The following is a 71,144-nucleotide window of genomic DNA, read 5'->3' as shown; positions in this document are numbered from 1 at the left end:
GTAACTGGTGGCATGGAAGTCAAACGCAGGAGAGCAGAACTTAGTAAATAGCCGGAGCCGTTTAATGTACATAACTACCGGCATACAAAAATAGCAAAACACATGGGCACAAAACCCGTATCGCACCAGTCACATAAAGCCCACGTACTTACAATAAACATTTCACGACAAGGACATGGGGGAAACAGAGGGAACATATACAATATGTAATTAGGGAATTGAAACCAGGTGAGTGCGACAACCAGACATAACAAATGGAACATGAATAATAGATCGACGATGGCTAGAAGACCGGTGACGTCGACCACTGAAACATCGCCCGAACAAGGAGAGGAACCGACTTCGGCAGAAGTCGTGACACAGACTCATATTAAACATCTCCAATCCAAAATGAAATCTAGAATCGGCTTCCTTTTTTGCAACAAAGCCTCCTTCACTCACGCCGCCAAACATGCCCTCATAAAACTGACTATCCTGCCGATCCTCGACTTCGGCGATGCCATTTCCAAAATAGCTTCCAATACTCTACTCAGCAAACTGGATGCAGTCTATCACAGTGCCATCCGTTTTGTCACCAAAGCCCCTTATACCACCCACCACTGCGACCTGTATGCTCTAGTCGGCTGGCCCTCGCTACATATTAGTCACCAGACCCACTGGTTCCAGGTCATCTATAAGTCTATGCTAGGTAAAGCGCCGCCTTATCTCAGCTCAATGGTCACGATAACAACACCCACCCGTAGCACATGCTCCAGCAGGTATATCTCACTGGTCGTCCCCAAAGCCAACACCTCCTTTGTCCGCCTTTCCTTCCAGTTCTCTGCTGCCAATGACTGGAACGAATTGCAAAAATCACTGAAGCTGGAGACCTATATTTCCCTCACTAACTTTAAACATCAGCTATCTGAGCAGCTAACCGATCGCTGCAGGTGTACATAGCCCATATGTAAATAGCCCACCCAATCTACCTACCGCATCCCCATATTGTTTTTATTTACTTTTCTGCTCTTTTGCACACAGTATTTCTACTTGCACATCATCATCTGCTCATCTATCACTCCAGTGTTAATTTGCTAAACTGTAATTACTTCGCTACTATGGACTATTTATTGCCTTACCTCCCCACGCCATTTGCACACACTGTATATAGACTTTCTTTTTTTTCTATTGTGTTATTGACTGTATGCTTGTTTATTCCATGTGTATCTCTGTGTTGTTGTTTGTGTCGCACTGCTTTGCTTTATCTTGGCCAGGTCGCAGTTGTAAATGAGAACTTGTTCTCAACTAGCTTACCTGGTTAAATAAAGGTGAAATAAAAAATGATAATTAAAACCAGGAACGCACAATCCCTCCATCAGTGCTCAGACTGTCCGCAATAGGCTGAGAGAGGCTGGACTGAGGGCTTGTAGGCCTGTTGTAAGGCAGGTCCTCACCAGACATCACCGGCAACAACGTTGCCTATGGGCACAATCCCAGCATCGCTGGACCAGACAGGACTGACAAAAAGTGCTCTTCACTGACGAGTCGCGGTTTTGTCTCACCAGGGGTGATGGTCGGATTCGCGTTTATCCTTGAAGGAATGAGTGTTACACCGAGGCCTGTACTCTGGAGCGGGATCGATTTGGAGGTGGAGGGTCCGTCATGGTCTGGGGCGGTGTGTCACAGCATCATCGGACTGAGAATGTCACTACAGGCAATCTCGGCGCTGTGTGTTACAGGGAAGACATCCTCCTCCCTTTTGTGGTAACCTTCCTGAAGGCTCATCCTGACATGACCCTCCAGCATGACAATGCCACCAGCCATACTGCTCATTCTGTGCGTGATTTCCTGCAAGACAGGAATGTCAGTGTTCTGTCATGGCAGGCGAAGAGCCCGGATCTCAATCCCATTGAGCACGTCTGGGACATGCTGTATCCGAGGGTGAGGGCTAGGGTCATTCCCCCTAGAAATGTCTGGGAACTTGCAGGTGCCTTGGTGGAAGAGTGGGGTAACATCTCACAGCAAGAACTGGCAAATCTGGTGCAGTCCATGAGGAGGAGATGCACTGCAGTACTTAATGCAGCAGGTGGGCACACCAGATACTGTTACTTTTGAATCCCCCTTTGTTCAGGGACACATAATTCCATTTCTGTTAGTCATGTCTGTGGAACTTGTTCAGTTTATGTCTAATCTTATGTTCATACAAATATTTACAAGTTAAGTTTGCTGAAAATAATTTTTTTGAGGAGTTTATATTAACTTCATTTGCAGTGAAATGATAAAAATGTATCATTAAATTGTCTTGGGAACAGGAGTTAATAAATATTTCTATCAGCGTCTCAGGGAAAATGCGAATGCACGTGTAATGTGTCATGTTTGCTAACAGACAGCATTTCAACCACATAAAATACACACCCAAGACTAACTGAAGTTACCATTCTCAGCTTTCCATTTCCTTATAATCTGTCAAAATGACATTTGGCACAGGACCAATGTGTTCTAGCATGCTACCTGCTCCTTCAATCATTTTACCTGTTAAGATTACTAATGCATTCTGTCTATCAACGTAAGACATTTGTGAGCACTACTTTAGTCTTATGGGGCAACAAGTTGTGACAAGAGAAGCTGCATGTATTAAACTATAGTTGACAAATGGCCTACCTAATGTAAGTAAGCAGAAGCGTGTCTAAATTAGGGGTGAAAGTAGCCATTAAACTCAGTTATGGTGGATCAAACTGAGCAGGTAGCCAACTTTAAATTGATTTCTTTGACAGAGTCAGACAACCATGAGATGCGAAACGGAGCCTGTGCATACTACAAAACACAGAATTAAGATGTTTACATGCCAAAGTAGCCCATCTCCGGGGTACAAGCTTTCAGGTTTTTGTAAAACAGGATTTGATGTTTAGTATCCATGTAAAGGTGGATTCAGTGGCTTTAATGTAGAGCCAATCTTGGGATTTGTCAACCAGCAAAGAAATTAAATATTTGAAATCCAAAAGATTAGGAACTGTGAACCACATTCCCTTTTACTACAAATTGCACTGGCAACCAACACTGTTCTCAACCAACAAGCCAAAGGTAGACATTAAAAACACAGTATTTCAAAAACACAAGGAGGCCCTTTTAAAGGTACAATATTTTATTGTTTTACAAGTAATGCAGGGTAGCATGAGCAGCAGCAACTCCCTGGCCGTCGCAAAAGCATACAGTGGAAGCTTAAAGAAAGTGTCAGCAATAACTCAAATGTCATCCAAAGGATGAATCTACATTTACAATTCTGTTGATAGCTGATTAGTACAAAGGATTTCAAAATCAGAACGCAAAGTTCAGATGTGTAAAAGTTATACATTACATTGCATCCCAGTAGCCGTAGCCTTGTGGTGGGGTTCCTTTAGCAGGTTGAGAGTTTTTAGCAGGTGGGGATATGCTTCTCCGCTATCAAAAAGGTATAACCTCCCCAGGGGTGTGGCAGGATTGGGAGTAGACAGTTCTGCCATTCTCATAAACCGATTTGTAACTATATTGGGATGAGAACTGACTGTTCAACGATGCTGCCTTGAACGCTGCTGGAGCTGACACATTAGGTGCTTTCATTGTCACCATCAGACACAAAATCCTGAGAAACATCACTGCTGCTAAAATCCATGTTGCTTGAGGAGTTGGCCCTCCTGTTCAAGGCTGTGCTCCTGCCGAGGCAAGGGCGCCTGTCGCTCCTGCCGAGGCAAGGGCGCCTGTCGCTCCTGCCGAGGCAAGGGCGCCTGTCGCTCCTGCCGAGGCAAGGGCGCCTGTCGCTCCTGCCGAGGCAAGGGCGCCTGTCGCTCCTGCCGAGGCAAGGGCGCCTGTCGCTCCTGCCGAGGCAAGGGCGCCTGTCGCTCCTGCCGAGGCAAGGGCGCCTGTCGCTCCTGCCGAGGCAAGGGCGCCTGTCGCTCCTGCCGAGGCAAGGGCGCCTGTCGCTCCTGCCGAGGCAAGGGCGCCTGTCGCTCCTGCCGAGGCAAGGGCGCCTGTCGCTCCTGCCGAGGCAAGGGCGCCTGTCGCTTCTGCCGAGGCAAGGGCGCCTGTCGCTTCTGCCGAAGCATTTGAACCAGATTCCGCACTTGATGAGGCAAAGTGGCCGGTTGCTTCACATAAGGTATTTGGGCCAGCCGTGACGCTTGCTGAGGCATTTCGGGTTGCTGCTGCTGCTTCACCCAAGGTATTTGGGCCTGCCGTGACACCTGATGAAACATTGTGGCCAGGTGCTTCACCTAAGGTATTTGGGCCAGTTGACACACTTGCCGAGGCATTGTGGGTGGCACTGTGGCCAGTTGCTTCTGCTGCCGAGGCTCCGTGGCCAGTTGCTTCCGAGGAACCGTGGCCAGTTGCTTCACCTAAGGTATTTGGCCCAGCCGTAACGCTTGCTGAGGCATTTCGGGTTGCTGCTGCTGCTTCACCCAAGGTATTTGGGCCCGCCGTGACACCTGATGAAGCATTGTGGCCAGATGATTCACCTAAGGTATTTGGGCCAGTTACCACACTTGCCGAGGCATTATGTGTGGCCGCTTCTGCTGCCGAGGCATTACGGGGGGCCGCTTGCGAGGCACTGTGGCCAGTAGCTTCCGCTGCCGAGGCACTGTGGCCAGTTGCTTCACCTAAAGTATTTGGGCCAGTCGTGGCACTTGCTGAGGCATTGTGGGTGGCTGCTTCGGTACGGGATCCAGTTGCTCCACCTAAAGTATTTGGGCCAGTCGTGGTTCCTTTTAATTTATTTGGGGGAATATATCTATAGTTACCTGCGAAATAAAAGAAAGTTACAAATCGTAAAATGCCAGCATTTGAAGTTCTGGGATTTATACAGTGTTACTTTTACTGAATTAAAATGTGTAGAACAAAACACACCTTTAGGTGGAGGATAACAGGTTATCCCTCCAATTAGCAGGCAACAAATCCAAGAAATTCTAAAGAAAAATAAAAACATCCTTGTCAGTTAAATACAGCTACCTGTAAAACATGGAAGACAAGGGAAACAAACTAGAGCCATACAACTTACCTCAAAGACATTTCAAAACTCACAGCCATTTTTCTCATCAAAACCTCAGTATTCAGAACTAATGGTAGCCAGAAGCCTTACCAGGAGATCCCTGATATTGTATCTGATTGTCTTTCTTGCTGCGCCTTACAAAGGAATCCTAGACCCTTCTAATCTGGCTGGTTAATTAGGTACATCTGCAAGCCACTGAACATCATTTCCATTGGTCCAATTTCCCAATTGAGATTAGGGGAGCTTGATTTCATTCAGCTGGTGTGCTGGAGGGTTTGCGCATCATGGACAAATCCAATGGTTTTAAAGAGTGAACTCTACCTGCCCATTGCACTGGGTGAGCTTAATCAAGTGCACCTTTTATTTCATGCTAATTAAGATCCTGCCAGGGGCTTTTGCAGGTGCAACCTCAGTGGTCCGGTAGAAGTGTGATATGCAAAAATATATTTTTGATTTTTCAAAGTAGCCTCACTTTGCCTTGATGACAGCTTTGCACACTCTTGGCATTCTCTCAACCAGCTTCACCTGGAATGCTTTTCCAACAGTCTTGAAGGAGTTCCAACATTTGCTGAGCACTTGTTGGCTGCTTTTCCTTCACTCTATGGTCCAACTCATGCCAAACCATCTCAATTGGGTTGAGGTTGGGTGATTGTGGAGGCCAGGTCATCTGATGCAGCACTCCATCACTCTCCTTCTTGGTCAAATAGACCTTACACAGCCTGGAGATGTGTTGGGTCATTGTCCTATTGAAAAACAAACGATAGTCCCATTAGGCGCAAACCAGATGGGATGGCGTATAGCTACAGAATGTTGTGGTAGCCAGCGTGCCTTGAATTCTAAATAAATCACAGACCGTGTCACCAGCAAAGCAGCCCCACACCATCACACCTCATCCTCCATGCTTCATGGTGGTTACCAAACATGCGGAGATCATCCGTTCACCTACTCTGCGTCTCACAAAGACACGGCGGTTGGAACCACAAATCTCTAATTTTGACTCATCAGACCATAGGACAGATTTACACCGGTCTAATGTCCATTGCTCGTGTTTCTTGGCCCAAGCAAGTCTCTTCTTATTGGTTTCTTTGGGTAGTGGTTTCTTTGCAGCAATTCGACCATGAAGGCCTGATTCACGCAGTCTCCTCTGAACAGTTGATGTTGAGATCTGTCTGTTACTTGACCTCTGTGAAGCACTTATTTGGGCTGCAATTTTTGAGTCTGGTAACTCTCATGAGCTTATCCTCTTCCGCAGAGGTAACTCTGGGTCTTCCTTTCCTGTGGTGGTCCTCATGAGAGCCAGTTTCATCATAGCTCTTGATGCACTTGAAGAAACGTTCAGTTCTTGAAATGTTCCCGACTGTCGTTTCCCTTCGCTTATTTGAATGGTTCTCACTATAATATGGACTTGGTCTTTTACCAAATAGGGCTATCTTCTGTATACCACCCCTACCTTGTCACAACACAACTGACGCATTGAGAAGGAAAGAAATTCCACAAATTAACTTTTTACAAGGCACACCTGTTAATTGAAATGCATTCCAAGTGACTACCTCATGAAGCTGGTTGAGAGAATGCCAAGAGTGTGCAAAGCTGTCATCAAGGAAACGGGTGGCTACTTTGAAGAATCTCAAATATAAAATATATTTAGATTTTTTTAACACTTGTTTTGGTTACTACATGATTCCATATGTGACTCACCACCTGGATTCGATCTTATGTAGTAAAATGTGAAATTATGTTTTATTTTTATTTTACATCTGCTAAAAGTAGAGACTCAGAGCTTCAAAATGGTATATCATGACAGTTGATCAACTTTTAATCTCACTTTTGAGAAAATCACCTTTGAATGTTTTGGTATCTAGTTTAGAGCTCTTCTTTGTCTACACCCATTCAGCATCGTTCACGATGATTTGTTTACCTCTGGTTAACATGAAAACATCCTAACCAATTCTGCTGGAAACAATTTCATGATGCTTTCTTGCAGACGTTTACTGACATCGGCCATATTCAACGGGTGTTGTACACATGTCACGTAACGTTAGCTAGATAAACAACAATGAACAAAGTGGCAACAATGCCACAGTGCTGGGAGCTAACCAACCAGGTCCAATGTTAGCTAGCTAACATTAGGCTCTAACAAGAAAAGCAAATGGCTCTGGGAAACAAATAATAACGTCAGCTAGGGAACCAGCCAGCTAACTGTACACTTTAGCTTGAAATGAAACCACTTTGTCAAAATTAGAAATGTGTCATATCTGAAAATGTAGCTAGCTAATGCTAGACTATAAACATGCATCATGGATGGTCTCCCTGTCAGGAATGCCATACCACGGTTGCACGGTTTGAAGATGTTATCCGGAGACAGGTGTTTTCTCCATCTCTTTAGCTATCATACTCTAATTACACTGATTTCAAATCTTGATCCTCCAGAAAACGGAGAGAAACACTTATGCAGCTCCACTATACAAAACATTTTTTAAAAAGCAGCGTTCGACAGGATTACCAACACAGACTGACGAACTCAAATAGACAGACGACTTCAATACGGCAGACCAATCCGAACTCCTCTCTCGGCATGTCCAGCCCACTCATTATCTCAAACAATCATGGCTAGTGAGAAGTTTGCTTACTTTTACTGTGGCTTAACCAGCAAGGCTCGTAATTTAACAATTGTATTGGTATTTACAGATGGCATACATGTTTGTTATTAAGGCACATGAAAGTTCACATGTTCGAGAAGGAATTTCTGCCAGAAAAAGCATTTAGATTTTTACGTTCAAACGGCTCTCCTGTGAAGTCGTGACTTGCGACATACGCCTAGTTCCCTGAATCGGGTCACATATGTGTTATTTCATAGTTCTGATGTCTTCACCATTATTCTACAATGTAGAAAATAGTAAAAATAAAGAAAACTCTTGAATGAGTAGGGGTGTCCAAATTTGAGTGCTACTGCATGGTAGACAAGAGATTGTCCGACAACACAGAATTACATTTTTTTACATAAAAGCAGACCATTGAATGCGTATACAATTTTATCCCGTGTCATGAGTCTTTGGCCAAACAGGCAGTCGACTACAGCAGGCAAATGTGTTCATTTGTGTCAATGTTTGTGAATGAGTTCCATGTATCCTAGCTAAGCTTTCCTGCTGGTGCCTTGCCGGCTTCATCATTGGAACTTAAATGGATCCATTTCAGGTCTGAGTTCTCATACTATGTAGTTAGATGATTTCACCAACAATACTTGGTTTAGAAAAATGTACTTGTTTTATTTTTTTTATTTAACCTTTATTTAAGCAGTTAGGCCAGTTGAAAACAAGTTCTCATTTACAACTGCGACCATCCCCATTGGCTTTGGGGATGACCAGTGAAATATACCTGCTGGAGCACGTGCTAAGGGTGGGTGTTGCTATGGTGACCAGTGAGTTGAGACAAGGCGGAGCTATACCTAGCAAAGACTTATAGATGACCTGGAGCCAGTGGGTTTGGCGACGAATATGTAGCGAGGACCAGCCAACGAGAGCGCACAGGTCACAGTGGTGGGTAGTATATGGGGCTTTGGTGACAAAACGGATGGCACTGTGATAGACTGCATCCAATTTGCTGAGTAGAGTGTTGGAGGCTATTTTGTAAATGACATCACCGAAGTCAAGGATCGGTAGGATAGTCAGTTTTATGAGGGCATGTTTGGCAGCATGAGTGAAGGAGGCTTTGTTGACGTTCTATTGTCTGTTCGAGAATATCTTTGTTAATTGATAGGTTAAACCGTTCCAGGCATTGTAAAGTTCAAGTACGCTGAATCCATTTTTTAAGACCCTGTGGTACGATAAATGGACTTGCAGGAGGAATGAGCTATAGGTTAAAAATCTATTGACGCTCATGTGAATCAATATAGGTAACAACAAAGAAATTGATAAATTTAAGCTAAAAATATCAGGTTTTTGCATGGGCTGCATCTTGATCCACTTTATCCGCCTGCCCATGTCGCCCTTCCGCATCTGGTGCATCTGAGCTACAGCGGAGTTTGTCAGACCATGTGACATAACAGAAATCCATCTTCTCACGAAAGCATCTGTGGCGTCTGAACGGTTTGGCCTACAAACTATTATGACCACTATGGAAAGGGGAGACTCACGAATATGGTTCCGTTTTGCTCTACGACCCCAACAAGTTTCACGGACTCATCTGAACGTAAGCCATACAAACTAATGGATGCATGGAGGTAGTTGTGTCAACATACATAAAGGGTTAAATATGTGCCATCACCTACATATTGGACAGACTTCAAAACTTTGCCATTTATAAAAAGGTGTTATTCAATGTGTTTCTGTGGGCAGCAAAGGCAAAATTCTATATTTTATCAAAACATTGTGATAAAATGTTGATACCTAAAGTGTCCCAAAAATGTATACAGCTAATTGATCATGGTATGAACGTTTAAAACAATTCCTTATGTTAGCTTAGTACTCTCCCTAAGGCTCAGACTGCGGTTGAAGAATACGTCTGGATTGTCAACACCGTGTACAATGCATGCCTACATAACTACATCTAAAGTGCACTACATGACCAAAATTATGTGGACAGCAGCTTGTTGAACATCTCATTTCAAAATCATGGGCATTAATATAGAGTTTACTCCCCCCAATTGCAGCTATAAAAGCCTCCACTCTTCTGGGAAGACGTTCCACTAGATGTTTGAACATTGCTGCGGGAACTTCCTTCCATTTAGCCGCAACAGCATTAATGAGGTCAGAAACTGATGTTGATTGATTAGGCCTGGCTCGCAGTCGGCGTTCCAATTCATCCCAAAGGTGTTCGATAGGGTTGAGGTCAAGGCTATTTGCAGGCCCGTCAAATTCTTCCACACCAATCTCAAACCGTTTCTGTATGGACCTTGCGTTGTGCACAGGGGCATTGTCATGCTGAAACAGCAAAGGGCCTTCCCCCCAAACTGTTGCCACAGTTGGAACCACAGAATTGTCTAGAATGTTATTGCTATTTCCCTTCACTGGAACTAAGCGGTCTAGCCCAAACCATCAAAAACAGCCCCAGACCATTATTCCTCCAACAAACTTTAGTTGGCACTATGCAGTTGGGCAGGTAGCGTTCTCCTGGCATCCGCAAAACACAGATTCTTCCTGCCCGATGGGGGGAGGGATCAGTCTCTCCAGAGAACTCACTTCCATTGCGCTAGAGTCCAATGGCAGCGAGCTTTACACCAAGTGTTGTAACCGAGGACAGACGATTATGCGTTACAGCACTGTTCTGAGAGTTTGTGTGGCCTATCACATTAACAGGACTTATTTGACCGGGGTAGCATTTGACAAACTCACTTGGAAACGTGTCATCCTGTGACTGTGCCACGTTGAAAGTCACTGAGCTCTTCAGTAAGGCTGCATGCATGGCTGTGTGCTCGATTTTATACGCTGATGAGGCCAAACTAGCCGAATCCAGTAATTTGAAGGGGTGTCAACATACACAAAATAGGACCATGAGGAAGGTCTGACAATTCGCCACTTGACAACACTAACGTAGAGCCAATCTTTGAATTTGAACAACCAGTAGCAAATGTAAACACCAGATATTTGAAAACTGAGCCACATTCCCTTTTACTACAACCTGCACTGGCAACCCACATCATCTGTTTGAAATCAGCAAGCACAGTGGGCACAGGAGAACCCTCAGTATTTCAATGACACATTTTTATTGATTCAATCATGCAAGAGTACCGGCAACTTCCTGGTCAAAACAAAAGCATGACTAAAACCTGAAAGAAATTAAAACAGTGTCAGCAACAGAACCTTATTTAATCAATTTGACATTAAAAGTCTCACCACCAGCTTCTAAAGGATGACTCCACCATTATATTTTCCTGTTGGCATATACATGCTTAGTAAAAAAGGACTTCAAATTCAGAAAGCAAAGTTAAGATCAGATTAAAGTTGTACGTTACCTTGTAGGATCCTTTATGTGCTTGGTTCAAATATGCCAACATCACTGTCATTGGGAGCATTTCCACTGTCAACAGGCATAATCAGTCAACAGGAACGGATTGGGATGAGAACTGACTGTTCAACGATGCTGGCCTGAGAGCTACCAGAACCACCATCTTTAGTACTTTCGTAGTGCTTCTGCTGAGACATGGTGCCAGTTGCTTCTGGGGCATTTGGGCTGGATGGCAGACTTGCTGAGGCATGGCAGTCAGTTGCTTCTGCTGCTGGGGCATTGGAGCTGGATACCACACTAGCGGAGGCTGCTTAGGATCAGCGTCCAGCTGCTTTTGCGTCGGAGCTGGATGCCGCACTTGCTGGGGCATAGGGGCCGGTTGATTCTGCTGCTTGGGAATTTGGGCTGGATGCCACACTTGCTTCTGCTGCTGAGGCATGGCAGTCAGTTGTTTCTGCTGCATTCAAGCTGGACGCCACACTTGCTAAGGCATGGCGGTCGGTTGCGTCTGCCGCCGAGGCTCAGTGGCCGGTTGCTTTTTTTGCTGGGGCATTTAAACCAGATGTCACACTTGTTGGGGCACGGCAGTCGGTTGCTTCTGCTGCTGAGGCATTGGAGCTGGATGCCACACTTGTTGGGGATTGGGGGCCGGTTGATTCTGCTGCTGCGGCATTTGAGCCAGATGCTTGATCAGAGCTGGATGCAGCTGGTTGCTTCTGCGGCATGCCACACTTGCTGAGGAATGGGGGCCGGTTGCTTCTGCTGCTGGGTGAATTTGGGCTGGATGCCACACTTGCTAAGGATTCTGTGGCATGGCAGTCGGTTGCTTCTGCTGTTGAGGCACAGCAGCCGGTTGCTTCGCCGAAGATATTTGCGCTAGCTGCCACACTTGCTGAGACATTGTAGCTGGTTGCTTCTGCCAAGGCGGCTCCTTTTGTTGCTGGGACACAAGACAGTTTATTTTGTTTAGCTAGGCAAGTCAGTTAAGAACAAATTCTTATTTACAGTGACCGCCTACTTGTGAAGCCCACCGGCCAAACCCTCCCCTAACCCGGACGACGCTGGGCGAATTGTGCGCTGCCCTATGGGACAACCGATCACAGCCATTTGTGATACAGCACTGAACAAACCCGGGTCTGTAGCGACGCCTCTAGCGCTGCGATGCAGTTCCTGCACCACTCGGGAGGCCTTCTTGCTGGGGCATAGGAGCTGGTCCCTCTTGTTGCTTTAGAATAGGACCTTGTGTCTTTATATCAATAATTACCTAGGAGCCAAGAAATTTCTGCATAGTAAAATGCCATCATATATTCAAGTTATTGGCACTATACAAAGTGTTATTTTAACTGAATTACTTTGTGTAGCACAAACACCTTTAGGTGGAGCATAGCAGGTTATCCCTCCAATTAACAGGCAACAAATCCAAGGAATAATAAAAATGTATCCTTCAGTTAACAGCTACCTGTAAAACCTGGAACAAAGAGGGAAACAAACGAGAGCTATACAACTCATCTCAAGTAGTTCAAAAGTCACAGCCCTTTTTCAAATCCACACCTCAATATGAAAACCAATGGTAGCCAGAAGCATTACAAGGAGATCTTCCTAATTGTAGCTGCTCATCTTTGTTGCTGCACCTTATAAAGGAATCCTAGACCCTGCCAGCCACTGAACTGAACTTCCATTGGCCCAATTGAGTTTAGGTGTCTATACTTCATTCAGCTGGTGTGCTGGAGGGTTTGCACATCATGGACCGATCCGATGCTTTTATAGAGGGAAATCTAACTCTCCACGGCACTGGGTGAGCTTAAATCAAGTGCACCTTTTAATGCAGGCTAATGAAGTTCCTGCCAGGGGCTGTTGCAGGTGCAACCTCAGTGGTCCGGTAGAAATGTGTTGTGCATAAAGGCTGCAGACACATTGAGATTGTGTCAAATTCCATATTGTGACAAATTAAATGAAGTAGTCTGGGGTTGAAGTGTCCAAAACAACATTTGAGCCATGACCTAGATGTGGGACAGACACCTAAACTGATTTGACTTTGCCATATGGGCTATAGTATAAGGCCAAATGCAAGTTTAAAACTAAAAGGCCACTCAATTCTAATGCCAAATGAGCCATGGTCTGACCATCTAAAAACAATTCCCTATACATTGGCTTACTCACCAACAGCTTAGACCGAGGTTGAAGACAGTCTCACTGTATACAATGCATGCCTACAGCTGAAGTATGAACATGAGGAATGTCTGACAAGTCACCCCTTGACAAATGTTCTTATGTAGACCCAAGCTATTATTTTGAACAACCAGTAGCAAAGGTGAAAAGATTAGAAAAGCAAAGAATTAACTTAACAGCAGTCATTTTTACTACAGACTGCACACCACCTGTTCTCAATTAGAAGCAATGGACACAAGAATCATTATTTCACAGAGACAAAACATTTTTGAAAATAAAATTGTTTATTGATTCCATCACGCTAGAGCACCAGCAACTTCCTGGTCGAAACAAAAGCAGAAAGAAATGCAAACAGTGTCAACATACAGAATGTTAAGTAACCAATGTCAAAAACAATTCTCACCATTAGAGCTTCTAGAGGATGACTCCATTACATTTCCCTGTTGATAAACACATGGTTAGTACAAAGAACTTCAAAGTCAGAGAGTAAAGTTCAGAGAAGGTTAAAGTTATCCATTACCTTGCAGAATCCTTCACTAGTGGTGGATGTATGCTTGGTGCACCAATGCCAACATAACTGTCCTTAGTAGCATTTCCACTGTCAACAGGCATAGCCTCCCTAGGAGTGTAGCGGGTTTGGGAGAAGACAGTTCTGCCCTTCTCGTAGTGCGATTTGGAACTGTAGGAATAGATTGGGATGACACCCAACTGTTCAACAATGCTGGCCTGAGAGCTACCAGAGACACCATCTTCAGTGCTTTCGTGGTGCTTCTGCTGAGACATTGGGGCCAGTTGCTTCTGGGGCATTTGAGCTACATGCCATAATTGCTGAGGCATGGGGGTCAGTTGCTTCTGCGGTAGAGGCATGGAGGCCAGTTGCTTCTGGGGCATTTGAGCTACATGCCATAATTGCTGAGGCATGGGGGTCAGTTGCTTCTGCGGTAGAGGCACGGAGGCCAGTTGCTGCTGGGACATTTGAGCTGGGTACCACACTTGCTTGGGTACGGCGGTCGGTTGCTCCTGCGGAAGAGGCGTGGAGGCCGATTGCTTCTGCTGCTGGGGAAATTGAGCTGGATGCCACACTTGCTGATGTGTCTGCGGCATGGCGGTCAGTTGTTTCTGCTGCTGGAGAATTTGAGCTCGATACCATGTTAGCTGGGGCACGGCGTTCAGTTGTGTCTGCAGCATTTGAGCTGGATGCCACCCTTGCTGGGGCACGGCGGTCGGTTGCTTCTGCGGCATGGAGGCCAGATGCTTCTGGGGCATTTGAGCTGGATACCTAACTTGCTGGGGTATGGTGGCCGGTGCCTGCTGGGGCATATGCACTGGATGCAACACTTGCGGCATTATGGTGGCCAAGTCATTCTGCTGCTGAGGTTCAGCAGTCGGTTGCTTCTGCTGCTGAGGTTCAGCAGTCGGTTGCTTCTGCTGCTGAGGTTCAGCAGTCGGTTGCTTCTGCTGCTGAGGTTCAGCAGTCGGTTGCTTCTGCGGCATTTGAGCTGAATACCACACTAGCTGAGGTATGGCGGTCAGTTCCTTCTGCGGTAAAGGCATTGGGGCTGGTTGCTTCCGCTCCTGGGGAAATTGAGCTGGATGCCACACTTGCTGAGGTGGCTGGGGCACGGCGGTCGGTTCAATTTGCTGCTTAGGTTCAGTAGCTGGTTGCTTTTGCTGCTGAGGCATTTGAGCTGGATGCCACACTAGCTGAGGTGGCTGGGGCATGGCGGTCAGTTCAATTTGCTGCTGAGGTTCAGCGGCCGGTTGCTTCTGCAGCTGGGGCTTTTGAGCTGGATACCATGCTTGCTGGGGCATGGCAGTCAGTTGCTTCTGCAGCATTTGAGCTGGATGCAACACTTGCTTCTGCTGCTGAGGTTCAGCAGTCGGTTGCTTCTGCTGCTGAGGTTCAGCAGTCGGTTGCTTCTGGGGCATTTGAGCTGAATACCACACTTGCTGAGGTACGGCGGTCAGTTCCTTCTGCGGTAAAGGCATTGGGGCTGGTTGCTTCCGCTCCTGGGTTAATTGAGCTGGATGCATCACTTGCTGAGGTGGCTGGGGCATGGCGGTCGGTTCAATTTTTTGCCGAGTTTCAGCAGCCGGTTGCTTCTGCTGCTGGGGACATTGAGCTGGAGTCCACACTTCCTGGGCCAAGGCGGTCAGTTGCTTCTGCTGCTGAGGTTCAGCGGTTGGTTGCTTCTGGGGCATTTGAGCTGGATGCCACTCTTGCTGAGGCATGGCGGTCAGTTCCTTCTGCCGCCGAGTTGCAGAGGCTTGTTGCTTCTGGACCATTTTAGCTGGATACCACACGTCATGAGGCTGCTGGGGCATGGGGGCCGCTTGCCACACTTGCTGAAGCGTGGCAGCCGGTTGCTTATGCTGCTGGGGCATTTGAGCAGATTGCCACAGTTGTGGTGGATTGGCGGTCAGTTCCTTCTGCGGTTGACGCATAGGGACTGGTTGATTCTGGGGCTTTTGAGCTGGATACCACACTTGCTGGGGCATGGCAGTCAGTTGCTTCAGCAGCATTTGAGCTGGATGCAACACTTGCTGAGTTATGGCGGCCGGTTCCTTCTGCTGCTGAGGTTCAGTAGCTGGTTGCTTTTGCTGCTGGGGCATTTGAGCTGGATGCCACACTTGCTGGGGCATGGTGGCCGGTTGCTTCTGCGGTGGAGGCATTGGGGCTGGATACCATGCTTGCTGGGGCATAGCTGTTGGTTGGTTCTGAGGTATAGGCATTGGAGCCAGTTGCTTCTGGGGCATGGTGGTCAGTTCCTTCTGCTGCTGAGGACCAGTAGCTGGTTGCTTTTGCTGCTGGGGTATTTGAACTGGATGCCACACTTGCTGAGGTAGCTGGGGTATGGAGGCCTGTTCCTTCTGATGCTGAAGTTCAGTAGCTGGTTGCTTCTGGGGCATTTGAGCTGGATACCACATTTTCTGAGGTGCCTGGGGCATGGGGGCCAGTTGTTTTTGCAGGATGGCAGCCGGATGCTTCTGTTGCTCTTCGGTCAGCTGCGCTTGCATTTCAGCTGTTGGAGAGTTGTAATTACCATATCCTTTAGACCCAAGTGAGCCTGCATAGAGCCATGCTGCATCAGAACCTAGTGCAGGATACCCATCACCTAGGTTAGAAAAAGTAAAGTATAATGCCAGCCTTTGAAGTTACTGGAACCGCAACTGTTATTTGAAATTAATGTGTAGAAACTCACTTGATGTAGAACAGGTTATCCCTCCAATTAGCAGGCAACAAAGCCAAGAAACTCTTTTAAAAAAAGAAAGTCTGTTATAAACATAGCTACCTGTAACACCTGAAGGACAAGGGAAACAAACTAGATCAATACTTTTAAAAACCTACCTGAAAGCGATTCCAATCATCATGGCCACTTTGCGCTTCAAAACCTCCCCAGTAATCAGAACTAATGGTCAGTATAAGCCCTAGCATAATATCCCTTTTGCTGTATCTGGCAGGCTTTTGGTTGCTCCTTTTAAACAAATCCCCAGACCCTTCTAATGTCATTGGCTAATTAAGGACAGCTGTAAGCCCCTGAACTACATTTGATTCCTAATTCCAAATTGACCCCTAAATCCTACACCCTGGCCTAAACACTTCTGTGAATCAGAAATGATTGAATAGGTATAAGCAATATGGCCACAATTGCATCCAGCCTATCAGAAGGCAAGGTGAAGCAATTACCATATTGCTATAACCTATCTGATCGTTTCAAATGCCCATAAGTGACTAAGTGGTAGGTTTTGGGGCTAGGGGTTGATTTGGATTTCAGACATATACTCAGGTATGGTTGATTCTCTAATTGAGTTCCTGACAGGTTTGACAGCCCTTACTCTAAAGCGCGCTTCAAACTCATTACACGGAGGCCCGAGTGTCTGTGGGTTTTTGCTCCTTCCTTGTACTTGATTGCTGAATTAGGGCCACTAATTACTCCCCTCACCTACAGTAGTTGTCTAGGTCTTAATTGAAAGGAAAAAACAAAAACCTACAGACACTAGGCCCTCCATGGAATGAGTTTGACACCCCTGCTCTCAAGTAGGAAACACATTTTGTCTTGGCACTTCATCGATCGGGTTAAAATTATTGCTTGTACAAAATTCCCTTGATTCATTTGAAGTTTAGAGGCTAAATGAGCAGTTAGGCACCATTATTTTACACATGCCTTCTTTTAAACAGTGTGTTTCATTCAGCATAGCAACAGTAGATGGTTAACAAGTTTCAGTTGTACATAGCGCAACATCTTGGACAAATTCTGAATTCAGACAGACGCCAATTAAACACTCACATTATGCAAACACACCACACACATATGCTTTTGATGATCTGAGTCTTTCATTTTTCAGACGCAAACATATAGTAGGGCTCATTTGAGTGGTAAGGCTAAAGCAACTGACTGTAGACCAAAGTCAAGAAGTAAAGTCAGGAGAGGTGCATCTGCCACAACCGAAATTCGGATACTAATGTCATTTTCCAACAGCAAGGCTCAGATCACCATGGCAGTGTTGCCATTGTTTATAAAAGGTTTCCTTTATAATGTCAAAAAAACATGTCTCCAACACCCACTCACAAACTGAAATCATTTGTGTGTACATTATACAATCAATAAATGAGAGAGCCTCAATCACATCATTCATTTATGCACTGTAGGCTACACATTAACTGCAGCAAATTGGTTCCTGTTTCAGTCATGTTTTTGTTCGCATGGGTCAAACAAAAACGCTAATGATTGGTTGACAATTGTGGCGGATGAATCAGAATTAGTTGGGTAAAATAGATAATTAAGATGTTTTATTTGCATAATATGCTCATGTGAGATACATTCACATATGACAAGAATCTGTTAAACCATGTGAAGGGATGGCGTGATTAATGGGGAACCAATTACTTGTCTCCACAATGTCTGTGCGCAAGTCACTCCCTCCTTTGGCATTGGGGGAAGGTGTATGGCAGTGTCTGGACAATTGTATGTCCTCTCTGATGTTGCACTTATCTTGGGATAGTGTATGACCTAGAGGCTCACTCCCCTCAGTGAGCTTGTCCAGGAGTGGAGTCAAGAGGGGGTTTACTTGAGATGAGAGTATCTAGAGTTGTCAATTGATTTATGCCATTGGATGAGCTAATGGTTCTGTTCTATATCGTGCCAGGGAGAGACGGTTCCAGTTTGGGGTAGGAGGACCAGACAATGGTCTATACAATGAACACTGTTGACACAGCAGTTGCTGTCTGCTATGTTTTATAGATATCTTTCATACAAAACTTAACCTTGTGACCCATTCTATGTATCTGTGGTTCGTCATGTATCTTGTATCTTGGCTATAAAAGATCTTGTACTTCTGTGTAGTCACTTTTCAATGGTTCATTAGAGATAGCGCATCATTGAAAGTCAAGTGCTTTTGCAAAAGCATCTTAATTATTAAAGATGTAGTTTTAAGTATAACTGACTGGTGTGTGAAGTTTGTAACTCTCCTCATTTAGTAATGCAGAAATTAGCCACCACACGACGGAGCCTCCACGTGACAGGTGACGGCTGCAGGATGAAGTTGGTGAAGAGCAGAGATTTTTGTAAAGTTCATGCAGTCCACATATATACTCACGTCGGAAATGTTTTATTCCCAGAACGCAACACACTTTGAAAGGCGGTGACCAACAATTGTCACCGACTTGACAATAGTGATCAGCTCGAAGGTGCCCACTATCTCCATAAAATGTCTCACTCATGTGGATGAAATAAAACACAAGACAACAACCCATCTCATCATCCTCTGACCGTCTACCCTCCTTTGTGGAAGCATTTTCTTCCAATGTTGTCTCAACTTTGATTGTAGTACACATCCACAAACACATAAACTGGAATGCAACTGTTTAGATAGCTATGCATATATCTCCAGCCCCCTTAAATCTGCCAAATAGTGTTTTCCCTATTCCGACTGATGTTTCCACTTTGCACTCCATCCCTGATAATTATACTTGATTCCAAGTCTGTGCCTTGAAAATTCCCATCTCCTTTTCTTCTCCTGTTTGTTTAAGCACAGCAGGCAGACAATCTGTTCTTTTATATTCACCCCAAGTGCTCCAATCCTTCTTTACTTTATTATACAGCCCTTAATGTCTAGAAATCTGCACTCACTCCCCTCTTCCACTGCTATAGGCTGGCCTACTGTAACTGGAACACAAATGTATGTCACATTAATCAGACCTGGGTTCAAATACTATTTAAAATATTTCAATTAATTTCACATACATTCAAAGTAAGTATTTTGATCTTTTATTTGAAAAGATAAGTAGTTAAATGCTTTTATGTATTTGGAAATACACTTGGAAAGATTTAGAAAAACTCAAATTCACACACTCAAATACACTCCACTGCAAAGTATTTGAAAATACTGTCAAATAATACAATTTGTCAGACTATTTGGTTTTTACAAATAAGCATTCAAATACAAAAATATGTTTTTTGGGGGGAGGGGGGGCTGTGTATTACAAGATCCTGAAATACACATGTTTTTGAACACAGGTCTGCGCTTAAATGTAGCATTTGCATGAAAATACACAAATATGTATTGTATTGTAATATACTGCATCATATTCTATTGTATTTGTTTTTTCTTTGTGATTTCATTTGAAATCCTCAACTGTTCTTTTTTCTGAAGACAGATTCCAATTCTTCTTTCTGTTAGACCCTCCAGGCCCTAGGACCCTCCAGGACTTGACCTCACATAAAGACACACCATGCCCACCAGAGCACACACATAGCCTACATACGATTCAGGTAGAAATCAATACTGACTCCAAAACAGACACAATTATTATTTACATTCATTTTTTTGCTTGTTTTACAACTCAGTTTTAGGATCAGGTACTACTGCCTGCTTCACTTCCTAAAATTAAGAAAAAAGTATTTGAGAAGCAATATAGATACATTATAAAGAGGGAACTCAGTATAATTTACTGCTGCTTTCTATATATTATCAAAGCCACTTAAACGTATACTGCTCCATAGACATGTGTTCAAATAGAATTTGTTTCTTTGAAATACTTTTTTAGCTGCTCTTAATTGACTTTTTCTGTCACTCCAGGCAGGCTCAATCAACCCTCAAAGAAAACCAATACTATTTGAACTCAGGTTTGTTTTCACCTCAAACCTTGAGATCGCCTCTTATAAGTGAGTGGAGATCTCTACCTCGGCCATGAGCCATTTCATGTCTGACACGCCGTCGTAAATGCCCACGCGGGAAAGGTCGCGTGACATCAGGCTGAAGTAGCTCAGAGATTTTTCATTGGACTTCACCCTGTTTACCAGCACAAACAGGAACTGTGACAAATAAATCATAGTTATGTTCAGTAGGGCACAACGTAGCAAAACGTTCTGCAACGGAAACTAAAACCTGTGGTTTTATTGGACGAGACCAATGTCAACAGTAGTTCAATATATACAGTATCTCACAAAAGTGAGTACTCCCCTCACATTTTTGTAAATATTTGGGTATATCTTTTCATGTGACAACACTGAAGAAATATATATATATAATATTTTGTGTGGCCACCATCATTTTCCAGCACTGCCTTAACCCTCTTGGGCATGGAGTTCACCAGAGCTTCATAGGTTGCCACTGGAGTCCTCTTCCACTCCTCCATGACGACATCACGGAGCTGGTGGATGTTAGAGACCTTGCACTTCTCCACCTTCCATTTGAGGATGCCCCACAGATGCTCAATAGGGTTTAGGTCTGGAGACATGCTTGGCCAGTCCATCACCTTTACCCTCAGCTTCTTTAGCAAGGCAGTGGCCGTCCTGGAGGTGTGTTTGGGGTCGTTATCATGTTGGAATACTGCCCTGTGGCCCAGTCTCCAAAGGGAGGGGATCATGCTCTGCTTCAGTATGTCACAGTACATGTTGACATTCATGGTTCCCTCAATGAACTGTAGCTCCCCAGTGCCGGCAGCACTCATGCAGCCCCAGACCATGACACTCCCACCACCATGCTTGACTGTAGGCAAGACACACGTCTTTGTACTCCTCACCTGGTTGCCGCCACACACGCTTGACACCATCTGCACCAAATAAGTTTATCTTGGTCTCATCAGACCACAGGACATGGTTCCAGTAATCCATATGCTCGTTCTGTGCGTGATTTCCTGCAAGACAGGAATGTCAGTGTTCTGTCATGGCAGGCAAAGAGCCCGGATCTCAATCCCATTGAGCACTTCTGGCACATGTTGGATCCGAGGGTGAGGGCTAAGGTCATTCCCCCTAGAAGTGTCTGGGAACTTGCAGGTGCCTTGGTGGAAGAGTGGGGTAACATCTCACAGCAAGAACTGGCAAATCTGGTGCAGTCCATGAGGAGGAGATGCACTGCAGTACTTAACCTCTCTCGGGTATGTGGGACGAAATCCCACCTAGTCAACAGCCAGTGGAATCGAGTGTCGCGAAATACGAAAAACCTTAAAAATGCTATAACTTCAATTTCTCAAACATATGACTATTTTACACCATTTTAAAGACAAGACTCTCGTTAATCTAACCACATTGTCCGATTTCAAAAAGGCTTTACAACGAAAGCAAAACATTAGATTATGTTAGGAGAGTACCCAGCCAGAAATAATCACACAGCCATTTTTCAAGCAAGCATATATGTCACAAAAACCCAAACCACAGCTAAATGCAGCACTACCCTTTGATGATCTTCATCAGATGACACTCCTAGGACATTATGTTATACAATACATGCATGTTTTGTTCAATCAAGTTCATATGTATATCAAATACCATCTTTTTACATTAGCATGTGATGTTCAGAACTAGCAAACACACTGAAAACTTCCGGGGAATTTACTAAATTACTCTTGATAATCGTTTACAAAATACATAACAATTATTTAAAGAATTATAGATACAGAACTCCTTTATGTCAGATTTTAAAATAGCTTTTCGGCAAAAGCACATTTTGCAATATTCTGAGTAGATAGCTCGCCATCACGGGCTAGCTAATTTGACACCCACCAAGTTTGGCGTTCACTAAACTCAGAATTACTATAAGAAAAATTCGATTACCTTTGCTGTTCTTCGTCAGAATGCACTCCCAGGACTTCTACTTCAACCACAAATGTTGTTTTGGTTCAAAATAATCCATAGTTATGTTCAAATATCCTCCGTTTTGTCCGTGCGTTCAGGTCCCTATCCGAACGGAGATGCGCGGACGCATGTCGTGACAAAAAAATTCAAAATATTCCATTACCGTTCTTCGAAGCATGTCAAACGCTGTTTAAAATACATTTTTATGCTATTTTTCTCGTAAAATAGCGATAATATTCCAACCGGGCGACGCTGTTTTCGTTCAAAGGCTGAAAGAAAAACATGGCCACTTCTCGGGGCCGCGCATCTCCTGTCTCTGAGCCACCAGCCTGACCACTCACAAACAGTGCTCCTGTACCTAGCCCAGAGACAGCAGAGATCTCATTCCACTTTCTGGCACCTTCAGAGAGTCTATGGGAGCCTTAGAAATTGTCACGTTACAGCAGAGATCCTGTATTTTCGACAGAGATGCCACAGAAGCAGAAGAAATGGTCAGAGAGGGCACTTCCTGTGTGGAATCTTCTCAGGTTTTGGCCTGCCATATGAGTTCTGGTATACTCACAGACACCATTCAAACAGTTTTATAAACTTTTGTGTTTTCTATCCAAATCGACCAATTATATGCATATTCTCGTTTCTGGAAAAGAGTTGTAACCAGTTTAAATCGGGTACGTTTTTTTTATCCGGCTGTGAAAATACTGCCCCCTACCCTAGAGAGGTTTTAATGCAGCAGGTGGCCACACCAGATACTATTACTTTTGAATCCCCCTTTGTTCAGGGACACATAATTCCATTTCTCTTAGTCATGTCTGTGGAACTTGTTCAGTTTATGTCTCATCTTATGTTCATACAAATATTTACAAGTTTAGTTTGCTGAAAATAAAAACAGGTGACAGCGAGAGGATGTTTCTTTTGAGTTTATTTTAACTTCATTTGCAGTGAAATGATAAAAATGTATCTTTAAATTGTCTTGGGAACAGGAGTTGATATTTCTATCAGCGTCTCAGGGAAAATGCGAATGCACGTGTTGTCATCTTTGCTAACAGACAGCATTTCAACCACATAAAATACACACCCAAGACTAACTGAAGTTACCATTCTCAGCTTTCCATTTCCTTATAATCTGTCAAAATGACATTTGGCACAGGACCAATGTGTTCTAGCATGCTACCTGCTCCTTCAATCATTTTACCTGTTAAGGTTACTAATGCATTCAGTCTATCAACGCAAGACATTTGTGAGCACTACTTTAGTCTTATGGGGCAACAAGTTGTGACAGAAGAGAAGCTGCATGTATTAAACTAGTTGACAAATGGCCTACCTAATGTAAGTAAGCAGAAGCTTGTCTAAATTAGGGGTGAAAGTAGCCATTAAACTCAGTTATGGTGGATCAAACTGAGCAGGTAGCCAACTTTAAATTGATTTCTTTGACAGAGTCAGACAACCATGAGATGCGAAACGGAGCCTGTGCATACTACAAAACACAGAATTAAGATGTTTACATGCCACAGTAGCCCATCTCCGGGGTACAAGCTTTCAGGTTTTTGTAAAACAGGATTTGATGTTTACATGTCAACACAAAATAAATACTTCAGTATCCATGTAAAGGTGGGTTCAGTGGCTTTAATGTAGAGCCAACCAGCAAAGAACTTATACATTTGAAATCCAAAAGATTAGGAACTGTGAACCACATTCCCTTTTACTACAAATTGCACTGGCAACCAACACTGTTCTCAACCAACAAGCCAAAGGTAGACAAACACACAGTATTTCAAAAACACAAGGAGGCCCTTTTAAAGGTACAATATTTTATTGTTTTACAAGTAATGCAGGGTAGCATGAGCAGCAGCAACTCCCTGGCCATCGCAAAAGCATACAGTGGAAGCTTAAAGAAAGTGTCAGCAACAACTCAGAAATGTCATCCAAAGGATGAATCTACATTTACAATTCTGTTGATAGCTGATTAGTACAAAGGATTTCAAAATCAGAACGCAAAGTTCAGATGTGTAAAAGTTATACATTACATTGCATCCCAGTAGCCGTAGCCTTGTGGTGGGGCTCCTTTAGCAGGTTGAGAGTTTTTAGCAGGTGGGGATATGCTTCTCCGCTATCAAAAAGGTATAACCTCCCCACTGGTGTGGCAGGATTGGGAGTAGACAGTTCTGCCATTCTCATAAACCGATTTGTAACTATATTGGGATGAGGACTGACTGTTCAACGATGCTGCCTTGAACGCTGCTGGAGCTGACACATTAGGTGCTTTCATTGTCACCATCAGACACAAAATCCTGAGAAACATCACTGCTGCTAAAATCCATGTTGCTTGAGGAGTTGGCCCTCCTGTTCAAGGCTGTGCTCCTGCCGAGGCAAGGGCGCCTGTCGCTCCTGCCGAGGCAAGGGCGCCTGTCGCTCCTGCCGAGGCAAGGGCGCCTGTCGCTCCTGCCGAGGCAAGGGGCGCCTGTCGCTCCTGCCGAGGCAAGGGGCGCCTGTCGCTCCTGCCGAGGCAAGGCCGCCTGTCGCTCCTGCCGAGGCAAGGGCGCCTGTCGCTCCTGCCGAGGCAAGGGCGCCTGTCGCTCCTGCCGAGGCAAGGGCGCCTGTCGCTCCTGCCGAGGCAAGGGGGCCTGTCGCTCCTGCCGAGGCAAGGGGGCCTGTCGCTCCTGCCGAGGCAAGGGGGCCTGTCGCTCCTGCCGAGGCAAGGGCGCCTGTCGCTCCTGCCGAGGCAAGGGCGCCTGTCGCTCCTGCCGAAGCATTTGAACCAGATTCCGCACTTGATGAGGCAAAGTGGCCGGTTGCTTCACATAAGGTATTTGGGCCAGCCGTGACGCTTGCTGAGGCATTGTGGGTGGCTGCTTCTGCTGAGGCACGGGAGTCGGATGCTTCACCCAAGGTATTTGGGCCAGCCGTGACACCTGATGAAGCATTGTGGCCAGGTGCTTCACCTAAGGTATTTGGGCCAGTTGACACACTTGCCGAGGCATTGTGGGTGGCACTGTGGCCAGTTGCTTCTGCTGCCGAGGCTCCGTGGCCAGTTGCTTCCGAGGAACCGTGGCCAGATGCTTCACCTAAGGTATTTGGCCCAGCTGTAACGCTTGCTGAGGCGTTTCGGGTTGCTGCTGCTGCTTCACCCAAGGCATTTGGGCCCGCCCTGACACCTGATGAAGCATTGTGGCCAGATGATTCACCTAAGGTATTTGGGCCAGTTACCACACTTGCCGTGGCATTATGTGTGGCCGCTTGCGCTGCCGAGGCATTACGGGGGGCCGCTTGCGAGGCACTGTGGCCAGTTGCTTCACCTAAAGTATTTGGGCCAGTCGTGGCACTTGCTGAGGCATTGTGGGTGGCTGCTTCGGTACGGGATCCAGTTGCTCCACCTAAAGTATTTGGGCCAGTCGTGGTTCCTTTTAATTTATTTTGGGGAATATATCTATAGTTACCTGCGAAATAAAAGAAAGTTACAAATCGTAAAATGCCAGCATTTGAAGTTCTGGGATTTATACAGTGTTACTTTTACTGAATTAAAATGTGTAGAACAAAACACACCTTTAGGTGGAGGATAACAGGTTATCCCTCCAATTAGCAGGCAACAAATCCAAGAAAGTCTAAAGAAAAAGAAAAACATCCTAGTCAGTTAAATACAGCTACCTGTAAAACATGGAAGACAAGGGAAACAAACTAGAGCCATACAACTTACCTCAAAGACATTTCAAAACTCACAGCCATTTTTCTCATCAAAACCTCAGTATTCAGAACTAATGGTAGCCAGAAGCCTTACCAGGAGATCCCTGATATTGTATCTGATTGTCTTTCTTGCTGCGCCTTACAAAGGAATCCTAGACCCTTCTAATCTGGCTGGTTAATTAGGTACATCTGCAAGCCACTGAACATCATTTCCATTGGTCCAATTTCCCAATTGAGATTAGGGGAGCTTGATTTCATTCAGCTGGTGTGCTGGAGGGTTTGCGCATCATGGACAAATCCAATGGTTTTAAAGAGTGAACTCTACCTACCCATTGCACTGGGTGAGCTTAATCAAGTGCACCTTTTATTTCATGCTAATTAAGATCCTGCCAGGGGCTTTTGCAGGTGCAACCTCAGTGGTCCGGTAGAAGTGTGATATGCAAAAATATATTTTTGATTTTTCAAAGTAGCCTCACTTTGCCTTGATGACAGCTTTGCACACTCTTGGCATTCTCTCAACCAGCTTCACCTGGAATGCTTTTCCAACAGTCTTGAAGGAGTTCCAACATTTGCTGAGCACTTGTTGGCTGCTTTTCCTTCACTCTATGGTCCAACTCATGCCAAACCATCTCAATTGGGTTGAGGTTGGGTGATTGTGGAGGCCAGGTCATCTGATGCAGCACTCCATCACTCTCCTTCTTGGTCAAATAGACCTTACACAGCCTGGAGATGTGTTGGGTCATTGTCCTATTGAAAAACAAACGATAGTCCCATTAGGCGCAAACCAGATGGGATGGCGTATAGCTACAGAATGTTGTGGTAGCCAGCGTGCCTTGAATTCTAAATAAATCACAGACCGTGTCACCAGCAAAGCAGCCCCACACCATCACACCTCGTCCTCCATGCTTCATGGTGGTTACCAAACATGCGGAGATCATCCGTTCACCTACTCTGCGTCTCACAAAGACACGGCGGTTGGAACCACAAATCTCTAATTTTGACTCATCAGACCATAGGACAGATTTACACCGGTCTAATGTCCATTGCTCGTGTTTCTTGGCCCAAGCAAGTCTCTTCTTATTGGTTTCTTTGGGTAGTGGTTTCTTTGCAGCAATTCGACCATGAAGGCCTGATTCACGCAGTCTCCTCTGAACAGTTGATGTTGAGATCTGTCTGTTACTTGACCTCTGTGAAGCACTTATTTGGGCTGCAATTTTTGAGTCTGGTAACTCTCATGAGCTTATCCTCTTCCGCAGAGGCAACTCTGGGTCTTCCTTTCCTGTGGTGGTCCTCATGAGAGCCAGTTTCATCATAGCTCTTGATGCACTTGAAGAAACGTTCAGTTCTTGAAATGTTCCCGACTGTCGTTTCCCTTCGCTTATTTGAATGGTTCTCACTATAATATGGACTTGGTCTTTTACCAAATAGGGCTATCTTCTGTATACCACCCCTACCTTGTCACAACACAACTGACGCATTGAGAAGGAAAGAAATTCCACAAATTAACTTTTTACAAGGCACACCTGTTACTTGAAATGCATTCCAAGTGACTACCTCATGAAGCTGGTTGAGAGAATGCCAAGAGTGTGCAAAGCTGTCATCAAGGAAACGGGTGGCTACTTTGAAGAATCTCAAATATAAAATATATTTAGATTTTTTTAACACTTGTTTTGGTTACTACATGATTCCATATGTGACTCACCACCTGGATTCGATCTTATGTAGTAAAATGTGAAATTATGTTTTATTTTTATTTTACATCTGCTAAAAGTAGAGACTCAGAGCTTCAAAATGGTATATCATGACAGTTGATCAACTTTTAATCTCACTTTTGAGAAAATCACCTTTGAATGTTTTGGTATCTAGTTTAGAGCTCTTCTTTGTCTACACCCATTCAGCATCGTTCACGATGATTTGTTTACCTCTGGTTAACATGAAAACAGCCTAACCAATTCTGCTGGAAACAATTTCATGATGCTTTCTTGCAGACGTTTACTGACATCGGCCATATTCAACGGGTGTTGTACACATGTCACGTAACGTTAGCTAGATAAACAACAATGAACAAAGTGGCAACAATGCCACAGTGCTGGGAGCTAACCAACCAGGTCCAATGTTAGCTAGCTAACATTAGGCTCTAACAAGAAAAGCAAATGGCTCTGGGAAACAAATAATAACGTCAGCTAGGGAACCAGCCAGCTAACTGTACACTTTAGCTTGAAATGAAACCACTTTGTCAAAATTAGAAATGTGTCATATCTGAAAATGTAGCTAGCTAATGCTAGACTATAAACATGCATCATGGATGGTCTCCCTGTCAGGAATGCCATACCACGGTTGCACGGTTTGAAGATGTTATCCGGAGACAGGTGTTTTCTCCATCTCTTTAGCTATCATACTCTAATTACACTGATTTCAAATCTTGATCCTCCAGAAAACGGAGAGAAACACTTATGCAGCTCCACTATACAAAACATGTTTTAAAAAGCAGCGTTCGACAGGATTACCAACACAGACTGACGAACTCAAATAGACAGACGACTTCAATACGGCAGACCAATCCGAACTCCTCTCTCGGCATGTCCAGCCCACTCATTATCTCAAACAATCATGGCTAGTGAGAAGTTTGCTTACTTTTACTGTGGCTTAACCAGCAAGGCTCGTAATTTAACAATTGTATTGGTATTTACAGATGGCATACATGTTTGTTATTAAGGCACATGAAAGTTCACATGTTCGAGAAGGAATTTCTGCCAAAAAACGCATTTAGATTTTTACGTTCAAACGGCTCTCCTGTGAAGTCGTGACTTGCGACATACGCCTAGTTCCCTGAATCGGGTCACATATGTGTTATTTCATAGTTCTGATGTCTTCACCATTATTCTACAATGTAGAAAATAGTAAAAATAAAGAAAACTCTTGAATGAGTAGGGGTGTCCAAATTTGAGTGCTACTGCATGGTAGACAAGAGATTGTCCGACAACACAGAATTACATTTTTTTACATAAAAGCAGACCATTGAATGCGTATACAATTTTATCCCGTGTCATGAGTCTTTGGCCAAACAGGCAGTCGACTACAGCAGGCAAATGTGTTCATTTGTGTCAATGTTTGTGAATGAGTTCCATGTATCCTAGCTAAGCTTCCCTGCTGGTGCCTTGCCGGCTTCATCATTGGAACTTAAATGGATCCATTTCAGGTCTGAGTTCTCATACTATGTAGTTAGATGATTTCACCAACAATACTTGGTTTAGAAAAATGTACTTGTTTTATTTTTTTTATTTAACCTTTATTTAAGCAGTTAGGCCAGTTGAAAACAAGTTCTCATTTACAACTGCGACCATCCCCAAAGCCAGGTGTTGGCTTTGGGGATGACCAGTGAAATATACCTGCTGGAGCACGTGCTAAGGGTGGGTGTTGCTATGGTGACCAGTGAGTTGAGACAAGGCGGAGCTATACCTAGCAAAGACTTATAGATGACCTGGAGCCAGTGGGTTTGGCGACGAATATGTAGCGAGGACCAGCCAACGAGAGCGCACAGGTCACAGTGGTGGGTAGTATATGGGGCTTTGGTGACAAAACGGATGGCACTGTGATAGACTGCATCCAATTTGCTGAGTAGAGTGTTGGAGGCTATTTTGTAAATGACATCACCGAAGTCAAGGATCGGTAGGATAGTCAGTTTTATGAGGGCATGTTTGGCAGCATGAGTGAAGGAGGCTTTGTTGACGTTCTATTGTCTGTTCGAGAATATCTTTGTTAATTGATAGGTTAAACCGTTCCAGGCATTGTAAAGTTCAAGTACGCTGAATCCATTTTTTAAGACCCTGTGGTACGATAAATGGACTTGCAGGAGGAATGAGCTATAGGTTAAAAATCTATTGACGCTCATGTGAATCAATATAGGTAACAACAAAGAAATCGATAAATTTAAGCTAAAAATATCAGGTTTTTGCATGGGCTGCATCTTGATCCACTTTATCCGCCTGCCCATGTCGCCCTTCCGCATCTGGTGCATCTGAGCTACAGCGGAGTTTGTCAGACCATGTGACATAACAGAAATCCATCTTCTCACGAAAGCATCTGTGGCGTCTGAACGGTTTGGCCTACAAACTATTATGACCACTATGGAAAGGGGAGACTCACGAATATGGTTCCGTTTTGCTCTACGACCCCAACAAGTTTCACGGACTCATCTGAACGTAAGCCATACAAACTAATGGATGCATGGAGGTAGTTGTGTCAACATACATAAAGGGTTAAATATGTGCCATCACCTACATATTGGACAGACTTCAAAACTTTGCCATTTATAAAAAGGTGTTATTCAATGTGTTTCTGTGGGCAGCAAAGGCAAAATTCTATATTTTATCAAAACATTGTGATAAAATGTTGATACCTAAAGTGTCCCAAAAATGTATACAGCTAATTGATCATGGTATGAACGTTTAAAACAATTCCTTATGTTAGCTTAGTACTCTCCCTAAGGCTCAGACTGCGGTTGAAGAATACGTCTGGATTGTCAACACCGTGTACAATGCATGCCTACATAACTACATCTAAAGTGCACTACATGACCAAAATTATGTGGACAGCAGCTTGTTGAACATCTCATTTCAAAATCATGGGCATTAATATAGAGTTTACTCCCCCCAATTGCAGCTATAAAAGCCTCCACTCTTCTGGGAAGACGTTCCACTAGATGTTTGAACATTGCTGCGGGAACTTCCTTCCATTTAGCCGCAACAGCATTAATGAGGTCAGAAACTGATGTTGATTGATTAGGCCTGGCTCGCAGTCGGCGTTCCAATTCATCCCAAAGGTGTTCGATAGGGTTGAGGTCAAGGCTATTTGCAGGCCCGTCAAATTCTTCCACACCAATCTCAAACCGTTTCTGTATGGACCTTGCGTTGTGCACAGGGGCATTGTCATGCTGAAACAGCAAAGGGCCTTCCCCCCAAACTGTTGCCACAGTTGGAACCACAGAATTGTCTAGAATGTTATTGCTATTTCCCTTCACTGGAACTAAGCGGTCTAGCCCAAACCATCAAAAACAGCCCCAGACCATTATTCCTCCAACAAACTTTAGTTGGCACTATGCAGTTGGGCAGGTAGCGTTCTCCTGGCATCCGCAAAACACAGATTCTTCCTGCCCGATGGGGGGAGGGATCAGTCTCTCCAGAGAACTCACTTCCATTGCGCTAGAGTCCAATGGCAGCGAGCTTTACACCAAGTGTTGTAACCGAGGACAGACGATTATGCGTTACAGCACTGTTCTGAGAGTTTGTGTGGCCTATCACATTAACAGGACTTATTTGACCGGGGTAGCATTTAACAAACTCACTTGGAAACGTGTCATCCTGTGACTGTGCCACGTTGAAAGTCACTGAGCTCTTCAGTAAGGCTGCATGCATGGCTGTGTGCTCGATTTTATACGCTGATGAGGCCAAACTAGCCGAATCCAGTAATTTGAAGGGGTGTCAACATACACAAAATAGGACCATGAGGAAGGTCTGACAATTCGCCACTTGACAACACTAACGTAGAGCCAATCTTTGAATTTGAACAACCAGTAGCAAATGTAAACACCAGATATTTGAAAACTGAGCCACATTCCCTTTTACTACAACCTGCACTGGCAACCCACATCATCTGTTTGAAATCAGCAAGCACAGTGGGCACAGGAGAACCCTCAGTATTTCAATGACACATTTTTATTGATTCAATCATGCAAGAGTACCGGCAACTTCCTGGTCAAAACAAAAGCATGACTAAAACCTGAAAGAAATTAAAACAGTGTCAGCAACAGAACCTTATTTAATCAATTTGACATTAAAAGTCTCACCACCAGCTTCTAAAGGATGACTCCACCATTATATTTTCCTGTTGGCATATACATGCTTAGTAAAAAAGGACTTCAAATTCAGAAAGCAAAGTTAAGATCAGATTAAAGTTGTACGTTACCTTGTAGGATCCTTTATGTGCTTGGTTCAAATATGCCAACATCACTGTCATTGGGAGCATTTCCACTGTCAACAGGCATAATCAGTCAACAGGAACGGATTGGGAAGAGAACTGACTGTTCAACGATGCTGGCCTGAGAGCTACCAGAACCACCATCTTTAGTACTTTCGTAGTGCTTCTGCTGAGACATGGTGCCAGTTGCTTCTGGGGCATTTGGGCTGGATGGCAGACTTGCTGAGGCATGGCAGTCAGTTGCTTCTGCTGCTGGGGCATTGGAGCTGGATACCACACTAGCGGAGGCTACTTAGGATCAGCGTCCAGCTGCTTTTGCATCGGAGCTGGATGCCGCACTTGCTGGGGCATAGGGGCCGGTTGATTCTGCTGCTTGGGAATTTGGGCTGGATGCCACACTTGCTTCTGCTGCTGAGGCATGGCAGTCAGTTGTTTCTGCTGCATTCAAGCTGGACGCCACACTTGCTAAGGCATGGCGGTCGGTTGCGTCTGCCGCCGAGGCTCAGTGGCCGGTTGCTTTTTTTGCTGGGGCATTTAAACCAGATGTCACACTTGTTGGGGCACGGCAGTCGGTTGCTTCTGCTGCTGAGGCATTGGAGCTGGATGCCACACTTGTTGGGGATTGGGGGCCGGTTGATTCTGCTGCTGCGGCATTTGAGCCAGATGCTTGATCAGAGCTGGATGCCACACTTTGAGGCATGGCAGCTGGTTGCTTCTGCGGCATGCCACACTTGCTGAGGAATGGGGGCCGGTTGCTTCTGCTGCTGGGTGAATTTGGGCTGGATGCCACACTTGCTAAGGATTCTGTGGCATGGCAGTCGGTTGCTTCTGCTGTTGAGGCACAGCAGCCGGTTGCTTCGCCGAAGATATTTGCGCTAGCTGCCACACTTGCTGAGACATTGTAGCTGGTTGCTTCTGCCAAGGCGGCTCCTTTTGTTGCTGGGACACAAGACAGTTTATTTTGTTTAGCTAGGCAAGTCAGTTAAGAACAAATTCTTATTTACAGTGACCGCCTACTTGTGAAGCCCACCGGCCAAACCCTCCCCTAACCCGGACGACGCTGGGCGAATTGTGCGCTGCCCTATGGGACAACCGATCACAGCCATTTGTGATACAGCACTGAACAAACCCGGGTCTGTAGCGACGCCTCTAGCGCTGCGATGCAGTTCCTGCACCACTCGGGAGGCCTTCTTGCTGGGGCATAGGAGCTGGTCCCTCTTGTTGCTTTAGAATAGGACCTTGTGTCTTTATATCAATAATTACCTAGGAGCCAAGAAATTTCTGCATAGTAAAATGCCATCATATATTCAAGTTATTGGCACTATACAAAGTGTTATTTTAACTGAATTACTTTGTGTAGCACAAACACCTTTAGGTGGAGCATAGCAGGTTATCCCTCCAATTAACAGGCAACAAATCCAAGGAATAATAAAAATGTATCCTTCAGTTAACAGCTACCTGTAAAACCTGGAACAAAGAGGGAAACAAACAAGAGCTATACAACTCATCTCAAGTAGTTCAAAAGTCACAGCCCTTTTTCAAATCCACACCTCAATATGAAAACCAATGGTAGCCAGAAGCATTACAAGGAGATCTTCCTAATTGTAGCTGATCATCTTTGTTGCTGCACCTTATAAAGGAATCCTAGACCCTGCCAGCCACTGAACTGAACTTCCATTGGCCCAATTGAGTTTAGGTGCGCTATACTTCATTCAGCTGGTGTGCTGGAGGGTTTGCACATCATGGACCGATCCGATGCTTTTATAGAGGGAAAGCCAACTATCCACTGCACTGGGTGAGCTTAAATCAAGTGCACCTTTTTAATGCAGGCTAATGAAGTTCCTGCCAGGGGCTGTTGCAGGTGCAACCTCAGTGGTCCGGTAGAAATGTGTTGTGCATAAAGGCTGCAGACACATTGAGATTGTGTCAAATTCCATATTGTGACAAATTAAATGAAGTAGTCTGGGGTTGAAGTGTCCAAAACAACATTTGAGCCATGACCTAGATGTGGGACAGACACCTAAACTGATTTGACTTTGCCATATGGGCTATAGTATAAGGCCAAATGCAAGTTTAAAACTAAAAGGTCACTCAATTCTAATGCCAAATGAGCCATGGTCTGACCATCTAAAAACAATTCCCTATACATTAGCTTACTCACCAACAGCTTAGACCGAGGTTGAAGACAGTCTCACTGTATACAATGCATGCCTACAGCTGAAGTATGAACATGAGGAATGTCTGACAAGTCACCCCTTGACAAATGTTCTTATGTAGACCCAAGCTATTATTTTGAACAACCAGTAGCAAAGGTGAAAAGATTAGAAAAGCAAAGAATTAACTTAAACGCAGTCATTTTTACTACAGACTGCACACCACCTGTTCTCAATTAGAAGTAATGGACACAAGAATCATTATTTCACAGAGACAAAACATTTTTGAAAATAAAATTGTTTATTGATTCCATCACGCTAGAGCACCAGCAACTTCCTGGTCGAAACAAAAGCAGAAAGAAATGCAAACAGTGTCAGCAATACAGAATGTTATGTAACCAATGTCAAACAATTCTCACCATTAGAGCTTCTAGAGGATGACTCCATTACATTTCCCTGTTGATAAACACATGGTTAGTACAAAGAACTTCAAAGTCAGAGAGTAAAGTTCAGAGAAGGTTAAAGTTATCCATTACCTTGCAGAATCCTTCACTAGTGGTGGATGTATGCTTGGTGCACCAATGCCAACATAACTGTCCTTGGGAGCATTTCCACTGTCAACAGGCATAGCCTCCCTAGGAGTGTAGCGGGTTTGGGAGAAGACAGTTCTGCCCTTCTCGTAGTGCGATTTGGAACTGTAGGAATAGATTGGGATGACACCCAACTGTTCAACAATGCTGGCCTGAGAGCTACCAGAGACACCATCTTCAGTGCTTTCGTAGTGCTTCTGCTGAGACATTGGGGCCAGTTGCTTCTGGGGCATTTGAGCTACATGCCATAATTGCTGAGGCATGGGGGTCAGTTGCTTCTGCGGTAGAGGCATGGAGGCCAGTTGCTTCTGGGGCATTTGAGCTACATGCCATAATTGCTGAGGCATGGGGGTCAGTTGCTTCTGCGGTAGAGGCATGGAGGCCAGTTGCTTCTGGGGCATTTGAGCTACATGCCATAATTGCTGAGGCATGGGGGTCAGTTGCTTCTGCGGTAGAGGCATGGAGGCCAGTTGCTTCTGGGGCATTTGAGCTACATGCCATAATTGCTGAGGCATGGGGGTCAGTTGCTTCTGCGGTAGAGGCATGGAGGCCAGTTGCTGCTGGGACATTTGAGCTGGATACCACACTTGCTTGGGTACGGCGGTCGGTTGCTCCTGCGGAAGAGGCGTGGAGGCCGATTGCTTCTGCTGCTGGGGAAATTGAGCTGGATGCCACACTTGCTGATGTGTCTGCGGCATGGCGGTCAGTGCAGCGACTTGTTGCTTCTGGATAATTTTAGCTGGATACCACACGTCGTGAGGCTGCTGGGGCATAGGGGCCGGTTGCTTCTGCGCCAGATGCCACACTTGCTGAAGCATGGCAGCCGGTTGCTTATGCTGCTGGGGAATTTGAGCTGTTTGCCACAGTTGGGGTACGGCGGTCATTTCCTTCTGCGGTAGATGCATAGGGGCTGGTTGCTTCTGCTCCGGGGGAAATTGATCTGGATGCCACACTTGCTGAGGTGGCTGGGGCATGGCGGTCAGTTCAATTTGCTGCTGAGGTTCAGCGGCCAGTTGCTTCTGCAGCTGGGGCTTTTGAGCTGGATACCATGCTTGCTGGGGCATGGCGGTCAGTTGCTTCTGCAGCATTTGAGCTGGATGCAACACTTGCGGCGGCATGGTGGCCGGTTGCTTCTGCGGCATGGAGGCCAGTTGTTTCTGCTGCTGGAGAATTTGAGCTCGATACCATGTTAGCTGGGGCACGGCGGTCAGTTGTGTCTGCAGCATTTGAGCTGGATGCCACCCTTGCTGGGGCACGGCGGTCGGTTGCTTCTGCGGCATGGAGGCCAGATGCTTCTGGGGCATTTTAGCTGGATACCTAACTTGCTTCTGCTGCTGAGGTTCAGCAGTCGGTTGCTTCTGCTGCTGAGGTGAATACCACACTAGCTGAGGTACGGCGGTCAGTTCCTTCTGCGGTAAAGGCATTGGTGCTGGTTGCTTCCGCTCCTGGGGAAATTGAGCTGGATGCATCACTTGCTGAGGTGGCTGGGGCATGGCAGTCGGTTCAATTTTCTGCCGAGTTTCAGCAGCCGGTTGCTTCTGCTGCTGGGGACATTGAGCTGGAGTCCACACTTCCTGGGCCAAGGCGGTAAGTTGCTTCTGCTGCCGAGGTTCAGCGGTTGGTTGCTTCTGGGGCATTTGAGCTGGATGCCACTCTTGCTGAGATATGGCGGTCAGTTCCTTCTGCCGCCGAGTTGCAGAGGCTTGTTGCTTCTGGACCATTTTAGCTGGATACCACACGTCATGAGGCTGCTGGGGCATGGGGGCCGCTTGCCACACTTGCTGAAGCGTGGCAGCCGGTTGCTTATGCTGCTGGGGCATTTGAGCAGATTGCCACAGTTGTGGTGGATTGGCGGTCAGTTCCTTCTGCGGTTGACGCATAGGGACTGGTTGATTCTGGGGCTTTTGAGCTGGATACCACACTTGCTGGGGCATGGCAGTCGGTTGCTTCAGCAGCATTTGAGCTGGATGCAACACTTGCTGAGTTATGGCGGCCGGTTCCTTCTGCTGCCGAGGTTCAGTAGCTGGTTGCTTTTGCTGCTGGGGCATTTGAGCTGGATGCCACACTTGCTGGGGCATGGTGGCCGGTTGCTTCTGCGGTGGAGGCATTGGGGCTGGATACCATGCTTGCTGGGGCAAAGCTGTTGGTTGGTTCTGAGGTATAGGCATTGGAGCCAGTTGCTTCTGGGGCATGGTGGTCAGTTCCTTCTGCTGCTGAGGACCAGTAGCTGGTTGCTTTTGCTGCTGGGGTATTTGAACTGGATGCCACACTTGCTGAGGTGGCTGGGGCATGGCGGTCAGTTCAATTTGCTGCTGAGGTTCAGCGGCCGGTTGCTTCTGCAGCTGGGGCTTTTGAGCTGGATACCATACTTGCTGGGGCATGGCAGTCAGTTGCTTCTGCAGCATTTGAGCTGGATGCAACACTTGCTTCTGCTGCTGAGGTTCAGCAGTCGGTTGCTTCTGCTGCTGAGGTTCAGCAGTCGGTTGCTTCTGCTGCTGAGGTGAATACCACACTAGCTGAGGTATGGCGGTCAGTTCCTTCTGCGGTAAAGGCATTGGGGCTGGTTGCTTCCGCTCCTGGGGAAATTGAGCTGGATGCATCACTTGCTGAGGTGGCTGGGGCATGGCAGTCGGTTCAATTTTCTGCCGAGTTTCAGCAGCCGGTTGCTTCTGCTGCTGGGGACATTGAGCTGGAGTCCACACTTCCTGGGCCAAGGCGGTAAGTTGCTTCTGCTGCTGAGGTTCAGCAGTTGGTTGCTTCTGGGGCATTTGAGCTGGATGCCACTCTTGCTTCTGCTGCTGAGGTTCAGCGGTTGGTTGCTTCTGGGGCATTTGAGCTGGATGCCACTCTTGCTGAGGCATGGCGGTCAGTTCCTTCTGCCGCCGAGTTGCAGAGGCTTGTTGCTTCTGGACCATTTTAGCTGGATACCACACGTCATGAGGCTGCTGGGGCATGGGGGCCGCTTGCCACACTTGCTGAAGCGTGGTAGCCGGTTGCTTATGCTGCTGGGGCATTTGAGCAGATTGCCACAGTTGTGGTGGATTGGCGGTCAGTTCCTTCTGCGGTTGACGCATAGGGACTGGTTGATTCTGGGGCTTTTGAGCTGGATACCACACTTGCTGGGGCATGGCAGTCGGTTGCTTCAGCAGCATTTGAGCTGGATGCAACACTTGCTGAGTTATGGCGGCCGGTTCCTTCTGCTGCTGAGGTTCAGTAGCTGGTTGCTTTTGCTGCTGGGGCATTTGAGCTGTATGCCACACTTGCTGGGGCATGGTGGCCGGTTGCTTCTGCGGTGGAGGCATTGGGGCTGGATACCATGCTTGCTGGGGCATAGCTATTGGTTGGTTCTGAGGTATAGGCATTGGAGCCAGTTGCTTCTGGGGCATGGTGGTCAGTTCCTTCTGCTGCTGAGGACCAGTAGCTGGTTGCTTTTGCTGCTGGGGTATTTGAACTGGATACCACACTTGCTGAGGTAGCTGGGGTATGGCGGCCTGTTCCTTCTGATGCTGAAGTTCAGTAGCTGGTTGCTTCTGGGGCATTTGAGCTGGATACCACATTTTCTGAGGTGCCTGGGGCATGGGGGCCAGTTGTTTTTGCAGGATGGCAGCCGGATGCTTCTGTTGCTCTTCGGTCAGCTGCGCTTGCATTTCAGCTGTTGGAGAGTTGTAATTACCATATCCTTTAGACCCAAGTGAGCCTGCATAGAGCCATGCTGCATCAGAACCTAGTGCAGGATACCCATCACCTAGGTTAGAAAAAGTAAAGTATAATGCCAGCCTTTGAAGTTACTGGAACCGCAACTGTTATTTGAAATTAATGTGTAGAAACTCACTTGATGTAGAACAGGTTATCCCTCCAATTAGCAGGCAACAAAGCCAAGAAACTCTTTAAAAAAAAGAAAGTCTGTTATAAACATAGCTACCTGTAACACCTGAAGGACAAGGGAAACAAACTAGATCAATACTTTTAAAAACCTACCTGAAAGCGATTCCAATCATCATGGCCGCTTTGCGCTTCAAAACCTCCCCAGTAATCAGAACTAATGGTCAGTATAAGCCCTAGCATAATATCCCTTTTGCTGTATCTGGCAGGCTTTTGGTTGCTCCTTTTAAACAAATCCCCAGACCCTTCTAATGTCATTGGCTAATTAAGGACAGCTGTAAGCCCCTGAACTACATTTGATTCCTAATTCCAAATTGACCCCTAAATCCTACACCCTGGCCTAAACACATCTGTGAATCAGAAATGATTGAATAGGTATAAGCAATATGGCCACAATTGCATCCAGCCTATCTGAAGGCAAGGTGAAGCAATTACCATATTGCTATAACCTATCTGATCGTTTCAAATGCCCATAAGTGACTAAGTGGTAGGTTTAGGGGCTAGGGGTTGATTTGGAATTCAGACATTTACTCAGGTGTGGTTGATTCTCTAATTGAGTTCCTGACAGGTTTGACAGCCCTTACTCTAAAGCGTGCTTCAAACTCATTACACGGAGGCCCGAGTGTCTGTGGGTTTTTGCTCCTTCCTTGTACTTGATTGCTGAATTAGGGCCACTAATTACTCCCCTCACCTACAGTAGTTGTCTAGGTCTTAATTGAAAGGAAAAAAACAAAAACCTACAGACACTAGGCCCTCCATGGAATGAGTTTGACACCCCTGCTCTCAAGTAGGAAACACATTTTGTCTTGGCACTTCATCGATCGGGTTAAAATTATTGCTTGTACAAAATTCCCTTGATTCATTTGAAGTTTAGAGGCTAAATGAGCAGTTAGGCATCATTATTTTACACATGCCTTCTTTTAAACAGTGTGTTTCATTCAGCATAGCAACAGTAGATGGTTAACAAGTTTCAGTTGTACATAGTGCAACATCTTGGACAAATTCTGAATTCAGACAGACGCCAATTAAACACTCACATTATGCAAACACACCACACACATATGCTTTTGATGATCTGAGTCTTTCATTTTTCAGACGCAAACATATAGTAGGGCTCATTTGAGTGGTAAGGCTAAAGCAACTGACTGTAGACCAAAGTCAAGAAGTAAAGTCAGGAGAGGTGCATCTGCCACAACCGAAATTCGGATACTAATGTCATTTTCCAACAGCAAGGCTCAGATCACCATGGCAGTGTTGCCATTGTTTATAAAAGGTTTCCTTTATAATGTCAAAAAAACATGTCTCCAACACCCACTCACAAACTGAAATCATTTGTGTGTACATTATACAATCAATAAATGAGAGAGAGCCTCAATCACATCATTCATTTATGCACTGTAGGCTACACATTAACTGCAGCAAATTGGTTCCTGTTTCAGTCATGTTTTTGTTCGCATGGGTCAAACAAAAACGCTAATGATTGGTTGACAATTGTGGTGGATGAATCAGAATTAGTTGGGTAACATAGATAATTAAGATGTTTTATTTGCATAATATGCTCATGTGAGATACATTCACATATGACAAGAATCTGTTAAACCATGTGAAGGGATGGCGTGATTAATGGGGAACCAATTACTTGTCTCCACAATGTCTGTGCGCAAGTCACTCCCTCCTTTGGCATTGGGGGAAGGTGTATGGCAGTGTCTGGACCATTGTATGTCCTCTCTGATGTTGCACTTATCTTGGGATAGTGTATGACCTAGAGGCTCACTCCCCTCAGTGAGCTTGTCCAGGAGTGGAGTCAAGAGGGGGTTTACTTGAGATGAGAGTATCTAGAGTTGTCAATTGATTTATGCCATTGGATGAGCTAATGGTTCTGTTCTATATCGTGCCTGGGAGAGACGGTTCCAGTTTGGGGTAGGAGGACCAGACAATGGTCTATACAATGAACACTGTTGACACAGCAGTTGCTGTCTGCTATGTTTTATAGATATCTTTCATACAAAACTTAACCTTGTGACCCATTCTATGTATCTGTGGTTTGTCATGTATCTTGTATCTTGGCTATAAAAGATCTTGTACTTCTGTGTAGTCACTTTTCAATGGTTCATTAGAGATAGCGCATCATTGAAAGTCAAGTGCTTTTGCAAAAGCATCTTAATTATTAAAGATGTAGTTTTAAGTATAACTCTGACTGGTATGTGAAGTTTGTAACTCTCCTCATTTAGTAATGCAGAAATTAGCCACCACACGACGGAGCCTCCACGTGACAGGTGACGGCTGCAGGATGAAGTTGGTGAAGAGCAGAGATTTTTGTAAAGTTCATGCAGTCCACATATATACTCACGTCGGAAATGTTTTATTCCCAGAACGCAACACACTTTGAAAGGCGGTGACCAACAATTGTCAACGACTTGACAATAGTGATCAGCTCGAAGGTGCCCACTATCTCCATAAAATGTCTCACTCATGTGGATGAAATAAAACACAAGACAACAACCCATCTCATCATCCTCTGACCGTCTACCCTCCTTTGTGGAAGCATTTTCTTCCAATGTTGTCTCAACTTTGATTGTAGTACACATCCACAAACACATAAACTGGAATGCAACTGTTTAGATAGCTATGCATATATCTCCAGCCCCCTTAAATCTGCCAAATAGTGTTTTCCCTATTCCGACTGATGTTTCCACTTTGCACTCCATCCCTGATAATTATACTTGATTCCAAGTCTGTGCCTTGAAAATTCCCATCTCCTTTTCTTCTCCTGTTTGTTTCAGCACAGCAGGCAGACAATCTGTTCTTTTATATTCACCCCAAGTGCTCCAATCCTTCTTTACTTTATTATACAGCCCTTAATGTCTAGAAATCTGCACTCACTCCCCTCTTCCACTGCTATAGGCTGGCCTACTGTAACTGGAACACAAATGTATGTCACTTAAATCAGACCTGGGTTCAAATACTATTTAAAATATTTCAATTAATTTCACATACATTCAAAGTAAGTATTTTGATCTTTTATTTGAAAAGATAAGTAGTTAAATGCTTTTATTGTATTTGGAAATACACTTGGAAAGATTTTGAAAAACTCAAATTAACACACTCAAATACACTCCAATGCAAAGTATTTGAAAATACTGTCAAATAATACAATTTGTCAGACTATTTGTTTTTTTTTACAAATAAGCATTCAAATACAAAAATACTTTTTTTGAGGGGGGGGGGCTGTGTATTACAAGATCCTGAAATACACATGTTTTTGAACACAGGTCTGCGCTTAAATGTAGCATTTGCATGAAAATACACACATATGTATTGTATTGTAATATACTGCATCATATTCTATTGTATTTGTTTTTTCTTTGTGATTTCATTTGAAATCCTCAACTGTTCTTTTTTCTGAAGACAGATTCCAATTCTTCTTTCTGTTAGACCCTCCAGGCCCTAGGACCCTCCAGGACTTGACCTCACATAAAGACACACCATGCCCACCAGAGCACACACATAGCCTACATACGATTCAGGTAGAAATCAATACTGACTCCAAAACAGACACAATTATTATTTACATTCATTTTTTTGCTTGTTTTACAACTCAGTTTTAGGATCAGGTACTACTGCCTGCTTCACTTCCTAAAATTAAGAAAAAAGTATTTGAGAAGCAATATAGATACATTATAAAGAGGCAACTCAGTATAATTTACTGCTGCTTTCTATATATTATCAAAGCCACTTAAACGTATACTGCTCCATAGACGTGTTCAAATAGAATTTGTTTCTTTGACATACTTTTTTAGCTGCTCTTAATTGACTTTATCTGTCACTCCAGGCAGGCTCAATCAACCCTCAAAGAAAACCAATACTATTTGAACTCAGGTTTGTTTTCACCTCAAACCTTGAGATCGCCTCTTATAAGTGAGTGGAGATCTCTCCCTCGGGCATGAGCCATTTCATGTCTGACACGCCGTCGTAAATGCCCACGCGGGAAAGGTCACGTGACATCAGGCTGAAGTAGCTCAGAGATTTTTCATTGGACTTCACCCTGTTTACCAGCACAAACAGGAACTGTGACAAATAAATCATAGTTATGTTCAGTAGGGCACAACGTAGCAAAATGTTCTACAACCGAAACTAAAACTAAAATCTGTGGTTTTATTGAACGAGACCAATGTCAACAGTAGTTCAATATATATATATATATGAATTTTGTTGATGGGCAGTTCCTTATCTCCTGCATTTGGTAAGGGTTTTCTCAGTTCACAGAGCAGTTTAAAACATCTGACTCCAATGAATCAATTTACAAATTCAATTCAAGCTGCAATTAAAGAGTTGATTCAAAATAACTTGTTCCAAATAGTGGTTTATGGACATTATCTTAAGATCTGAATTAAATAGCCAATATAATAGAGGTTTTGTTGAGTCGCTCTTTTCAGGTCCAGTAGCTGCTTGCCTGCTCTCACCTTTTCAACGAATTCTGGGGCCAGAGCTCCTGAACTAGCCGGTCCTTGAGCACTTCATAGTCACCACTCCCCCTGTTGATGAAGAGCAGGAGGTGTGCCTTCACCTCTGACTGGTACAGACCCACTGCTGTGTGAGAGAGAGAGAGAGAGAGAGAGAGAGAGAAAGGAGAAAAACAAAATGAGAGAGAGCTAGCGACAAAGAGAAATAAAGAGGTATGAGAAATAGATATCAAAATAGGCATGTGACAGTACATTAACTGTCTGTAGGTATAGTCTGGTTATATGACTGAACATGAAAGGCTAATTATACAAAGATGTGATGGCAAGGTGTAATCATAACAAGGCTGGTATAACTGTTAATAGGTGTTGTTGTATAGAGTAGTGTGTTAGGTGTAGATGAACAGTGCTGTGGTCAGTGACTACCACTTGGTTGTACTCGGTGATGTAGCGAAGCTCGTTCATGGTGATAAAGCGAGCAAGGCCGTCCGCCTCCACTTTCTTGGTCTCAGAGAGCTGAAGGTTGTCTTGGTGGTTATCTGCCTGAACACACACACACAGAAATCACATTTTTCAGTTGATATTTTCTTGTAAATTTGTTGTTGAAGTAGTTGTAATGGGAGTCAAGCAGGTGATTTCTGATGGACAAAGTGAAAAGTGTGGTGTAGTAGTTTACTTTTCTGAAGATGGTGAGAGTGTCAGACACGATGCTGAGTTTGGCCCATGCCTCCTTATTGCTGCACAGAGCCACAGGGATATGCTTCACAGTCTTAGCTGCCTCCACAAACTCCTTGTAGCCAAAAGTCTCGTCTGAGGGAGTCTGAGAGAGAGGGAAAGAGATGGCGAGAGAGAGAGAGGGTGGGGCAGAGAGAGGGGGTAGACAGAGAGGGAGAGAGAATGTTTGAGTCTAATAACACTCACTACAGTGATATACTATTGAAGTCTGTTTTTGAGATTCAAATTGCCACTTAGCCCAAGTGAATTTCAGTGAATAATATTTTTCCTCAAAGAATGTCTTGAAATAATATTTTGGTCCCCAGCAGGTACATGGCAGTCCACCATTTACCCTCTCTCTCTCTCTCTCTCTCTCTCTCTCTCTCTCTCTCTCTCTCTCTCTCTCTCGCGCTCTTTTCCCTCCTCTCTCTCTCTCCCCTCCACTCCCAATCTTTCTCTCTCCTCCACTCCCAATCTCTCTCTCTCTCCTCCACTCCCTATCTCTCTCTCCTCCACTCCCTATCTCTCTCTCCTCCACTCCCGCTCTCTCATTTATTCTCTCTCCTCCTCCAGTCCTTTCTCTCTGCACCACTCCTTCTCTCCACCCTTCACCCACGCTCTGTTTACACTTGTTTACAGCGACCTCCTCTGTGCCAATTCCTCAGATGCGTCCTCATTTCCTTGTCCAGCAGCCTGCCGTCCGCCAGCCATCGTCCCCCGCACACTGAGTTTGGCCAAAGGGCTCGGGCCACCACTTGGCACTCTGGGACAGCCGCCTACTATCCTGAAGGCAACGCCAGCTAGTCACTTCCTGTGCCAAGTGTGTGGCCAGCCACAGGAAATAGTTTCTCGTCAAACCTGACAGCAGCTGGGACTGTAGCTATGAACAGTCAACAGTGCACAGGAAGGAATGCATGTTTAGTTTTTTTCTCGTCTCAAATCTGAGTTATGGTTTAATTTGCCCTCGGTTATATCTGGCTGGCTGCGTCCAGCCGCACGTTAGTGGTGTAGCGTCTAGCCAGCGAAAAATCTGATGTGGTTTTGTACCATCGTGATGTGTCAACCTTACTCAGGCCTACAGTAGGTTACTGTACACGTTACATTTCCCTCCCTCCCCTCCCATCCTGCCCTTCCCACGCTTGTTTCCTGTCTGACCTCAAAGAACCCGATGACGACCACCTCGGAGGCTTCGATGAAGGCCTCGGCTGCAGTGACATCATTCAGGGTTGGGAGGGCGCTGTCTTTAGGGAGAGAGAGAGAGGTGGGGGGGTTGATGGAATTAGTTGGACGAGCCCTAACCCAACTACCTACACTAGTTCCATCTCTTTAGAAACACGGAGAGGAAAAATGCATCAATCTGTAGAACGGCTCTCAGAAAGCCAGTCAGAGGCTCAATCCCAATGTCAATTTCAGCATACCACTTAGAATGAAGCAATGTATTGGGCATATATTCTAAGGGGTATACTAGTGTGCATATTGTAACATAGAGGTCAAAAAGATAGAAGAGAATATCACACCATTCAGGAAGGACTTAAAGAAAAGAAAACAGGAAATAAAGACTAAAAAGATAGATGTCTAGGAAATCTAAAGACATGTACATGACCAAAGGCAAAGAGATTCTTACCTTTAGCTATGACTGAGGCGGCCAGGAGGGAGAGAAACAGAGAGAGCAGCGATATCATAACTTTATCAGTAGGCTGTAGACAAAGAAGAGCCTCAGAGAAGTTTGTCAGTTTTTGATTTTATGCCGGACGGTTGAGTTTTAGGCTGGAGTCTGTGTCCGTCTGTCCATGTGTGTGGCGTGTCCCTCCTTCCGTCCCTCAGGGTCTGCCACATGGCCGTTTCCTTGTGCTGCTGATTGGTGCCTGTATGAGAACCTGACAGGTGTTATTGATAGGTTAAGATCAGTGAGTGTTGGACTACGTGTCACCGTGTCAGTTCATGAGTGTGGCTGGGTGGGTGGGCGTGCATACACACGTGTATGACTAAGAATGTACCTCCAAACCTGAGGATATCCATGCAAAATGTTTGTTTGTTTTTACTTCAGAATCTCAATATGAAAAAATCCCGAGCAGTCAAATCTGTCACATATTTTCAGCCTATACAGACACCTCACTCAACAAGGATGTATATCTCTAGTATAATCCAGATTGTACGGTACATAAATATCTGTAGTATCTAAATGGTCTAGCCAATTTGAAGTGAGCATATATTTTCTTTATCCCTTTTCCCCTACTCATTCTGTAATGTCCTGCTGTTCACCTAAAAGACAGCATTATTTTTCTGACAGAGCAATGCCACTTTATAGGAATTTGATTTGTATGCATGTGTGCGTGCCGTTCAAACTAATGCAGGGTTGGATGTGGCCCTCCCCCCTGTGGTGACTTGGCCACACTGCACTCTGAATCAGCAGGGTTTGTGTACCTACCGGTGACACTGGTCTGGCCATATTGGTGGCACTGGTCTGGCCATAGTGGTGACACTGGTCTGGCCATAGTGGTGACACTGGTCTGGCCATAGTGGTGACACTGATCTGGCCATAGCGGTGATACTGGTCTGGCCATAGCGGTGACACTGGTCTGGCCATAGTGGTGACACTGGTCTGGCCATAGCGGTGACACTGGTCTGGCCATAGTGGTGACACTGATCTGGCCATAGTGGTGGCACTGGTCTGGCCATAGTGGTGACACTGATCTGGCCATAGTGGTGATACTGGTCTGGCCATAGTGGTGACACTGGTCTGGCCATAGTGGGGACACTGGTCTGGCCATAGTGGTGACACTGATCTGGCCATAGTGGTGACACTGGTCTGGCCATAGTGGTGACACTGGTCTGGCCATAGTGGTGACACTGATCTGGCCATAGTGGTGATACTGGTCTGGCCATAGTGGTGACACTGGTCTGGCCATAGTGGTGACACTGATCTGGCCATAGTGGTGATACTGGTCTGGCCATAGTGGTGACACTGATCTGGCCATAGTGGTGATACTGGTCTGGCCATAGTGGTGACACTGATCTGGCCATAGTGGTGACACTGATCTGGCCATAGTGGTGGCACTGATCTGGCCATAGTGGTGACACTGATCTGGCCATAGTGGTGGCACTGATCTGGCCATAGTGGTGACACTGATCTGGCCATAGTGGTGGCACTGATCTGGCCATAGTGGTGACACTGATCTGGCCATAGTGGTGACACTGATCTGGCCATAGTGGTGGCACTGGTCTGGCCATAGTGGTGACACTGATCTGGCCATAGTGGTGGCACTGATCTGGCCATAGTGGTGACACTGGTCTGGCCATAGTGGGGACACTGGTCTGGCCATAGTGGTGACACTGATCTGGCCATAGTGGTGATACTGGTCTGGCCATAGTGGTGACACTGGTCTGGCCATAGTGGTGACACTGATCTGGCCATAGTGGTGATACTGGTCTGGCCATAGTGGTGACACTGGTCTGGCCATAGTGGTGACACTGATCTGGCCATAGTGGTGATACTGGTCTGGCCATAGTGGTGACACTGATCTGGCCATAGTGGTGATACTGGTCTGGCCATAGTGGTGACACTGATCTGGCCATAGTGGTGACACTGATCTGGCCATAGTGGTGGCACTGATCTGGCCATAGTGGTGACACTGATCTGGCCATAGTGGTGACACTGATCTGGCCATAGTGGTGGCACTGATCTGGCCATAGAGGTGATACTGGTCTGGCCATAGTGGTGGCACTGGTCTGGCCATAGCGGTGATACTGGTCTGGCCATAGCGGTGATACTGGTCTGGCCATAGTGGTGGCACTGGTCTGGCCATAGCGGTGATACTGGTCTGGCTATAGCGGTGACACTGACCCTAGAGAATTAGCCAACCAGCTATGTTAGTATCCAACGGACACGCAACAAAGCAAACCTTTATGTAACATGTTTATCAGAGACATCTTTGGAATACGTATTAATGAAGCAGGAGAAGTATTTTAGATTGTTGAATATTTAGTGTGATTTATTTATTTTAAATAAAGTTTCAATTAAAAGCAATTTGAGGATTCCAAGAGGAAATGTGTGCTGAAACATTTAGAATTTGTTTAAGGTGTATAGATTTTCTATATTATAGAGTCTGAGTACACAAACTACCAAAAATACAGTGCCATTTAAAAATGAACCAACGAGCGGCTTAAAGGAATACTCCATTCAAAAATGATCTTTTGGTATTTTTTACATTAGTCCGCTGTTGAACTAACTTGCAAAACACATCCTCATGATGATGTGGCAAGTTCCAATTATCTTTTTGAAAGTCCTATGTCTTGAAAACTTGATCGCTGACATTCAAAGCCTTTTGGGACTAATGAAAAAAATACCATAATGTTGTTTTTGAGGAAATTATTGCATTAAAATGAAAGCAGTTCCCACATTTGAAAAGATTGCCCTCTAATACCAGAGTCATCTGTGTCACAGTCCTACTAGATGTTTCATAAACAGCTTGTAACCATCTTAAGACTTGTCATAGTGAGGGCAATTTGCCAGGTGTGGACTGTCCTCAATCTAAAGGGAATCCTCCTTGGTTAGTGCAACCCAGGATCCCTGGGACATCCCTACCCTAAACCCTAACCTTAACCACTACCGTAATCTTCCTTAACCATAACCATAGACTTAACCATTTCTTATGTCAACTTCAGTGGGGTAGAGATATACCGAAGATCCCGGATAGCAAGGACCAATCCTCCTTAGTGATGAGTTGTGGGACATCCCTATCAGCAATAACCTAAGTGACCATGTGTTCTCACAACTAGATATGAAGAAAAATAATTCGATTTTACCATATTTTTACTTGTTTATAATATTGTAAAACAATTGAACTGTATAATTAACATGTAAATGGGAAAAACAAATATATCAATATATAGAGTACCAGTCAAAAGTGTATGTACACCTACTCATTCAAGGGCTTTTCTTTATTTGTATTATTTTGTACATTGTAGAATAATAGTGAAGGCATCAAATTTATGAAATAACAGATGTGGAATCATGTAGTAACCAAAAATGTGTTAAACAAAAAGAAAACAAACTCAACATCAAGTCTCTATGGTAAGGTATCATTGTTGTTCCTGAAAACAAAAATGGGAGTTCATTTCATATTATCCACAACTGTAGCGTGTGTTGCTTGCCACATTCCAAGTGCTTCATGTCCCTCTTACATACTGTAACTTACTGTATCTACACTACAGTATAGTAAACATGTAGGTATAATCTGTTGGTTGTGTAATACCTTGCAATGTCAACTGAATGATGAAGGTTGATGATGTCAAGTATTGTGAAATGTGTCAATGTTGGCTTAGCTTTCTTTGACGATGTGAACTTGTGAATTTATAGCAAAAGATCCCTCAACATGCTCTAGTTACATCTCATATCGGGTCTCAAGCAGGCCCTTTTTTGTTTCATCCTCTCTCCAATCACTATAGGAGAAAGTTACATACACATATCCCATGTTTCTGAACAAGTGCTTAATATCAGATAATAAGTAACCTGATGAATAAGGGTTGAAACGTTGCCAATAAAAACCTCATGAGAGCATAGATTGCAGTGTTCTAAGTCTCCATTTACCTTTTGTCTCTTTCTAACCACCTCAATGTCTGCAATGTATGCATGGGGCTCCCGAGTGGCGCAGCGGTCTAAGGCACTGCATCTCAGTGCTAGAGGCGTCACTACAGACCCTGTTTTGATTCCAGGCTGTATCACAACCGGCTGTGATTGGGAGTCCCATAGGGCGGCGTACAATTGGCCCACCGTCGTCCGGGTTAGGGTTTGGCAGGGGTAGGTAGGCCATCATTGTAAATAAGAATTTGTTCTTCTCTTTATTATGACTTTTATGTATGGTTGTATATATAATTGTAATTTTTTTGTTAAGCTCGTCTGTTACTGTCACTTTGTCCTATTGTTGTCTGTTTGTTTTGAATGTGCTTAATTGGAAAATGTAAAAATAAAATATAAAAAAATATATATATTTGAATTTGTTCTTAACTGACTTTCCTAGTTAAATAAAAAAATAAATACATGTGAATCTACCCTATGTTGGCCTGTACGTGTATATTATTATCAGAGTATTAGTGACAGTGCCATATTAAGTCAGTAAGGCTTCTTAAGAGCTAAACTCATGAGAGCCTCGAAACTTATGTTGTGTCACAGCATCACTCATGTCCTCAGACGGTCTCCACTCTTTTTGGCATATCTCTGTATGATCTCAAATGTATGTACAGTATCTATATGTATCAATGTTCCACTGGATATCATAAGGTGAATGCACCAATTTGTAAGTCGCTCTGGATAAGAGCGTCTGCTAAATGACTTAAATGTAAATGTATATATCCATAGCTGCATGATATCCTTCCCCCAACTGTGTTGACCTCAAACTCCAATTCATTAACATTTTGCTCTGAGTTAACACACTCATTGTTCAATGTTTCTGAGAAACTCTACTCCACTTGGCTGATCTCCTCCTCTCTTATTCCCACTTTTTCACTCCTCCTTTTGCCTCTGATGTTATTTCACAGTCTAGTGAATTAAAAGGTTTCCTTCCATTACAGTCCCAGAGTAATCTCTAGCTTTTGGAAACAAATGCTTTGTTAAAGAGACAAATTACATGTAAGGCCTTTGCTGTAAACTGGCCCGGGTGTTTAAAAACATGTTGTAAAATCTTAACACTGAAATACTGCCAAAAACATTTGGAATGAGAGGAGGAAAATGAGAGAGTTGGAGTGGAGGGAAGACAGAAACAACTTAATGTTCAAATTCGTGCATCTTCTGATTTTCTTGTCTGGGAGAGAAAGAGATGAGAAAAGTGAAAGCTGATTCATGGTGACTGAGTTTGAATTTATAAACACCTGTAATCTGAGAAAGAGATGATGACTGGACAGATAGATGGATGGATGGATGGATGGGTGGGTGATGAAAGAGGCACACGTGAGAGCATTAATATGGCTTTATCACTGATACTCTGAGAGAGTTAATAATACACACAGGCTCTGGTGTTCAGTTCCAAGGTAGGTTAAGCATCTCAACAGGCAGAGATGAATCCAGAAGGTGATGATGGGTAAACACACCTGACAACAACCAGGTATAACATGAGATGATGGTGATGGCACATCCATCACGTATTTATATTTTTAAAGCTCTCTACTTGTCAGTTCCAAAAGGGACATTATTTGTATTTTTACCTTAACATGGAAGATAGAATTCAAAGCAAGCAGTGCACTGGAATGACATAAAAAAGAACTGGAATGGCATTCTATCTCACGGGATGGGTGGCCAAAAATAACTAACTTAAAGCCACACCCCCAATAAGCCACGAATATGACCGCATTGAGGCATATGTCACTGTGCTTCTATGGCAGTAAGCACCATGCCGCGGCAAACAAGACAGTTCATAATCCATTGTCTTTATCACAGTCGACACTGTCACGACTTCCGCCGAAGTCGGTCCCTCTCCTTGTTCGGGCGGCGTTCGGCGGTCGACGTCACCGGTCTTCTAGCCATCGCCGATCCACTTTTCATTTTCCATTTGTTTTGTCTTTGTCTTACACACCTGGTTTCAATTCCCCAATTACTTGTTCATTATTTAACCCTCTGTTCCCCCATGTTTGTTTGTGAGTAATTGTTTATTGTATTACAGGTCTGTATTTGTGGCCTTGTATTTATACAACGTGTATTGTGATATTATTGAGTAAAATTGCTTTCATTACTCATATCTGCTGTCCTGCGCCTGACTCATCTCATCAGCTCCACACAGACGCTTTACAGACACACCTATATTTTAGCTTTCATTTACTTTAAGAATGCAACATTTTCATCTCTACCTCATGGCAAAATGTGTAGAATTGCAGGAAGTTAGCTGTGACACGTCTGCCTTTAACACTATGACATGGGGATACAAATTTAACAAACATAGTTACGTCACAATCATTTATTAGGCGTATGTGTAAAGTACAAGCAGCATAATACCCTGCGTCCCACTGCTGGCTTGCCTCTGAAGCTAAGCAGGGTCAGTTCAGGGCCCGATTTCCCGATAGCGTTGGAACTTAGGCTTTCCTACCTCTTTCCTGCAATGGCCGAAGATGTAACATACATTTCCCAAAACACCACGCAGAGAGAGCTTTCGCTAAGCGCGTCGATGAGTCATGTGTTGATACAGATAGGATAGCTTTCTCCATTCAAATCTTACCTTAAAGCTGAAATATGTAACTTTTTAGAAATTGGTAAATCTGTTCTATGTGCGCTATTTCTATGCTTCCCATTCTTAAGTTTAGTTTTTGTGTCTTTTACTTTCGGCTTTGTACACCTGCTTCAAACAGCTGAAAATACAATATTTTTGGTTATGGAAAAGATATTTCACAGCGGTTTAGATGGTACAATGATTCTCTAAACAATGACTGTTTGTTTTGTCAGATAAACTGAAATTAGGCAAACTATTATAATTTTAGCAACCAGGAAATGGCAGAGCAATTTTTGCATATTGCACCCTTAACATTAGAATTATTCCACAATACTGACAATGGATCAGCTCCTAGAAAGACACAGTATTACCACCTATGACTGCAAAGATTGAGGGGACTTATTCTAATGCTTACCCTATAATAATGCACTAAATCAAGACTTGGGACATCATTGCGCACATGTTAGGCTACACGATCTTATCCATTGATGATGTAAATTCATTCATGATGAAGGTTAATTTTACACTCAGTAACTTGTATAAATAGCTTTTGAAACTCAATTTACTGTCATTACTGCGGTTCCCTGGTGTTGTCTCTGAAGTCATCACAGTTTGTTTGAGGTAAAAGCTGATCTGTAGATTACAAAGCCTCACCGTCTTCTGAGTTATTAACAGGCGAAGACAAATTTACGTCCCAAATGCTACCCTATTCCCTACAGTACTTTTGATCAGACCACCGGGTTCTATTCAAAAGGAAGGCACTACGTAGGGAATAGGGTGCCATTTGGGACTCAGGCAAAGCCTACCAGAAGAAAGACAAGGGAAAGGGGGATATCAAATGGAGGCAGCCAATCTTGGCTCAGGATTACGAAGGAGGGAGGAGCAGGGATTAAAGCCAGGTTAAGGCAAGAGTTAAATCTGTCTAAATGTTCTCCCTAAACAGAAGTTATAACATTTAACCCACTAGTGCTGGAGGACTTCTGTACTGAACACCATTGGTGTTGGGAGACTCACTCCACGCCCATGTGGTACAGATGTTTACCTTGACAGAGTTTACCTTGTATCTTTATTGACCTTTTATTTCAGTATTTGCACTGTCTCTATGCACACTCTCAGGGCCCTATACACTCGCACACACTGTCACTCCAACACACACACACACAAACGCTCACTCCATCATTTGCTCACTCACACATAATATGCACATACATTAATACTGACTCTACACACTAGCACACCCACTCACATACAAACTGCTGCTACTCTGTTAATCTCATATCCTGTTGCCTTATATACAATACCAGTTAAAAGTTTGGACACACTTACTCATTCCAGGGTTTTTCTTTATTTGTACTATTTTCTATATTGTAGAATAATAGAAGACATCAAACTATGAAATAACACATATGGAATCATGTAGTAACCTAACAAGTGTTATATATATTTTATATTGGAGTTTATTCAAAGTAGCCACCCTTTGCCTTGATGACAGCTTTGCACACTCTTGGCATTCTCTCAACCAGCTTCATGAGGTAGTCACCTGGAATACATTTCAATTAACAGGTGTGCCTTGTTAAAAGTTAATATGTGGAATTTATTTCCTTCTTAATGCGTTTGAGCCAATCAGTTGTGTTGTGATAAGGTAGGGGTGGTATACAGTGGGGGGGGGGAAAGTATTTGATCCCCTGCTGATTTTGTACGTTTGCCCACTGATAAAGAAAGGATCAGTCTATAATTTTAATGGTAGGTTTATTTGAACAGTGAGAGACAGAATAACAACAAAAATATCCAGAAAAACGCATGTCAAAAATGTTAGAAATTGATTTGCATTTTAATGAGGGAAATAAGTATTTGACCCCCTCTCAATCAGAAAGATTTCTGGCTCCCAGGTGTCTTTTATACAGGTAATGAGCTGAGATTAGGAGCACACTCTTAAAGGGAGTGCTCCTAACCGCAGCTTGTTACCTGTAAAAAAGACACCTGTCCACAGAAGCAATCAATAAATCAGATTCCAAACTCTCCACCATGGCCAAGACCAAAGAGCTCTCCAAGGATGTCAGGGACAAGATTGTAGACCTACACAAGGCTGGAATGGGCTACAAGACCATCGCCAAGCAGCTTGGTGAGAAGGTGACAACATTTGGTGCGATTATTCGCAAATGGAAGAAACACAAAAGAACTGTCAATATCCCTCGGCCTGGGGCTCCATGCAAGATCTCACCTCGTGGGGTTGCAATGATCATGAGAACGGTGAGGAATCAGCCCAGAACTACAGGGAGAAAAAAAAGGAAAAAAAATGTATGCATTCACAACTGGATAAGAGCTCTGGATAAGAGCGTCTGCTAAATGACTAAAATGTAAATGTAAAATGTACACGGGAGGATCTTGTCAATGATCTCAAGGCAGCTGGGACCATAGTCACCAAGAAAACAATTGGTAACACACTACGCCGTGAAGGACTGAAATCCTGCAGCGCCTGCAAGGTCCCCCTGCTCAAGAATACATATACATGCCCGTCTAAAGTTTGCCAAGGAACATCTGAATGATTCAGAGGACAACTGGTGAAAGTGTTGTGGTCAGATGAGACCAAAATGGAGATCTTTGGCATCAACTCAACTCGCCGTGTTTGGAGGAGGAGGAATGCTGCCTATGACCCCAAGAACACCATCTCCACCGTCAAACATGGAGGTGGAAACATTATGCTTTGGGGGTGTTTTTCTGCTAAGGGGACAGGACAACTTCACCGCATCATTTGACGGGGCCATGTACTGTCAAATCTTGGGTGAGAACCTCCTTCCCTCAGCCAGGGCATTGAAAATGTGTCGTGGATGGGTATTCCAGCATGACAATGACCCAAAACACACGGCCAAGGCAACAAAGGAGTGGCTCAAGAAGAAGCACATTAAGGTCCTGGAGTGGCCTAGCCAGTCTCCAGACCTTAATCCCATAGAAAATCTGTGGAGGGAGCTGAAGGTTCGAGTTGCCAAATGTCAGCCTCGAAACCTTAATGACTTGGAGAAGATCTGCAAAGAGGAGTGGGACAAAATCCCTCCTGAGATGTGTGCAAACCTGGTGGCCAACTACAAGAAACGTCTGACCTCTGTGATTGCCAACAAGGGTTTTGCCACCAAGTACTAAGTCATGTTTTGCAGAGGGGTCAAATACTTATTTCCCTCATTAAAATGCAAATCAATTTATAACATTTTGACATGCGTTTTTCTGGATTCTTTTGTTGTTATTCTGTCTCTCACTGTTCATATAAACCTACCATTAATATTATAGACTGATCATTTCTTTGTAAGTGGGCAAACGTACAAAATCAGCAGGGGATCAAATACTTTTTTCCCCCACTGTAGATAAGATAGCCCTATTTGGTAAATGGCCAAGTCCATATTATGACCAGCTCAAATAAGCGAAGAGAAAGACAGCCCATCATTACTTTAAGATATGAAGGTCAGTCAATGCGGAACATTTCAAGAACTGAACGTTTCTTCAAGTGCAGTCACAAAAACTATCAAGCGCAATGATGAAACTGGCTCTCATGAGAAACGCCACAGGAAAGGAAGACCCAGAGTTACCTCTGCTGCAGAGAATAAGTTCATTAGAGTTATCAGCCTCAGAAATTGCAGCCTAAATAATGCTGTGAACAGAGTTCAAGCAACAGACACATCTCAACATCAACTGTTCAGAGGAGACTGTGTGAATCAGGCCTTCATGGTCAAATTGCTGCAAAGAAACCACTACTAAAGGACATCAGTAAGAAGAAGAGACTTGCTTGGGCCAAGAAACACGAGCAATGGACATTAGACCGGTGGAAATCTGTCCTTTGGTCTGATGAGTCCAAATCAGAGGATTTTGGTTCCAACCACCTTGTCTCTGTGAGAAACAGAGTAGGTGAATGGATGATCTCCGCGTGTCTGGTTCCCACCTTGAAGCATGGAGGAGGAGGTGTGATGGGGCTTTGCTGGTGACACTGTCTGTGATTTATTTAGAATTCAAGGCACACTTAACCAGCATGGCTACCACCACATTCTGCAGCGATATGCCCTACCATCTGGTGTGGGCTTAGTGGAACTATCATTTGTTTTTCAACAGGACAATGGCCCAACACACCTCCAGGCTGTGTAAGGGCTATTTGACCAAAAAGGAGAGTGATGGAGTGCTGCAGCAGATGACCTGGCCTCCACAATCACCCGACCTCATCTCAACTGAGATGGTTTGGGATGAGTTGGACCACAAAGTGAAGGAAAAGCAGCCAACAAGTGCTCAGCATATGTGGGAACTCCTTCAAGCCTTTTGGAAAAGCATTCCAGGTGAAGCTGGTTGAGAGATTGCCAAGAGTGTGCAAAGCTGTCATCAAGGCAAAGGATGGCTACTTTGAAGAATCTTGATTTGTTTAACACTTTTTTAGTTACTACATGATTACATATGTGTTATTTCATAGTTTTGATGTCTTCACTATTATTCTACAATGTAGAAAATAGTAAAAATAAAGAAAAACCCTTGAATGAGTAGGTGTGTAAACTTTTAACTGGTACTGTAGAATGCTTACTTAGTGTTTTTCGTATTTCTTATTCTTATTACTATAATTTTTTTGTAATACATTGTTATTGATTATTGCATTGTTGGGCTTTGAGTTTGCAAGAAAGACATTTCAATGTACTTGTGCATGTAACATTAAAACTTGAAACTTGATGTTGTAAAGTCTGCTTCCAACTCACACCCTCAAACACGTAGATCCCCTGAACACAGCTTACTTTCCAGACCACTTTCCGGCTCACACTCTCAAACACCTAGATCCCCTGAATGCAGCTCCCTCTCCAGATCCCAATCACCTATATTCTAATCACCTGTTCACACACCTGTATGTCATTATCACACCCTATTTAGTTCAGTTCTTTGCACCCCATCACTGTGAGGTATTGTTTGTTTTGTGACACATGTCGTTTGGAGCACTGGTTCCTGTGAGTTACTAGTCCACTGTATGATAGTTTTTGCCTGCCTTACTAATGACACCTTTTGCCTTTTCTCTGCCTGATTTCCTGTTCCTATTATCTGATCTCCCAGACGACGTTACTAGCCTTTTCCCTGCCTGTACTGTTGCTGCTTTTGGACCCCCTGTGTATGACCTGCCTGCCCCTGGACCCAGCTACCTGCCTCCTCCTGTGGTCCTTTGCAATAAACACCTGCTGCGCCCTGCACTTGAAACCAGCTCTCTGTCTCCCCTCGTGTTCATTACAGATGTAGGACCTTAATTTGAGCCAGTTTCCTACAGCAGGAAATGTGAATTATTATGTGGATTATAATTTATGGACATTTTTGTATCGGTTGATGGAATTTTCAAAAGGGAAAATCAAGTCTGAAATGTCAAAGGTTTTTTTTTGTATTTATTCCCTACATTGCAGGAAAGTTCTAATTAAGATCCTTCGTCTGTAAAACTAGTCCCGAGAACCAGGGAGTCATTGATTTCCACAACAAGGCCCCGGTCTATATGGAGATTGTGCAGACAATATTATGTAAGACATTTGAAGACACCCTTCAATGAATAAATTACATTGAGTTGCTATGGGCAGGTTGCTGAAAATGTATCTGTTTTGTTACATTGCATTACAACAACGACGGAAAGAACAGGTAAAGACCATAAACAAACAAGGCCCCAGTCTATATGGAGATTGTTGGTTGTCTAACACATATACAGTACATTTGGAAAGTATTCAGACCCCTTGACTTTTTCCATATTTTGTTACGTTACAGCCTTATTCTAAAATGGATTAAATCATTTTGTTCCATCAATCTACACACAATACCCCATAATAACAAACAAAAACAGGTTTTTAGAAATGTTTGCTAATTTATATGTATATTGTTTACTGAAATATCACATTTCATAAGTATTCAGATCCTTTACTCAGGACTTTGTTGAAGCACCTTCAGCAGCAATTACAGCCTCAAGTCTTTTTGGGTATGCTACAAGCTTGGCACACCTGTAAACTCTGTCAGGTTGGACGGGGAGTGTCGCTGCACAGCTATTTTCAGGTCTCTCCAGAGATGTTCCATCGGGTTCAAGTACGGGCTCTGGCTGGGCCACTCAATGACATTCATAGACTTGTCCTGAAGCCACTCCTGTGTTGTCTTGGCTGTGTGCTTAGGGTCGGTGTCCTGTTGGATGGTGAACCTTCGCCCCAGTCGGAGGTCCTGAGCGCTCTGGAGCAGGTTTTCATCAAGAATCTCTCTGTACTTTGCTCCATTCATCTTTCCCTTGATCCTGACTAGTCTCCCAGACCCTGCTGCTGAAAAACATCCCCACAGCATGATGCTTTCACCACCATGCTTCACGGTAGGGATGGTGCCAGCTTTCCTCCAGACGTCACCCTCCTCTGGTCATCCTGGTATTGGTCAGACAGTGCCGAGCGGGAGGTACTGGTGGCCTACCTTGGCTAAGGATGTGAGGGTTTATGTTTCCTCCTGCTCGGTGTGCGCCCAGTGTAAGGCTCCTAGGCAGCTGCCCAGAGGGAAGCTACACCCCTTACCCGTTCCACAACGGCCGTGGTTGCACCTGTCGGTGGATTTCCTTACCGACCGTGCCTGAGGATATAGTGTCTGATCGAGGTCCCCAGTTCACGTTGATGGCCTGGAAGGCGTTCATGGAACGTCTGAGGGTCTCGATCAGGTTTCACCCCGAGAGTAATGGGCAGGTGGAGAAAGTAAACCAGGATGTGGGCAGGTTTCTGTGGTCTTATTGCCAGGACAGGCCCGGGGGAGTGGGTGGCGTTCGTGCCCTGGGCCGAGATGGCACAGAACTCGCTCCGCCACTCCTCCACTAACCTCTCCCCCTTCCAGTGCGTACTGGGGTACCAGCCGGTTCTGGCGCCTTGGCATCAGAGTCAGACCGAGGCTCCTGCGGTGGACGACTGGTTCGGGTGCACGGAGGAGACATGCCTGTGTTCACCTTCAGTGGGCCGTGCTGCGCCAGAAAGACAGCGCAGACCGTCACCGCAGTGAGGCCCCGGTGTTCGCACCGGGGGACCGGGTCTGGCTCTCACCCCGAAACCTGTCCCTCTGCCTGCCCTGCCGGAAGCTGGGCCCGTGGTTTGTGGGGCCATTTAAAGTCCTGAGGAGAGTGAACGAGGTTTATTACAGGTTACAGCTTCCCCCGATTACCATATTAACCCCTCGTTCCATGTGTCTCTCCTCAGGCCGGTGGTGGCTGGCCGGCTCCAGGAGTCTGAGGTGCGGGAGGTTCCTCCACCCCCTCTGGACATCGAGGGGGCCCCGGCGTACTCCGTTCGCTCCATACTGAATTTGAGGCGTCGGGCGAGGGGCCTTCAGTACCTCGTGGAGTGGGAGGGGTACAGTCCGGAGGAGAGGTGCTGGGTTCCGGTCGAGGACGGGTTGGACCCTTCAATGCTGCAGGAGTTCCACCGTCTCCGTCCGGATCGCCCTGCGCCTCGTCCTCTGGGTCGTCCCCGAGGCCAGTGTCGGCACGCTGCTGGAGCTGCGCGTCAAGGGGGGGGTACTGTCACAACTTCCACCGAAGTCGGTTCCTCTCCTTGTTCGGGCGACGCTCGGCGGTCAGCATTGCCAGTCTTCTAGCCATCATCGATCCACTTTTCATTTTCCTTTTGTTTTGTCTTGTCTTCCCACACACATGGTCTCATTTCCCTCATTACATGTGGTGTATTTAACCCTCTGTTCCCCCCATGTCTTTGTGCGGAATTGTTTATTGTAAGTGCATGTGCACATTCAGCTCAATCGGAAATTACTTTTACATTTCTATCGTGCAATCTGTAACACTTCAGCGAGACAGATTGAATAGGGCCTAAGAGTAAATCCTACATAAACAGCTTGTTATAGCTTAATTTTTTTGTTGCAAACACTTAGTTAAACTGGGCCTTAATAAGACTACAAAAGCTCTTCTCTTAGTATCTCAGCAGTTAACACAATTAGCCCTTGCAACAACTACAGACCACTGATACACTACCCTCTCACCCCTACTAAAACAGTCCCTCTCTCCCTATAAATACCAACCTAAAGCTTACTTTACATCAGGTCTACCAATGTGTGTTCATTCATTCAATTACACAACAGCCTACACATGCCAAGACATTATACACTGCTGTACATACTCAGTGGCCGGTGCCATGTGTAAGCCAATTACAGGGCCTTAACTCTGCAAGCACGTAGCCCACAGTGGATATATATATATACACTGCATCCCAAATGGCACCCTTTTCATTACCCATAGGAATCTGGTCAAAAGTAGTGCACTATGTAGGGAATAGGGTGCCATTGGGCACTAACAATATGCTCTGGATGTTATGTCAGGCCAGCTAGCAGCATGGGACAGGATGGTGGCCAGTAAACACCCAGTAGGACACACAGTACACACGGTCATGCATTGGCCACTGGGTTTACCTCCAGTTTACCTGCAGAGATTAACTCTGACCTCTGGGACCTAAGGGTCACATTTGTTTGTTTTCTCTTTAACCAAGCTAGTTTTTAGTGTCCTTATAGAGTTAGATTTAAAAAAATAAATAAGCTAGAAATATAAGCAAAAAATGCATTTGTTATTACATGCCAATATATAACCACACATAGCTAATACAATGTTGATGCACCATATCATAGTCCTGCTTCAGCATAACAAAAGGTCTTGGCTTTGAATAAAAATCTGTCTCTCAGATTGCACTACACTGGACCATACATACTAACATAACAATAAATTGATTACTGATTGCTGACTAAGTGCATGAAATACAATACACAATATAGTCTGATAAAGTCAATGAAACATCCTTGCAACTCAAATAATTAAACAGTTATTTACCACTTCATCTGTATTTAAATATGTGAATTATGCCATAATGCAACATTAAAATGAATCTATTTGTGCATAGATGCAAAGTGCCCAGATGTTGGCCCCGATTGAACCTGACTATGAATACCCCATACCAAAATATACGACCCACCGCTGACACGTCGACTGAGAACAACATTACCTGCACGTTTTGCACCTATGCCCACAAAAACCACATGCAGGCTATATCCTCCACAAATCCATCTTAAAATACACCTCTCTCTTCACTCTTTTGATCCCTCACTATGTGTAGGGGCAGAGCGATGGGGGAGGGATGGAGAGCGGAAAAAAAGAGTGTGCGAGCGACAGAGCAAAGGTCAGAGGGGATTAGGTGAGAGGTGTATAAAAGGGGAGGACAGTCGGAGAGGAAGAAGAGAGATACAGCAGGATCTCAGTAGGATCAACCCAACCCCGGAGAACTGTTCACTACAGACTGCAAAGACAGGTAGGATGAAACTGCAGCGTCCTGCTACGCTCAGCTCTGAGCATTAGTTACCTTTATTGCATTCCCTGTAAGGGTCATTTGGCTTCAATGCCTTAGACAATTGAAGCCAAATGGAGTTGTCTTGTTGAGATAGTGCTCCATTGCTGATGGTCATTGACTGGGTAGCGTTCAGTGCACTTGCTTTAGTGCTGGCTCTGGAGAAGGACCTTTGTAGACTTCACAGGAGGTTGGTGTCACCTTAATTGGGGAGGACGGGCTCATAGTTGGAACGGAATAAATGAAATATCAAAACTCATCAAACACATGGTTCTCATGTGTTTGATACCATTCCCGTCACTCCATTCCAGCCATTATTATGAGCCATCCTCCCCTCAGCAGCCTCCTGCTGTAGACTTGAGACAGCTCACACAACTGACTCTTGAGGATGAGAACAGAGCAGGATAACAGACAATGGACTTTTTGAGTGGTTGTAGTCTAATAGAGCTTTCATTCAACACACTGATAGACAGGGAATTGAATTGTACTGTAGAACATTAGAACGAGACCCGTAGACCAATAGGCAATACCCGGACACTAGGACGAGACCAGTAGACCAATAGGCAATACCAGGACACTAGGAGGAGACCAGCGGGCCTATAGGCAATACCAGGACACTAGGAGGAGACCAGCGGACCTATAGGCAATACCAGGACACTAGGAGACCAGCGGATCTATAGGCAATACCAGAACACTAGGAGGAGGCCAGCAGACCAATAGGCAATAGCAGGACACTAGGAGGAGACCAGCAGACCAACAGACAATACCAGGACACTAGTAGGAGACCAGCAGACCAATAGGCAATACCAGGACACTAGGAGGCCAGCACACCAAAAGGCAATACCAGGACACCAGCAGACAAATAGGCAATACCAGGACACTAGGACGCAAGCAGACCAATAGGCAATACCAGGACACTAGGAGGTCAGCAGACCAATAGGTAATACCAGGACACTAGGAGGCCAGCAGACCAATAGGTAATACCAGGACACTAGGAGGAGACCAGCAGACCAATAGGCAATACCAGGACACTAGGAGGTCAGCAGACGAATAGGCACCCTGTGGACACTATAGAATGAACACATGCAGATCAGTAGAGCACCTATGGAATGTGATGTAGGAGAGATTTTGATTGGCTGTTGACTTGACAACAGAATGTTGTCAATGCAATGCATTCTATGATAGAAATATACATTGTATAGAGTGCAGTTGAAAGGGAAGACTGGGATAGGCTACTAGTGGTTTCGAAGGTCTAGAAGAACCTTCTAGTTACACAATGTTCTGGTTGAAGTGACCTCAGCTGAACTACAGATTGTAACGCTAACAAGTAGCTTTGGTACTATTTTGGCCTTAGTTAGTACAGTATGGGTTGGTGCCAAATCTAATCTGGTATGATTGGATCAACATAGACCGCTCAGGTGTATTTTAGAGGGATTATCACTCTTGGGGTGCGACGGGATAGAGAGAGGGAGGGGGGGGGGGTAATAACTAGGTATTAGGGAAAGGGGTTTGGATTAAGACAGATTGAGGATAAGACCGATGGAGTTAAGGAAACCGATAATCTACCCCTGACTGATATCTTGATGGGATTTACTACTGTTATTCAGTTAAGTATTTGCCAGCTACCTTATTGACTCTCATTCCTCTCCCTCGGTAACCAACAGAAATGGCAGACGTTGCAACTGCCGCTGCAAAGAAGGCCGCGCCTAAATTCAAGCAGAGGACTACCCGTACCTTCAAGAGCAAGGCCCCCAAGCCTGGCCAGAAGGGGTGAGTTGGAAACTCACTTAGAACACACAAATATAACTACTACTACAACAATGAAAACTAATAGGCCTACTAACATAACAAGCATCCATCCTTACATATCAAATGCAACTATTTTTATACCGTACCAACACACTTCAATAAATCTTTGTCTCTAACTCAACATTACCACCACAACCCTCACGTCTGCTGTGTCTCTATCCCTTTAGCTCATGGAACTTCTCCCTCTCTCACCAGATTCGGTGATGACATCCCCGGCATGGAGGGTCTCGGCACAGACATCACAGTGGTCTGCCCATGGGAAGCTTTTGGTGACATGGAACTCGGTGACCTGGCAAAATATGGAATTGTTTAGACACCCTACTCCCCGTTCCCTTCCCTCGACCACCCCCTCCACTTCTCTTTCCTTCACTCCCCCTCTCCTCCTCCTTTCTGGACCCTGAGGTCAGGGATTCCAGTACTGAACTGATTCTTGTTGTTTTGTTATGCCATCTTGTACAAGGCGCTTCCACTTTGACATCAGCTTGTTGTTTAAGAGCCGGGCATACTCGGGTGCACATCCGACCCTGAGAGAATTGGTGAAGTCACAAAAACACACAGTGATAGTTGGGAAATTTGCACACACCAGCTTTAAACTGAAGACACATATGACCAAGCCTCCTCCTGCCACTGTCCTCCTGTAGAAATCTCACGTCAATGACCAGCTAAGCAATGTCCTAACAACTGAAGTCAAATGGCACTCAAGTTATATGAATAAGACATGTAATGTATAGTACTTCTGGTAGGTAAATAAATGGTCACGTCAGTGATGCTTACTTCGACACTACTACTACAGTTTCACTGGTGCATTTCCTGAGAGAAGCTGGACTAAATTTGTAATTTTATTAAAGAGGGTTTGATTAACCGTTGTTTATATCTCAACCAAAGTTGGTCTCCTCCCGCCTGCCTTTTTTCTCAACCTGCACCCGCTCTCCTTGAAAGGATTTTATATATACAGAAATATATATTTATGTACAAAATAAAATCAATCCATTTTTTTTTTTACAGTGAATGTCAAATGTCTGTATAATTTAACTGTTCATTTGAGAGCTGATCACTCTTGCAATGTGTCAATCACATATGAACCCTCTTGAATTATATGATGAATAACCAATTGAAAAACAGCTACTTCTCCTGGTACTTTGGCAATACTTCATCAGAAGCAATCAATTAAAAATGTACATTTATCATCTTGGATCCTCAATAACACAAAATACAACCGCCAGCGAATCAAACACACGTTATTAAAACACAGGACAACATAAGAAATTGTTCAGTCCCGTCCTGTACTGTACTCCCTGTTCACTCATGACTGCATGGCCAGGCACGACTCCAACATCATTAAGTTTGCCGATGACAACAGTGGTAGGCCTGATCCCCGACAACGATGAGACAGCCTATAGGGAGGTCAGAGACCTGGCCGTCTGGTGCCAGGATAACAACCTCTCCCTCAACGTGATCAAGACAAATCAAATTTATTTATATAGCCCTTCGTACATCAGCTGAAATCTCAAAGTGCTGTACAGAAACCCAGCCTAAAACCCCAAACAGCAAGCAATGCATGTGAAAGAAGCACGGTGGCTGGGAAAAACTCCCTAGGAAAAACTCCTGAGAAAGGCCAAAAACCTAGGAAGAAACCTAGAGAGGAACCAGGCTATGAGGGGTGGCCAGTCCTCTTCTGGCTGTGCCGGGTGGATATTATAACAGAACATGGTCAAGATGTTAAAATGTTCGTAAATGACCAGCATGGTCAAATAATAATAATCATAGTAATTGTCGAGGGTGCAACAAGCACGTCCGGTGAACAGGTCAGGGTTCCGTAGCCGCAGGCAGAACAGTTGAAACTGGAGCAGCAGCATGGCCAGGTGGACTGGGGACAGCAAGGAGTCATCATGCCAGGTAGTCCTGAGGCATGGTCCTAGGGCTCAGGTCCTCCGAGAGAAAGAAAGAAAGAGAGAAAGAGAGAATTAGAGAGAGCATATTTACATTCACACAGGACACCGGATAAGACAAGAGAAAACTCCAGATGTAACAGACTGACCCTAGCCCCCCGACACATAAACTACTGCAGCATAAATACTGGAGGCTGAGACAGGAGGGATCAGAAGACACTGTGGCCCCATCCGATGATACCCCCGGACAGGGCCAAACAGGCAGGATATAACCCCACCCACTTTGCCAAAGCACAGCCCCCACACCACTAGAGGGATATCTACAACCACCAACTTACCGTCCGAAGACAAGGCCGAGTATAGCCCACAAAATAGCATAATGGCAAAGGAGATGATTGTGGACTACAGGAAAAGGAGGACCAACATTGCCCCATTCTCATCGACGGGGCTGTAGTGGAACAGGTTGAGATCTTCAAGTTCCTTGGTGTCCACATCACCAACAAACTAACATGGTCCAAACACACCAAGACAGTTGTGAAGAGGGAACCTATTCCCCCTCAGGAGACTGAAAGGCATGGGTCCTCAGATCCTCAAAAGGTTCTACAGCTGCACCATCGACAGAATCATGACTGGTTGCATCATTGCCTGGTATGGCAACTGCTCAGCCTCCGACCGCAAGGCACTACAGAGGGTAGTGCGTACGGCCCAGTACATCATTGGGGCCAAGCTTCCTGCCATCCAGGACCTCTATACCAGGCGGTGTCAGAGGAAGGCCCTAAAAATTGTTACCACATGGCAAGCGGTACCGGAGCACCTAGTCTAGGTCCAAAAGGCTTCTGAACAGCTTTAACATCCAAGCCATAAGACTCCTGAACATCTAATCAAATGACTACCCAGACTATTTGCATTGCCCCCCTCTTTTACACTGCTGCTACTCTGTTTATTATCTATGCATTGTCACTTTAACTCTACCTACATGTATATATTACCTCAATTAACCGGTGCCCCCGCACATTGACTCTATACCCTGTATATAGCCTGTTATTTTACTGCTGCTCTTTAATTATTTGTTACTTTTATTTTTTACTTAACACTTATTGTTCTTAAAACTGCATTGTTGGTTAAGGGCTTGTAAGTAAGCATTTCACTGTTGTATTCTGCGCATGTGACATAACATTTCATTTGAAATTGGATACCAAAATAACAACATGAAAGTCACAAACCACAACAAAATATTTTTTATAAAAGATTTTATATGGACATTCACTAACAAAATAGCATAATGGCAGCCAAGGGATAAACATGACAGAGGGATAAGAGATTCGTAAAAGGACAGTCACTTCCATTTGGAACCTATAGTGATTAAGAAGAACCACCTCACTGTATAATATCATACAAGGAGCCAAAAAAACATGACAAGGAATGAGCCTACTCCATGGCTCTGTTCCAATATCCACACAAGTATACTACTTAGTATGAAGCACTGTATCAAGGTATGAATTCAAAGTAATATGCTGGTATGGAAATTAGAACGTTGCCATTGTGTTCTTGCCTCGTTGTGGCGGCCATTTTGTTTTGCCCATCACTGGGCCTGAGTCTTTGACAAACAGCACTGTGCTCTTCTTTGCTACACTAGCATCCTAAGCATAAAAAAAGGGCTAGCTGCCTAGCATTCTCAATGGTGTTTATTGGCAAAAGATGACTACTGCAACCGAATGCTGTTGGAGTCTGATCTCAAAAGACAGACAAATCATGCAAAACAGTTAGGTCAGGGGTCTCAAACTCTACTTCCTGGAGAACGACATCATGCTAGTTGCCCATGTTGATTGGTTCAATAGGTTGTCAATCATTTATCCACTTTGCTCTGCGTTTCTCAATTCGGTAACCATAGAAATAGGGCATAAATAACTATCTTTGGCTGTATCTTTTCAGTTATTCATATTTCAGTCCACTTTTGCAATACATGATAATAAAGTCAAATGACCAAAGAAGAAGAGTTTGATCCCTGTTGATGTCTTAGATTAGGTTCACACTGAGAAGAGTGGTACACAGCCAGAAAACCGAAGATAAAATGAAAAATTGAGCAAACATTTCAAAATAAACAATGACTGCAGCATTTTGAAATATTGTTTCATAGTAATTAGTTCATGCCCCACATAACATTTTCTTTGTAAAACTGCTTTGAAACATTTACCATTGTACAAACCAAACGATAACACTTACAACCTTTTGTATACTTGGATCATTCAAAACTGCATGCCCTTTAACCTAGACAACACACGAGTGCTACGCTCTTCACATCCGTTTTAAACCTTAACCGACTAATTTCAGCACTGAAATGTTAGGAGTCTTTGTCTACGACAGATCGACTAGGTTACTTCACCAGGTCAGAAGAAGTGCTTGTCATGCCACCATTCATTCCAAGGTATTTCTGTCTACTTTAAACTTTGGACTTGGAATAAATTGTGAGGCCCGAACATTTCAGCCTTTCCCTATTTTTTGGGGGGAAAATACTCAATCCAATGCTTGCCAACCCCCATCACCCTATTTCAGTCTGGACCAAAAAGTCCTGTTTCTTCCATTGACAATTTTTTTTGATAGTTTAGTTTTTTCGCTCCATAGATATAGAACACTAGATAGGCTGATGTCATAGTGGCATTAGTAGCAGTAAAATGGTTCCCTCCCTCTTTGAAACTACCAAATAGTCCATTCCCCTCTGCCCAAGAAAACAACAATGGAGGAAAAAAAATATCAGATTTCAACTAATCTTGGAGGAAATTAAAATGTCACCTTACTTTAGGAGGAACAACAACATTTAACAATAGAAAAAAATATAACAAGAGCTAATGCAACAAATAAAGACAGCACTTATAATAATAACCACAATAACGATAATATATTTATCATACACATGACTAAAAGTGTGCTTTTCTACAAATCTTTGGAACAAAAAAAAAGGCAAAAACAACCACATTTGGAAATAGAGTATAAGGATATAGAAATATGCACAATAGTATGGTATTTTGCATTAAATATTTTTCATATTGATGGTGTCCCTCTTTCAACGCCTGTTGACAGACTCTCACTATCTATTACCAACGTAGCTATTCTCAGGAAGACTGTACTTGATGTTTACCTGCTCTTCTAAAAGACAGAACAAGTTAGGGAAATCAATCATATAGCCAAATAATACATCTCTATCATAACTTTTCAAAGAAACATAACTGAATAAGTTTATTCTAGGACACTAGGTTCTGGTTGTTTCAATGATATCAGTGATATATTTCTAAGCCTAACATTCACATTCATAATGCAATAAAAAGCTAGCCGGTACCTCTATAGTAGTGATGAAATATTATATAGTTCTGAGTGATTTGTGTATAGCGTGAAGTATTGTGAGAATATGATGTTGTGCACTGGAAGTTTAGTTCGGTATAATATTGTGTTGTGTAGAGGGGACGTGTAGTGTTGCCCACTGTAGTGAACGGCTTACAGATATTGTCTACACTGTAGTCCTTGCCCCTAGACCTCGTTTCTAGGGAAGTGGAAAATGTGTGTAGAGGTGTGCTCAGCGAACCACTGAAACTAACAATTATAACGCAATAAAGACAACGCTATAAATCAGTAATAATAATTTGGTAACTTTTTTTCTCTCTAATTTATTTGCATAATTGTAACAATAAAATGTTTAAAGGTTCGCCATTTTCACGGACTAAGAAAACTTTGAGGTAAGGAACAGCTATGATAATCCTTTTACTGCTCAGTTTGAAGTGAGTAATTTCTAATAGTGTTAAAAAAACATCAGTCCATCCCTCTCTCTGCAATGATGTCATTTCCTCTCTCATACTCCTTCGCCCCACAAGAGGAAACATGGAGTCACATCCTCCATTTTGTTTGCAAATTGTCTTTCTGTTCCAAAATGCTTTTGGTGCTCGGTTGCTGTGGTTTCTCGCTCATTCAGGCTCCACAGACATGCAGACACTGGCAGTCACAGTTCTGTCTTCCATAACTAGGCTCCACCTCCATTCTTGATGTGTGAATTGTGTATAGTACATGCCACATTACACCTTGGCTGTTATACGTGTGGTAGGGGGTTTGTCTCAGTGTTCAGTTAACGGTCCGGACACCAGTTACATGATAGGCTCTGGAGATACGCTAGCTGGGGGCGACCATTCTGTGTCTTGTGCTGCTGAGAGTGTCGAGAGGGAGAAACAGGGGGACTATAATACAGCCGTGCAATGGAAACAAGCGGCCATTTGGTTCAAATACAAGTTCTTTTTTTCTATTTTCTTTTCTTTGTCAAGGCTTTCCACCAGTCTTTAAAACGGCATTCCTATTTTTGTTTGAAGCGAAAAAGAGTGGACAGCAGGAGATTTTGAAATATAAAGGTTTCCATGGTAGGCTACAAACTTGCTGCAATCTCCGTCGTGGACAGCAGAGGGAGCTCTTTTATAGATTGTTCAAACAGGATGAGAGAGAGCTCCTGGGAAATGTGGTTATCTTTAGTAGGGCGCAAATCTACTGTAGCCTCCCCTGTACAGTGTGGCCTGGTAGAGAGAGGAGAGGAGGTAAGATGGCAGTTAGTGGGTTAGTGAATGGCTAGATCTTTACCATAGAAGTAGAATTACTAGAATGGACAATCTAATTCTATGATCTTTTCTTTGTTGTGGCTAGTAATGTAAATAGACAAGCATTCTTACCATAGCTCCTACACCGTAGGCTGCAGCTGTGGCAGGGTTTAGTGCAGCGTGGTAAGGGTCTGTCGTGTACACCCGTCCGTAGCTGGAGACCAGAGATTAGTACATTACAAACCCACAGCTGTGCAACCAAACATGTTCCAGAATAGAAAGTGAAGTAGGCCCACTACTTTTCATTTGAATATGTTAATATATGTTACCTATATAGTCATAGTACGGTGTGCTACTGCTTATTTTGTGTAATATATTGTGTCTATCACTCACCCATCACTGTAGGCAGCTGCTGCGGCAGCCGCTGCTCCTGCAGGACTGGCTACAGCAGTCGGCTGAGCATAGCGATACGCAGCATAGCCACCCTAAAGAAGGAAGGGACAGACAGACAGAGAGAACACGGTTGTTAGTCGATTTTTATCAACTGCCTCACACAATACCCCAGGAATGAATGATAGTGAAGCTATGTTACTTTATAACAGCAGAAAAAGGAGAGAGACTAACACAAGCAGCAACAACAGGTCATCTGGTGCAACATGGCATTCAGAGAATGTAGCAGAGGCCTTTTCCCCGTGTTGGTCTCCCTCCATGACCAACAAAAAACACTAGGGCCTCGGTTTGTGGCAATGATATAGGCCCTGCATCAAGTGTGCTGCAGCTTTCTTCATTCAATTAATCTGATAATTGATGTTTTGTTGGAGATGGAGGGAGAGACAAAGACGGGAGAAAGTGTGCATAACCTCAGGTGTGAAATCTCCTCCTTCCCATCAAAAACACACCGTTAAAGAAAGGGGGATGAATAAACAGGTGATCAGGATCATTATTCCTTTAATGTGGAAAAACGGATGATGAACACACAGAAGACGGCCAGCCAATCCAATTAAGGGTGAGGGGACACATACACACTCGCATGGTCACAACCAATCACTGACGCTGGACAGCATGCACCCCAAACTCAAAACAGAGCAACACACCACTGCCTTCTAACCTACAGATCAGTACAGGACCAAGTCCCAGTATTCAGTAACACACACATCTGCTGGGGTGGGGGGTGGGGGTTAGGAAGAGGAGGATACAGAGAGAGGAGAAGAGAGCAGGAGAATGGGGAAGAGGAGGGGAGAGGGGAATAAGTGTGTCTGCATGCCAACATTGATTCAGTTAGCATGCCACAGGTGGAACAGATATAGGGAGATACCGGGAAGGGGTCAGAATGACTCATTAAGAGGAATATCCATGTCCCTGAGAGTCTGTGGACCTGTGTTGATCCTCAGATCCTGGAGATCCTCTGTAAGCCGTCTTTAAGCTACTCAGCCTCAACTTTCAGAAACCATGTCAGCCATTACTGGCAAAGTGTACCTCTCATTTTGGCTATACTTCATATCTAAGGGTGGCTGTTATAAAGACTGCATAAGAATCGTGGCAAAATCCTATATTGTTTTTATCTGTGTATATGATTTATTGTACTATTCTTTTTTAACTGAACAAAACTTTAAAAATGTCTATGTTATGTCTAATTCCTTTAGAAGGTAATATTGTCATTCCTGTTATAACGATTCCCTTTCTCCCCCGTTCTGCAACTCCACC

General features: G+C 44.4%; 4 protein-coding genes, 3 long non-coding RNA genes and 1 pseudogene across 12 annotated transcripts in view; 1 reads left to right on the top strand and 7 right to left on the bottom strand.

The window, feature by feature from the left end:
- Positions 1 to 3,978: 3,978 nt before the first annotated feature.
- Positions 3,979 to 5,150, bottom strand: LOC115178144 (uncharacterized). The gene is made up of 3 exons (XR_003872561.1): positions 5,009 to 5,150; positions 4,858 to 4,916; positions 3,979 to 4,751 (listed from the first exon to the last, which is right to left on the bottom strand). It is a non-coding gene; the product is annotated as an uncharacterized LOC115178144 (long non-coding RNA).
- An 8,224-nt stretch (positions 5,151 to 13,374) lies between these two features.
- Positions 13,375 to 38,704, bottom strand: LOC115178142 (transcription factor SPT20 homolog). Its single transcript, XM_029739181.1, has 6 exons — positions 38,564 to 38,704; positions 38,418 to 38,470; positions 37,401 to 38,330; positions 13,632 to 15,297; positions 13,515 to 13,551; positions 13,375 to 13,431 (listed from the first exon to the last, which is right to left on the bottom strand). Exons 1-5 carry the CDS (start codon positions 38,584 to 38,586, stop codon positions 13,542 to 13,544), a joined length of 2,682 nt encoding a protein of 893 aa, XP_029595041.1. The 5' UTR covers positions 38,587 to 38,704; the 3' UTR covers positions 13,375 to 13,431; positions 13,515 to 13,541.
- Positions 15,827 to 16,571, bottom strand: LOC115178143 (uncharacterized). The gene is made up of 3 exons (XR_003872560.1): positions 16,461 to 16,571; positions 16,315 to 16,367; positions 15,827 to 16,227 (listed from the first exon to the last, which is right to left on the bottom strand). It is a non-coding gene; the product is annotated as an uncharacterized LOC115178143 (long non-coding RNA).
- Positions 24,859 to 26,032, bottom strand: LOC115178145 (uncharacterized). The gene is made up of 3 exons (XR_003872562.1): positions 25,880 to 26,032; positions 25,729 to 25,787; positions 24,859 to 25,622 (listed from the first exon to the last, which is right to left on the bottom strand). It is a non-coding gene; the product is annotated as an uncharacterized LOC115178145 (long non-coding RNA).
- On the bottom strand, positions 34,276 to 37,382 carry LOC115178141 (mediator of RNA polymerase II transcription subunit 15-like). The gene is made up of 3 exons (XM_029739178.1): positions 34,532 to 37,382; positions 34,415 to 34,451; positions 34,276 to 34,332 (listed from the first exon to the last, which is right to left on the bottom strand). The coding sequence occupies exons 1-2, from the start codon at positions 37,351 to 37,353 to the stop codon at positions 34,442 to 34,444; spliced, it is 2,832 nt and encodes a 943-aa protein (XP_029595038.1). The 5' UTR covers positions 37,354 to 37,382; the 3' UTR covers positions 34,276 to 34,332; positions 34,415 to 34,441.
- Positions 38,705 to 41,240: 2,536 nt separating the features above from the next.
- On the bottom strand, positions 41,241 to 45,442 carry LOC115178748 (endoplasmic reticulum resident protein 27-like; annotated as a pseudogene).
- A 15,640-nt stretch (positions 45,443 to 61,082) lies between these two features.
- On the top strand, positions 61,083 to 63,875 carry LOC115178435 (retinal cone rhodopsin-sensitive cGMP 3',5'-cyclic phosphodiesterase subunit gamma-like). Its single transcript, XM_029739620.1, has 3 exons — positions 61,083 to 61,138; positions 62,839 to 62,944; positions 63,179 to 63,875. Exons 2-3 carry the CDS (start codon positions 62,841 to 62,843, stop codon positions 63,294 to 63,296), a joined length of 222 nt encoding a protein of 73 aa, XP_029595480.1. The 5' UTR covers positions 61,083 to 61,138; positions 62,839 to 62,840; the 3' UTR covers positions 63,297 to 63,875.
- A 2,214-nt stretch (positions 63,876 to 66,089) lies between these two features.
- LOC115178749 (RNA binding protein fox-1 homolog 2) overlaps positions 66,090 to 71,144 on the bottom strand; it is a 33,358-nt gene continuing 28,303 nt past the window's right edge. For 4 of the 6 annotated variants that reach the window (XM_029740026.1, XM_029740025.1, XM_029740027.1 and 1 more), the window contains 3 exons: positions 69,834 to 69,925; positions 69,573 to 69,654; positions 66,090 to 69,419 (listed from right to left, as the gene is read on the bottom strand). In XM_029740026.1, coding sequence (XP_029595886.1) covers positions 69,375 to 69,419; positions 69,573 to 69,654; positions 69,834 to 69,925 — 219 coding nt within the window. In that variant the 3' untranslated portion in view covers positions 66,090 to 69,374. Of the gene's footprint in view, positions 69,420 to 69,567; positions 69,655 to 69,833; positions 69,926 to 71,144 lie in introns of those variants that run through there. The other 2 variants (XM_029740029.1, XM_029740028.1) reach the window with 2 other exon arrangements.

The sequence above is a fragment of the Salmo trutta genome, chromosome 38 (genome assembly GCF_901001165.1).
Source record: "Salmo trutta chromosome 38, fSalTru1.1, whole genome shotgun sequence".
NCBI lineage: Eukaryota > Metazoa > Chordata > Actinopteri > Salmoniformes > Salmonidae > Salmo > Salmo trutta.
Note: the sequence above shows the minus strand (reverse complement) of the source record. Positions and strands in the feature narration are given on the sequence as shown.

Bases quoted from the DNA above. Each gene is read 5' to 3' on its own strand.
- LOC115178141 (XM_029739178.1), bottom strand. From the start codon at position 37,353: ATGCCCCAGAAGCAACCAACTGCTGAACCTCAGCAGCAGAAGCAACTT.
- LOC115178142 (XM_029739181.1), bottom strand. From the start codon at position 38,586: ATGATGATTGGAATCGCTTTCAG. The intron at 38,471-38,563 runs GTAGGTTTTTAA...TTTTTTTTAAAG, and splicing joins ATGATTGGAATCGCTTTCAG to AGTTTCTTGGCTTTGTTGCC. The intron at 38,331-38,417 runs GTGAGTTTCTAC...TTTCTAACCTAG, and splicing joins GATAACCTGTTCTACATCAA to GTGATGGGTATCCTGCACTA.
- LOC115178435 (XM_029739620.1), top strand. From the start codon at position 62,841: ATGGCAGACGTTGCAACTGCCGCTGCAAAGAAGGCCGCGCCTAAATTC. The intron at 62,945-63,178 runs GTGAGTTGGAAA...CTCTCTCACCAG, and splicing joins CCCAAGCCTGGCCAGAAGGG to ATTCGGTGATGACATCCCCG.